The sequence below is a fragment of the Phragmites australis genome, chromosome 20 (assembly GCF_958298935.1).
Source record: "Phragmites australis chromosome 20, lpPhrAust1.1, whole genome shotgun sequence".
Classification (NCBI taxonomy): domain Eukaryota; kingdom Viridiplantae; phylum Streptophyta; class Magnoliopsida; order Poales; family Poaceae; genus Phragmites; species Phragmites australis.
In genome coordinates, this window is record NC_084940.1 from 23,143,127 (window position 1) to 23,215,215 (window position 72,089).

Consider the following 72,089-nt stretch of genomic DNA (forward strand, 5'->3'; position numbering starts at 1 on the left):
CGGCGGCCGTGCGGGAGCAGAAACTCCTGGAAGATACCCGCGCGGAGGTCACGCGGGAACGGGAGATTTTGAAGGTCGCCCACGCCGAAGCCGTGCGGGAGCGAGAAGACGCCGCCCTCCTGGTTGAGGCGTCGCAGCAGCAGGCTGCCAAGGCCTTTGCCAGGGCAGGGCAGGCGCAGGAGAGGGAGGCAGCGGTCGCAGTCCGCGAGTAGGCAGCGGAGGAGCTCCGAGCTGAGCTGACCCGCCAGGAGGGCGAGGCCGAACAGACGCGCGCTGACCTCCAACGTTGGGAAGACGACCTCCGGAAGATCAGAGAAGATATCCGCCGATGGGAGGAGGACATCTCCCTTCGGGAGGTGGACAATGAGATCACGACGGCGGATCTGGGTGCCCGGGAGGACTCGCTGGCCCACCAAGAGGACGTGCTGGCCCGTCGGGAGGGGGAGCTAACCCGCCGAGAGGGGGAGGCTGCCGCGGTGGTAGCGGCTGCCACCACCAGGGAGGAGGAGAACGCGAAACACGAGGCGGAGCTAACCGCCCGTGAGCGCGCCTTGTCCGAACTGGTGGCGCAGACAAAGCAAGCCACCGGCTCCGCAACCGACGGCGGTTCTTCTGGCCTGGCCGGGGGCCAGGGACTCGAGGCGCAGCTGCGGGCTGCGAAGGAGAAGCTCGAGACTGCCTTCGTCTCGCGGGTCAACCTGCAGCAAATGTTGGAGGACATACTCCGGCGGATGCGGCGGGCCGTGGAGAAGGCCGGTCTCGGGCGACTAGTCGAGGACAAGAAGAATGACAGCCCCGCACGACAAGTCCTAGGGCTTCAGCAGGTCTGTGAGTGCCTCGAGGCGCTGCCCTGGGCTGTCCAGGAACTCGCCGCCCGGGAAGGATGCGGCTTGGCCCACGCGGTGGCCGAGCACCTCCTGGCCTACTACCGAAACAGAGACCCGAACTTCCCGCTGGAGCCGGCGCGGGAAGGAGTGGTTGAAGTCGAGGGAGAGGCCGCCCGGGAAGCGGTTCGGAGTACCGCTGCCGAAGTGGCGGCCAGCTTTAGGCGGGAAGTGCCGCCGCCGCCAGCCCCCGGGGATGACCCAGATGACTCGGACATCGCCGCTGCCGCCGACTAGGCTTTTTGTAGTAGTTTCTTTTTCTGTTGTTGTTGTCCTGGACGGATGTAAATATGGGAGTGATCCCTCAGAAATGCTTGTATTTTCCTTGTGAATATAATGGCAGCTTTTCTTTGGGCTCGCAACTCCAGTGTTCTTGAGTACTTAGTGTTCCTTCCGATGTTTTGCCTTGAAGCCCCGGGGAGTACTCAGTCGGACAGTTCCCGACCTTTCCATCCCCGAGAACGAAGTCGTCCCGATCGTCGTTCTTGGCGCGTTTAGCCCCCGAGCCCTCGCGAGTCCGCATCGTCTAAGTCAAAAGACAAAGACACGAACTTTCTTGCTCGGGAGATGGATCGATCCAGCACGGAACACGCCATGACCGGTGAATACTTTTTCACCTCGCGACCACTCAGTCAGTAGACCGGAGACGCGCAAGAGCGAAAATCTGACCAAGAGTCCCTGTGGTTCGGTGGTGCCCGGGCTTAAGATGGACCGAACCGAGCACTGACAGCCCGCCCCTGAGGCCTAGGCTCCGGACTACTCGAGTGGCTCGAGTGATAGGATTACCCAGGACACCCAGGGACCCGGTAGTGCTCGGGGTCCTTAAAAGCGGGCCGAACACCACAACCACCACGAAGGGCTTCGGACGGATATTACCGTACGCGCGGTACACCTTTCTACGAACCGCTCTGTCGTTCCAGGAAAAAGTAGACGCACGGTCGGGTTTTGTGCGCGAGGAGATCATTTCGCGGAGCAGATTAAAATGCGAGGGCCCCCGAGGACGATTCGGGAACATAACATTATTGAACGCAAATTTGTTTGAATTTAACCACTCACCGGACAGCTGTCGGCCTTTCGGCCAACCGATCCAGGAGGAGCATGTGCTTTCGAGCTCGGGGTGCCCGGGGACTTGGTTCCTTCAGCCGGAGTGCCCGAGCGTCAAGGGGCACATGAGGATCCCAGGGTCGGGTGATCTCGACCACTTATGCCTAAGCGGTAGGACCACCCGAGGACCCTTGGGGCCGGTCAGCGACCTGGGCATCGAGGCCCTCGTGGTCGAGCTGCTCTTGATTATCGGTCTATGACTTAAGAGAGAGTGGGGAATTTCTTTGCTTGGTGCGCTCTGTCAATGCGGTACTTGTTATAGACTGCTCTCGTTTTCGACCCGAGACCTCTCGAATACCCAAACCAGCGGACGAGAGCAGACAGAGGCATAACCCAGAGGTCCTATGGTTCGGTGGCGCCTGGGTATGACAGACCAGACCGAGCACCGACAGCCCGTCCCGGGGGCCTGGGCTCCAGACTACTCGAGCAGCTCGAGCGATAAGATTACCGAGAGCGCCCCGGAACTCGGTAGTACCCGGGAGCCTGCCACAACACCGAACACCACAGCCTACCATGCCAGACGTAAGTCCGCGGCAACTGCCCACATGCATACCGATTGGGATTCTTTTATCAACGGGGAAAATGAGGGAGCGAACTTTTTCCCGCACAATCGAGCATCTCACCAGACAGGTTAAACATACGGAATCCAGGAAAAAGAAATTGACATACGACTGAATATTGAGATATTGGATTTACAAATTTTATAGTTTGGGTGACTTACCCAATGGGTGGTCAACTTGGGCGGGGGGAAGCCCCCGGCCTGGTTGACCTGAGGCACGAGTACGGCCAGCTACGGATAGAACCTGCGCAGGTGCTCGATGTTCCACGGGTTCGGGAGCGGTTGCCCATCCTCTGCCGCCAACCTGAAAGAACCTTCTCGCGGGACCCCGATCACGGTGAAGGGACCTTCCGACATGGGGGACAGCTTATTCTTTCCTTTGCGCGACTGGACGCGTCGGAGAACTAGGTCCCCCACCTCGAGAGACCGGGCCCGGACATGGCGCAGATGGTATCGCCGCAGATTCTACTGGTACCGAGCCGCCTGGACGGCGGCACGCCACCGGTGCTCTTTCAGGTAGTCAACATCGTCGCGCCTTTGCTTCTCCTGCTCACCCTCAGAATATGCATGCACCCGAGGGGAGCCAAAAGTGAGCTCGGAGGGAAGGACCGCCTCAGCGCCGTTGACGAGGAAGAATGGAGTCTCCCCGGTGGCACGGCTTGGCGTGGTCCGATTAGCCCATAGCACGGCGGGCAGCTTGTCCACCCATCTCTTCTCGTGCTTGGTGAGCACGTTATAGGTCCGGGTTTTGAGGCCCTTCAGTATCTCCGCGTTGGCGCGCTCGACTTGCCTGTTACTCCGAGGATGAGTGACAGAGGTGAAGCAGAGCTTGATGCCGAGGTCTTCGCAGTAGTCCCAGAACAGGGCACTCGTGAACTGGGTGCCGTTGTCGGTAATGATCCGGTTCGGGACGCCAAAGCGACTGGTGATGCCGCGAAAAAACTGGAGCGCCGTGTTTTTGGTCACCTTGAGGACTGGGACCGCCTCCAGCCACTTGGTGAACTTGTCGATGTCGACGTATAGGTACGCATAGCCCCCGATTGCTCGGGGGAATGGACCCAGAATGTCCAACCCCTAGACCGCGAAAGGCCATGACAGGGGGATGCTGTGAAGAGCCTGAGCTGGCTGGTGAATCTGCTTTGCGTGGAACTGGCACGCCCTGCAGCGCCGAACCAGCTCGGAAGCATCCTGGAGAGCTGTAGGCCAGTAGAAACCTTGCCGGAAGGCCTTCCCGACCAGCGTGCGGAATGATGAATGGCCACCGCACTCGCCCTCGTGGATCTCAGCAAGAAGATCGCCGCCTTCTGCCTGGGAGATGCATTTGAGGAGGACACCTCCTGCGCTACGCCGGTAGAGATCCCCATCTACTATGGCATAGCGTCTGGACTGCCGAGCAACTCTTTCGGCAGACGCCTCATCCCCGGGAAGGAACTTTTCCTTCAAGTACCCTCGGATGTCAGACATCCACGAGGCATCTTGAGAACATTCAGTGAGTGCAGCGCATTCGCCGGACGGCGGCACCCTGACGGGGCTTCCCACTGAGGGCACCGCTGGGGTCCCCTGAATTGAGTTCGAGGTTTCCCCTTCGTCCTGTTCGGCAGGCAGAACGGAAGGCCGTGCGAGTCTTTCTTCAAAGACTCTGGCAGGGACGCGCGCACGGGAGGAGGCCAGGCGGGAGAGCTCGTTGGCCAGAGTGTTGTCGTGGCGAGGGATGTGCCGCAACTCCAGGCCATCAAAACGCCTCTCCAGCTTCCTGACCGCTGCCATGTACGCCGCCATTTGAGGATCTGTGCACTGGTACTCCTTGGATACCTAGTTGACCACCAGTTGGGAGTCCCCTTTGACCAGGAGGCGACGAATCCCGAGCCCCACCGCAGCCCGGAGGCCGGCGATGAGACCTTCATATTCCGCCATGTTGTTAGACGCGCGGAACTGCAACTGCACGACGTACCGGAGCTCTTCACCCGTTGGGGAGGTGAGAACCACTCCGGCCCCTGCGCCTTTTAGCGAGAGGGAGCCGTCGAAGTGCATGACCCAGTACCCGGGCGCGTCGTGCCCGGGATAGGCAGAGATCTCTTCTGGGACTATCTCGGGGACGGGTGTCCACTCTGCCACGAAGTCGGAGAGCACCTGGCTTTTGATCGCCTGGTGACTGACAAAGTGCAGGTCGAATTCCGCCAGCTCCACTGCCCACTTGACAACACGCCCGGTGCCTTCCCGGTTCCGGAGAATGGGTCGCAGTGGATACGTGGTCACCACCGAGACCTTGTGCGCTAGAAGTAGTGGCGCAGCTTTCAGGAAGCGATGACATGGCGTAGAGCAGCTTCTGAGCCTGGGGATACCTTGTTTTGGCCTCCCGGAGGACTTCACTGACAAAGTACACCGGTCGCTGCACCCGGCGGGCCCGGACGGCTGCCTTACCCGGGGGGCTGCTGCAGCCCCCCAGCTCGGCGGCATGGTCGGGGCTGGCCGGGTGCTCGGGCTTGACTCCCTGGTCGGGAGGAGCAGAGTGCTCGGGCTCGACCCCTTGCTCAGGGGGAGCCGCGAGGACGGGTGAGTGCTCGGGGGCCACTGGGAGCTGGGACCCAGCACCTGGCCCCACGCACTCATCACGCTCCACCACCAGCACCATGCTCATGACCTGAGGAGTGGCCGAAACGTAGAGCAGTAGGGGCTCACCTTCAGAGGGAGCCACCAGCACGGGTGGCGAGGTGAGGTATTTCTTCAGATCGCGGAAGGCCTGCTCGGCCTCCGGCGTCCAGTCGAAACGACCGGTCTTCTTCAGAAGTTTGAAGAGGGGGAGCCCTCGCTCCCCGAGCTTGGAGATGAAGCGCCCGAGGGCCGCCATGCAGCCGGCGAGACGCTGGACCTCTTTGAGTCGAGCCGGGGGTCGCATCTGCTCGATGGCCCGGATCTTCTCTGGATTGGCCTTGATTCCTCGGCCGGAAACCAAGAAACCGAGGAGCTTGCCTGCCGGTACCCCAAAGACGCACTTCTCGGGGTTGAGCTTGAGGCGGGTGGTGCGGAGACTGTCGAAAGTCTCGGCAAGGTCCTCGAGCAGGGTGGCGCGGTCTTGGGTTTTGACCACGAGATCGTCGATGTAAGCCTCGACGTTGCGGCCAACCTGTGAATCAAGGGTAATGCGAATGGCGCGCTGGAAAGAGGATCCAGCGTTGCGCAAACCAAAAGGCATTGACATATAACAGTAAGTCCCCACCAGAGTGGTAAAAGCAGTTTTTTTCTCATCCCCTACGGCCATGCGGATCTGGTGATACCCAGAGTTTGCATCTAAAAAGCATAAAAGATCGCATCCCGCAGTTGCATCTACAATTTGATCGCATCCCGGGGGTAAGTTCATGAGCCAAGAACGGGCAGAGCCCCTCAAGGCAACATGAAAATAATTTGCCATCACCTTTTCGCTGCCTCCGGCCGCTTGAACGGCCGTAGTGTAGATCTGGAGGAACTCGACGGGGTCGATGGACCCGTCGTACTTCTCCGGCAGCTCGGGGCGGAACTTGGAGGGCCATTTGACCCGACGGAGCTCGGTGGTAAAGGCACGGCAGCCGGTGCCTTACCCCGCGGCGCGGGCAGGAGTCCTTGGTGGTGAATGCCGGCGAACCGGGGACTCCCGGCGATCGTGGGCCGGGAAAGAGGAAGCCTGATCCTCTGCCTCGGCCTCCTGCCGGGTTTCCCGCTGGCGCTCGAGAGTGACGCGGGCATCCTCATGGCCCCTCCGCTCGTTGAGACGCAAGCGGAGGTCCTGAGCTTCGGACACGGCCAGGGGGGCGGCGCTCCGCCTGGAGGCCCCCCGGCCCGTGCGGACGTTGCCCGCTGATGAGCCAGTTCTGGCAGCGCCACGCTGGGTGGTGGTGCGAGAACTCCCGGCCAGCACCTGGCGGCAAGCAGCACCGACCAGGGCAACGACATCTTGGATCCACCGGCCTTCCGGAGTATTCGGCGTTGCCTGGACTGGCGGGTGCCTAAGGAGAGCATGCGCCGCAAGCAGCGCGCTTCCTGGGCTGGCCTCGCTAAAGGCGAGTCTACGCCGAAGTGGCACCCGGCGCTGTCCAGAGGCAGACCTGGCGGCCGGTGTTTCGACCACCTGCTGGGGGTCGGAGGGCACAACGGCGGCGGCGGCCCTACTGGGCCCAGCGCCTTGGTCCCCTTGGGAGGGAACAACCGCGCGCGCAAATAGTGGCTGCTGCTGGAACGCAGCAGCGACTGGGGCCTCCTGGACGTCGGGCAGCACTCCGTCACTGGAAGTGGAGCCGGAATGCTGGAGACGGTGCCCACCGGCCATCTTTTACTGTGGAAGAAAACAAACGAACAGATTGAGGGATGTTCCCCCCTACTTGGCGCGCCAGCTGTCAGAGGGTGAACTCCTATCGCAGGGATCCCGAAAGATCCCTTTTTAGAGATTTGGCCGGGGGGATGATCCTGAATGAGTTCGTCGGAGGAATAAATGGAACTGGAAATAAATGTAACGGCCGGTGGTGGGGGATGGTCGACCTAGTGCAAAGAGAAATAAATGCACCGGAGTTTAGACAGGTTCGGTCCGCACGGGGGCGTAATACCCTACTCCTGTGTGGATGCAATATCCTTCCCCGAAGGGGATCCCTCAGGGATATGTCTGGTTACAAGAATGTATTGTCTAACTGAGAGCTTGAGGCTCCCTTGTTCTAGCTCTGCTCAAGCTTGCTTGCGGTGTTCTTCGTCTAAGTGTGGCACGGTCGATTGCCTCGAGTCAATCCGGTCTCTTTCGATGTCTTCTGATCTCTCTTCTTCTTTCTGTATCTCCATCCTTTTATGCACTCGCCGGCCATGACATACCCCAAACGGGAAAGAAGGGGCACATGTTCCAAGATGCCACGACTGGGAAAGGCGTCATCATTTCCTCTGGGCGAAGTGACAGGGGCGGTGGAAAAACGCGGCGCGCGTCCGACCACCCGTCACTGTGGACACTCTGGCGCCATTGAGAGGGCCCACTGGGCAGCCACAGAGGCACCCGGCACGCCCACCCTGTCTTGTTCCTCTGCCAGGGCAGGGTGGCAGGTGGAACGCTTTGATCCTGGCAACGTTATCCCGAGATACCCCGGATGATACGGGACGGGACCCGTGCAATTAATGGACCCACGCCCCCCTGCCAAAGCATGGCAGGGACTGACACTGCGGCGGGAGCAGTTGGGGATGTCAGGATGTCAGGCCGCGCATGCCCATTAAATGCGGCCCTGGACCTCTAACTGGTTGACGCCTCGTCGGTGGGCCCCTCTGGGTCGTCGGGGCTTCGGGTGCCCTCGCGCGAACCTTCGGGGAACCGAGTAATCGGGGGCTGCTACGTGCAACCCCGAGTACCCTCTCCCGAGCGCCTTTGCACGCACCTTCGGGGAACCGAGTGCTCGGGGGCTGCCACGTGCAGCCCCGAGCACTCTCTCCCGAACACTTTTGTAGAACCTTCGGGGAACCGAGCGCTCAGGGGCCACCACGTGCAGCCCCGAGCACTCTCTCCCGAGCACTTAGCTCTTCTGCCCATCGGGGGACTAGGGTACTCGGGGGCGAGCGGGCACCTCCCTGAGCACTTTCTTCCTGGTACTTGGACTCTGCGGGTCATCGGGGAACTGGGGGTGCTCGGGGACCAGAGGCTGTGGCCCCGAGCACCTTCTCCCGGAACTTAGATTTTCCTCATCCTGCAGGGGGGACCTCGTGGGATGGTGACACGTGGTGGACGGCTGGCCTGGTCTCAGGACTCAGGGACCCCCGGTTCCTGATACACCGACAAATGCACTAACATTTTTCATGTATTTGATGAACACCGTGTTCATGGAGGAACTTGACAAGTTTGTCGTGGTTTTCATCGGCGACATTCTTATATACTCCAAGACTGAGGAAGAGCTTGCAAAACACCTCCATGTTGTTCTCGGCCGCCTTCGATATCACCAACTCTATGGCAAGTTCAACAAATATGAGTTTTTACTCAAGGAAGTCACTTTTCTAGGACATTTATTGTCTAAAAATGGTGTCACCGTTGACCCGAGCAAGGTACACAATGTGCTAAATTGGGTGCAACCAAAGAATGTCACTGATATCCGGAGTTTCTCGGACTTGCAGGCTATAACCGCCAATTCATCAAGAATTTATCAAAGATTGCCAAGCCAATGACTGAGCTATTGAATCAAGGAAGTGTCTTTGAGTGCTTGAGTGAATGCGAGTCAACTTTTTAGACTTTGAAGAAACTGCTCACGATTCTTGCTCAGCCTGAAGTGGACAAGGGTTTCGACGTCTATTGCGATGCTTCCCGTATCGGCCTCGGATGTGTCCTTATGTAAGAGGGCAGAGTTGTGGCTTACGCCTCATGTCAGTGGAAGCGCCATGAAGAGAACCATCCAACTCATGACTTAGAGCTTACGACAGTTGTGCACGCTCTGAAGATCTGATGCCACTATCTGCTAGGAAATTTGTGCCATATTTATACAGATCACAGAAGTCTTAAGTACATTTTCACTCAAGCCAATCTGAACATGAGATAGAGAAGATGGCTTGAGCTGATCAAAGGTTATGAACTGGAAGTGCATTATTATCCTGGCAAGGCAAATATGGTTGCTAATGCACTGAGTCGAAAGGCTCGATGCAATTGCATTATGGTCAAGCCCGGGAATGCCACACTTTGTGATGATTTCCGATGGCTTGGACTCGAGATGGTTCCGAAGGGATTTCTTGCAAACTTGAAGATCAAATACACCCTCCTGGATGAAATCAAAGCAGCTCAAAAGGATGAGAAGGGCATGGCCCGAATCTGAGGAAAAATGAAGGAAGGCAAGGCTATCTATTTTGCTAAGGATGATCAAGGTGTACTGTGGTTTGGGACATGGTTAGTGGTTCTGTAAGTTGAGGCATTGAGAAAGAAAATTCTGGATGAGGTTCATGATTCATTGTTATCTGTTCACTAGGGGAGTACCAAGATGTACCAAGACCTCAAGCCCAGATTTTGGTTGACTCACATGAAGCGAGAAATCGCTCGATATGATGCTGAGTGTGATATTTGTTGAAGAGTGAAGGCCAAGCACCTTAAACTGATCGGTACGCTCCAACCTTTGCCCATCCCATCCTGGAAATAGGAGGAGGTCGACATGGATTTGATTATCGGGTTGCCTAGGACATCTTAGGGGTATGACACGATCCGGGTCATCGTTGACCGACTCACAAAGTCAGCGCATTTCCTCCCTGTGAAGACTTGATACTGTGCTAAGGACTATGCAGAGTTGTACCTCACCAGAATTGTTTGCCTTTATGGGACCCTGAAGAAGATCATCTCCAATCGAGGCACTCAGTTCACTTCTCATTTCTGGAAGAGCCTTCGTGAGGCTATGGGGACTAAGCTCTTCCATAAAAGCATATCATCCTTAGACCGATGGTCAATCTGAGAGGGTGAATCAAATCTTGGAAGACATGCTCTGAGCTTGTGTTCTCACATATGGAAAGAAGTGGGAAATTTGCTTGCCATTCATCGAGTTCTCCTATAACAACAGTTATCAGTCGAGCATTGAAATGTCACTGTTTGAATCTCTCTATGTCCGAAGATGCAGAACACCGTTGAATTGGTCGAAATCCGTCGAAAGGGCTTTTCTGGCACGGATTTGGTCAAAGAGGCAGAAGAGCATGTTCTGACTATTCGAAAGTGTTTTCTCATGGCTCAATCGCGACAGAAGAGCTATGCGGATCGTCGTCAAAGAGAACTCGAGTTTTCTATTGGGGATTTCGTGTATCTCAAAGTTTCACCTCTTAAAGGGGTCCGATGCTTTCAAGTCAGGGGAAAGATAGCACCTCGATATGTGGGACCTTTCCAGATCATTGCTTGGCATGAAGAGGTGGCCTACCAATTGGACTTACCTCCATCCCTCTCCTCTGTAAATAATGTGTTCCACATCTCAAAATTGAAGAAGTGCCTTTGAGTCCCCACCGAGGTCACTGAAATGGCATATAAGGACTTGCAACCTGATCTGACATATTGCAAGGACCCATCCGAATTTTGGATGAAGCGGAACGTAAGACTCGACGTCGCTCAACTAAATTTCTCAAGGTTCAATGGAGTAATCACTCTGAAGATGAAGTGGCATGGGAACGAGAAGATCGGTTTCGTGCCGATTATCCTGAGTTTTTCACCGACCTATGAATATTGCATTAGATTCCATTTCTCACAAGAATGGTATCTTCTCACAGCATGGTTCCTAAACTCTTCGCACTATTCCTCGACTCGTACCAAATTTTGAGACGAGATTCTTTTAAAGAGGGGGGAGGGGGGTTTGTCACGGCCCGAAACCCGTAATAACGTATTTAAGCATAGCAATGCATCATAAACATCGTGTTTATCTTTGGGCAATTTTATTGTGGAGCACTAGAGTAACTCGTTTTGGATTAATAAAAAGAGAGAAAGGTTTTCAGGAGAGAAAAAATGGAATTCATAGTTTAAACGGACTAGTTTTCATAACATGTGGGACCCACCAGCCAGCCCCACACCTACCCTCCCTCTCTCACGCCCTCACCTGCTCCCTTTCTCACCTACCCGTGCAACCCCTCTCCCTCACCCCTCAGCTCACTCTCTCTCACTCTCCCTCATTTCTTCCCCAACCGAACAAGAGAAAGGAGGAGAGGAGGAGAAGCAAGGGAGGCTAGGGAGGAGATCCCTGCGAGCTCCCGCACCAGAGGTCATCTCCCCGTCGAGCCCAAGCCATCGGCCACGTCTTCTTCCCCCACGAGCTGGCCAACCGCCTCCCCGACGGCCATCTTGAGCTCCGGTTCTTTCCCAATGCCCACGACTAGACCACAGGTTTGCTAGGACGTGGTGAGCACCCTAGACCCCCTCCCATTCCTTTCCCATGGCTAGATCGACCGGATTTGATCTCACCCAGCTCAACAATGGCTTCCACCACCATTAGAAGCAATAATCGAGTTTCGGTCATTTTTGGTGTGTGCTTGTTATCTACGTGGTAGAGGAGGTCAATATGATGCTCTAGGTCCAAAATCCCCAGCCCAAAAGTCGACGGAACCGTCGCCAAAGAGATCCCAGGCAAAAATCCATATTTTCTAACCTCACCCGGAGTATCCGGGTCACAACCTAGAGATTCCGGGTGAACCTAGCCAAAAAAAAAAAACCAGAGAACCCTCACTCGGAGGGTCCGAAACCGGAGTGTCCGGTCCAACCCGGATAATCCGGATTTTACTGTTCATCAGGGGTTTTTCCTTTTTATCTACCTTTGCTAATAATTTGTAAAATTCATAATAAATTCTCTTTAGCTCAAAAAATTATGAAACCAATTTTGTTGGTTTCATAATAACCTCATATACCTATTAAAAATATCCCCAGACATGAAATAATTAATTAACTTTCCAAGATAAATTAATTAGGTTAAGGTTTCATTAATTCACTATTAATTCTTTACAAGTACAAAATGGGTGAAACCAATTTTTCTAGTCTCCTTATGACTTTGTTATAGCTAGGAAAAATGTTTTCATGCATTATATAGCATATTTTATGCTATTTCATCATGTATATATTGTAGCATGCATTGTTGCACTTTATTCATGCTCATCGTTGCATGCATTCTTCTTTAGTGAGCGAAGAATCGGAATGTGATTCGACCATGGTTGAAGGTGACGCCAACCTCCTGGAGTTCTGTGAGTGTTGTGCAGGGAGTATCGGGCAACCGCCAGAAAAGCAAGGCAAGCATCTCAATGTCAGGAAATCGGGTAGCCCATATTATGATGCATTTTCTCCTACCTTGGTTATTTAACGATCCATATCCTTGTAGCATGGGTATAAATATAATGATGTCTAATTTAATTGTGATACGAGATGCTTAGCATTGCATAGGTCCACGGTAGAAGTCGAGTGATGAAATTTTTCATTGTTCACGAGCATAGGCTTCCATTACATGTACAATGATATAAATGATGGAGTGATGATGATGGTTGGGTTAGTTTTGAGGATGAGACGAGATGTGGGCGGTGTTAGGGGTGTCTTCTGCCCAGAAGGGGTTCCTTGGCGTAGTTCAAGAGAGGAGCCCGGACACCATAGACCGCTTTGCATCGGTTAAGCACCGTTCGTCGGTGCTGTTGACTTTAGCACTTACTATACTCACCATATGTTGATCTAATGGTAAGGTAAGCCAAATACCTCTATAGCAGTGATCATTTGGGCATGAACGTCAGCGGTGTGAGTGGGCGGGATTGTAGAGGTATCTAGTTTGCTCCGGGAGCAGCTCTAGATACCTCCGCGCCGAGCGATGCTTCTATCAAATGGTTGGGACTTATTGGGAAGGTTATCACGAGTACCCCTTATGTGAACTTTAGTGGGTTGCACAAGCCAAATGCTCCTCATGTCGTGTGGGTAAAGAAGTACCCCCTGCAGGATGTAAAAATAATTTGAATTACCACGCTCTCGGTCATGAGCATGCTTCTGTCCATCCACATCGGTCATAGAGTTATGAGTATGGGATGAGGGTATGGATGGTCTGTTGGGATATGTTGATGTTGGCTATTGGTGTATTACTATGTTTCCATTTACATTTATGTGCTAGTTGTTGGTTACAGTGTATGTTGGTTAAGCATAGGTGCTCACACATATGTGTTTAGGTTGCTTAAGCATATTAACGTACTTAACCTTGCGGCCTTTTTCTTGCTAATGGCTCAGTGCATGATCCTTGGAGTCGGATTATTTATATGTACCCTATATGGATTAAGTCTTGCGAGTACCTTTATACTCAGCTGCTCTACCGATTTTGTAGGTGAGGAAGAGGCAGTGTTTGGCTACTTCACATTTGCCGAGGGTGGTGGCGGGCATGAGTAGGCAAGTACTCGGTGGTCGCGCTTTTGGGGTGAAGCCTAAGGGCATATGGCTTCACCCACCTTTTGTGTTCTATATCTTTTGTTTACGCTGCATAGTTTCTCTTTTGACTAGGAGTTCATCAGTTTTAGTATCCTTCTAGATCTCTTTTGCTGTAAATTGTTAAACATGTAATTGCTTAAGAACTTGTAATATATTTTAATTACTCGCTCTTTATTAAGCTTGGTTGTGATTGCTTATGTTGGAAAGGCATGTGTTCCGATCTTGGGCACAAAACACGTGTTGGGACTACCGGGTTAGTATTTTGGTTAATCGTTGAAGTCGTGATTAATAAATGATCAACTTAATAATTAATTAGAATACTCTTTGTATGGTTCCGTACAACTACCCACAAAAAAAGGTACTTTAACATGATGGGTATTTTTTTGCTTACCGACATTGTTTAACCATTGCATATAGTAATGTGCTGAATGCTTCCATGTTGATAGTCCCAAAGATTGCACCAAATCCTTGCTCATGACATTGTTGAAACCTCCTCCATCAATTATCAGCTTGCAGATTTTGCCCTTAATCTTGGAGCCTATTTTGAACACATTATGACGCTACCCTTTCTCCATAATAGTAGTGTTGTCATGCTTAACTTTGCAGATCAGCAGATTAACCACTCCTAATCCAGGATTACAAAACACCAACTTTGTTTTATGGTCCTCTTCTGAATCGTTATTATCTTTAGATTCACTACTTGAACTGGCTGTGACATATCCTCCTTTCTCCATAAGCAACACCATCATTTTATTTGGACAGTCAGGCGTTACATGTCCTATTCCATTATACGTAAATCACTCAATGTTGCTGGTATGAGCAATAGAGAAGGCCTTAGACCTGCTGCACTTGCTACATGCAAAACTTCTTTAGGAGCTTAAACATTCAGCTTAGTAGATGCAACAGATTTGGAGCTTGATCCCACATTCTCCTCATGTGTAGAGGAACGCCACCACCCACTAGATGAGATATGACCACTCTTATCTTGCTTCACTTTCACCCGTTCTTTAGCGCATTCTACCTGAAAATTGATTTTTGTAAATTACCGTACTGCATCATGTTAACTCTATCTTGCACATCTTCATTCAGACCCTCAAAAAAGATGTCATGGTTGCTTCCTCATACTCCTGCACATCCGTACGGATCATGAGTAATTGCATCTCCTTGTAGTACTCATCCACTGACAAAGATCCCTTACGAAGTTGCTACAATTTAGTGTGCAAAGTCCTTATATAGTAGGCTAGAAAAAATCTCCTCCTCATGACTTGCTTCACCACCCTCCAAGTGCAAGGATGTTTGATGAAAGAATTTGGCCCGATCTTCTGACAGGTAATGATAAGTTGATTTGTGGAGACTCAACGTTGGCGATCCAAGGCTTCTGATCGTAACTAAATGCAACCCTCGCAATCACTACACCATGGCTCCGTTGGTTATCAACCAAGCAGAAACATGGCTGACCTTGCCAATAAGGTTGATCCCTGTATGCGAATCGAAAAAACAAGCAAGAACGTAGAAGATGCAATATGAAATTGCGAATAATATTAAGCACACAATAAAGTGGGGTTCCACAAACCAAAGTAGCGGCCTAGTTGGTCTGGTACAGAAGCAAATATCTCACAAGCAATGTGTGTAGATGCAATCTAAGCAAAACCCGAGACTAAAAGTGGTGGCAGCAAACTATATAAGAGAATGGGTGCGGCGACCATGGAGGAGGAGGCGGCCAAGGGGGTGGACGTCCTAGGGCACCCCTTGGGCGTGCTCCTGGTGGTGGGAGGTGCAAACCAACTTGGATCTAGGTCCCAAACGAAATTACAAGACCCAAGGCCCGATGAAAGGTGATGCAACACCTAGCAGAAACAACAACAATTTGTCATGAAATTTTGAAGACCTTCTTGGACGAATTTGGATGTGTGACTAGATCCATTGGAAAGGTGAGGAAATAATATTTCCATCAAGTACTCATACGCCTCCATCTGACTCCGTATGAAACAATTTTGGCCTTCGGAAGGTGGTGCTATTAGTCTGTCCTGAACTGGTTGCAGTCGTATCGATATAGGGGAAGTAGAGATAGGCCCGGCCATGTAGTGGAATTAGTTATACATATTGGACTAGTCATAGTCATAGCCATAGCCATGTAGCACCATATCATGATCGCCATGAAGTAGGGGGAGTATTGGTGTGCTATTGTTCATCCTTGAAACAAGCTTGTCATCATGGAAACCTGAAAAATAATGCACACAAAAATATACCTGCTGCATGGGTTGTTTGGATTGCACAGCTGTGGTTGTATCCATGATGAACATGGTCTCATCATCCTCCCCTTCTTTATAGCAAACCATCCACAGTTTGAACCGTTGTTTATAAGATGACAATTTGATCTTCTTTTTCAAGACACATGGAGCAGTTTTAGTGTACGGCGATAACCCTGAATGCTTTCTGCGACTGATCATGTTGCTTTAAAACAAAACTAGGGGACTTGGCACGAGATAATTAGTTCTATTGCATCCTCTAGTTGATCCCATTGTTGCACAATAAAAGGAGGTTTCAAATTGAAACAAATATATACTCGATGCACCATATACTCTCCTTTATCATTATATTTGCCTATAACATGTAATGTATTTCTAGTTAACCATGGCAAGTTAGAATGGGCAAAAATTGTCACCTCGAAACTAGTGAGATCACACTAAACATCAAATTCAATATAACCCAAAGTATTTAAAGAAGACAATAAATTTAGCTCTCCTTTTTCACTAGCAATTCGAAGAACATGTCTATTTTCAGCACAAGTATATGGTTCAAAAATAAAAGTAACATGTTCATGTTCATTCACTAGTTGTGGTATAGATATAAGTGAAGCATTATCACACAACTCTTCTTTATCACAAGGAACAACGAGGAAATCATTTTGTGACAAAGGTAAATCAACAATATGTTCCACTAATAGTTGCTCTACAGTAGAATTAGCAGTGGCCAATTTCAGCACATCAAAATAATTCTCACCTTGTGTGAGTGTAGCACATTTTTCATTACCATTGTTCTTTTGCTCATTTGATATTTGTGCATTATCATCTGTACATTCTTGGAGCATGCATGGGGCATCACTTTCTCCTATTTCTCCTTGCTCTTCCTTCTCTTCTTTGTTCGCATTTTCCTGCAAAACGTTAGGCATAGATGGAGGTACAACTATGGGTTTCTCCTCCAAAGGATGCACTTCATCTTTACACATAGATGTATGAGAGTGAGGAACAAATCTTTCTCTCATAAGTATTTTCATGTATTTCCATGTTTGAGGAACCTCATCAGATGCACATAAATTCTTCCACCAAACTGATGCACAATTACTTAAGACACTAGCGACATTCCTAATTTTCCGGTTTTCACACATACGACACTGTGCAAAAATGTTATCTATCGCAATTTCCCAATCAATGTACTCATCAGCACCAAATCCAGCATAAGGAGGGGATGAAAGGATATTACAACATGTGGGAGGAGATGCAACAGTGGTGGTGTGGCTCTCATGCAACTTCTTAGTCTCATGACCATGAGTGGTGTAACCTACCATTGTTAGTAGCAAACAAGAAAACCCACAACTGTATATTTTCCTATCATCTACTAGGATGTGGTTGAGGAATAAAGTCACGCACTCTCAAGCGTCTTACCACGCTCTTACAAGTGTTCTTACCAATCAGCAGGTGTACAACTAGTGGCTAGTTTGTGATTTCGTGATGATCGCGAGCAAGGCGATCGCAAGGTGGAACCTGAACTGATCAGAAGTATGTGAAGCTCGAACAGGCACGGACAGGCAATATTCAATCACAAGGTTGCAGTCGTATCGATGTAGGGGAAGTACATGTAGGCTCGATCATGTAGTGTGTCACGCCCGTTTTCTCCCTTCCCTTTGATCTCTCTCTATGTTCTCTCTTTGCTTTGTGGGCCCCACCTGTCATCCCTCTTCTCACCCCCCCCTCGAATCCTCTCTTTCCATATCTGTGAGCAACCGCCCGTTGGGTTCCTGTCATCCCCACACCCGAGTAATGGAAGGAGGCCATGATTTCTTTGGTAACTAACGCCTCAGTGAAGAAGGAAATCAAGCCGGGCGCAATCGTGAAGGAAATTGCGTGGGGAAGATGGAAACCACACCCTATTTTCTCACCGCCAAGTTAGGACCCTGCAAGCCTCGTCGATTCACCCTCCTCCCTCTATAAAACCTAGATTCACCCCTCGAACGAGCTTCTTTGCACTCCACCGCACCCAAAGCCCCAAGTCTTGTCGAGTTTCCTCCACCCATGAACTCCAGCGTCATTGACGAACCTCCGCCCAGCTACCTCACTGTCACCGTGATGTTCCAAGCCTCCTGAAGGTGTCCGAGTGCGGGCCCATTCCCTTCATCCACATCTCATCATCCATGACCCTTCGCCGTCGACTTCCAACCTCCGCACCGAGCTTCCATCGTCGCCGAATGTCCGCTATTGAAGCCCACCGTCGCCGAGGCGCTCAAGTCTTCCCCGACGTGCCATGACCCATCAAACGAGCTTGCAATCACCTTCCGGTCGTGCTCCGCCATTCTCCGTCAACTCCCAAGCGTCGCAGTAGATTAGAAGTAACTTACCCCTCTGCCGTTAGATCTCGTGTGATCGGTGTAGATTAGAAGTAACTTACCCCTTCGCGGTAGTTGGATCTCAGTCGTTCGTTCTCAGATCGACACGCATTTAAATAGCCTTTGGCTTAGTCAGTGTGCCACATGTGTGACCACATAGGCGTCTTTGTCCTACGTGGCGGTCCAATCAGCAGATCAGAGCCGCGTCAGCGTTGCGCAGTATATCCGAGTTTCCTTTAGGAAAGTAATTCGCATTAATCTGAATATTCCGAAAATAGGTTTTCATGTTTAGAAAAATTCCAGAAAATAGAAAATAGTTTATATAAATGTTTTTGCTCTATTTTTACTTATGTAAATGTTATTTAATGTTCTTCTAGTGTAAAAATCATTGCATAAATGTGAGAATAAATGTTTTTAATTTGGAATGGCTTAGAAAACCTAAATTAATTCTGATAATTTTTAAAAATGTCTTCTTTGATAAAATAAATGCTTTTAATATATTTTGTTGCATATCAAATTATTTTTGTTTCTAGAAAAATGTAAATAAATTCTATAAAATTGTTGTAATCAATTTTATGCTATAAAATAACTCTAGAAAATTTTGAACAAGTGTTTTAGGACTTTTGAAAATTATGTTTAGTTGGAGAAAAATAGTTTTCGTCATTTTTTGCCATTAGAAAATTTGTTTAGTCGTACGTTTTGCATCGTTGCTTTGATTTGGTGGTTCTTGCACCCAAATCTTGCTAAAATCGTGCTCTAGCTTGTTCTAGTGTTTGTTTTGTGTGTTTTCCTTGTTTAGTGTTTGTTGTTAGCGGTGCTTGTTTACTCGCTTGTAGAGGAGTTTGTCCTGGATGCGTTCAAGAACATCTAGAACCAAGACTTCGGGGATTTCAAGCAACTCAACGAAGAAGACAAGTGTCATGAAACATCTTGCGCCCAATTTTACAAAGTTTTGTTTGACAAATTGCATGCTCGTCAAATATGATATCCCATGCTTAGGGTTTACTAGTTTTCCCCCATTTTCCTTGTAGTCGTAGTGGTCGTCATGTTCTATGTAGAAAATGCTTAGCTGTTCTTACTCATGGGTAGCATAGGAAAAATGGGTTTTGGTTAATAATGTTGAACTTGGGTAAAATGCTTAGACTTGGAAAGTAGGGTCTGGGCATGCTGGCATGTTGGTTGGCCTCTAGATGTGTTCCAGGTAAGAATGTTGGCATTATTGGATATCGGTTATCTCCCTATGTTGGATGGTGCCGGTCTTGCCCAGACCATATTAAAGACCGGTTCATGGAGTGACCACCCGTGAAAATAGTACAACCACAAGCCAGGTATGGGATGGGCCTAGCTGAGTAATTCACTATCCTCTCAGCATTGTGAAGGTCATTTGGTGGTAAGGGAATGGAAGGGTGTACTTCCTATAACCGTAAGGCGCAAGAGGGGGCTTCTGGGGTGGAGGGTGTACTCCACTTATGTACGGAGGTGAAACCTCAGTGGGTTGACACGTGTTGAGAGAGGTGTTGGAAAGGCTTTGTAGTGGAATCCTGGCCGCACACCTCGGATGTGTGTAAGTGTTTGATCGACATGGGCAAGAAGGAGGACATGTCTTGTGGGTAAAGTGTATGACCTCTGCAGAGTGAAAACTGATATATCAGCCGTGCTCACGGTCATGGGCAGCATGGACTCCTCACATGATTAGTCGGGTGTTTCGTGGGTTAGTTTTGAGTTAGATCTGGTGGATCACGATGGTGGGAACTGTGATTCAAGTTAGCTTTATTTAGAGGTGGTTGGAACCTCGGTTGTGGACCAAGGTGGTCGGAACCTTGGCTCATGTCTTAAAGAATGATTGACATAGAATAGATTGCTTTTAGAACTGTTTTTTTACTAAAATGATATTTGTGCAAACAAAACCTTGAGTTAAGCCTATCTTGACTTTTGGGCCACATGTCATACTTTTTTCTCACACTTCTTGAGTATTCCATATACTCACTCTTACTCTCTCCCACATAATCTTATTGCTTCTCAGAAGGCAAAGACTACAAGGACTTCCCAGAAGATAGAGCTGAATTCTAAGCGAGCGACTTTTTGGTCGATTGCCTATGGAGTTGGGCGTTGTGCTGAGTTTATTTCTACTGCATTGTAATCTTCTTTTAGACCCTTGGGTCATTGATGTAACAAAGTAACATTGTAATAAAAGATATTGTGTCTGCTACTCACTTATGACGTCACTACATGTATGTAACTTGATCCTGGCATACATGTAGTTTGCATTCGGTTTGGTCTTAAAACTAGGTGTGATAGAAGCGTTATCAGAGCCATATCGACCATAGGACGCAAGCCTAGATAGAATGGTCGCGTATTAAGGATTCAATTTTTTATATATAAAAACTATATTAGTAAAAGTTTTGTTTATCCTTGTGCTTTATTTCTGTTGTTTTATTTTAATAGAAAAAATATTTTATGGATACTCTCCTGTTTTCAACTTGTAGATGGTCCGCACCAGGCAGACTGCCCGTAAGGTCACCAGTGGCTCTGTTCCTCGTCGTGCCCCTGCCATCTTCGCGCCTACCACTTTTGGTGGACCCAGTCATGTGGCCACTGTTCCCCAGCATGATGAGAAGAAGCTGTACCACTCTGAGGGATTGGATGCAGGAAAGGCACCGACGATGCTGGTTGAGATGCTACGGCGTCTGGGGTACACCAAGGTGCCGCTCTACCATAGCCTTTGTTGGCCTCATCTAGGAAGTGAGGAGTGGATTGTTCAGGTGTGCATCTACGGTTCCCTAGAAGGCAACGACAGCTATGACATTGAAGGAATACACAAGGCAATTGCAGTCCAGGCAAGCTTCAGAGCAGGGATCCGAGACGCAGTGAGGCAAGCAATGGTTCGTGTCTATGAGCACCATAGGAGCACCTTGAGGGGGACTTCCTACAACTTCTTTTTCTCATCGGGAGTGTGGAAGCACAAACATCAAGGTGACGTCAACCACGCATGAGGAGAGTGGTGTGGTTCGTGAGCAGGTACTGCTGGCTACGACACTGCATGAGGACTTGGGTGAGGCTCTGGATGAACTTCAGGACATATGTGAGCGCTTTATGGATGTAGAAGCACTGATCAGGGAGTAGCAGAAGAGCCTTAATGGGACATCCAGCTCTTCAGACTTTGAGGACCAGTCTGTTCACTCGCCCTCACACAAGAGGCTGTGCCATAGTGACCCTTCTAGCTCGGAGTCTTCAGGGGATGCCAACCAGTCAGTTGATGGACCAACCACTAGATCTCGTGCTTAGGGTACCACCATGAGATAGTTTTAATAAATTATATAGAATTGTTTTGCTTGCTGTGATAAGCGATGAATTGTTTGAGTGTTAAGTTTGCTTAGTTGTGTGTGCTCAATGCGAGATGTGGGTCACCCTTGGCACCTTGTCCATAGCCATATCCCCTTTATCATACTTTGAGTTTAATTCAGTTGAATCTTTCTCTTTCAATTATATCTTGTATCCCTATTCAGCTTTGTCACTCTTGTTTACATCCTCTCTTTCTAATCTCCATCAGATGGTGAACACCTACGCCAGGTGGAACGCTGGTAACGCCAATGCCAACAACAGCAATAACAACAATAACAACACCAACCAGTAGTTGCCGAACCCACCTCCACAGGTCAACGTGGAGCAGATGTTGATTATGCAAACATAGATTCTGTAGGGCATGGCTCAAACTATGGCAAATATGCAACAGGCCCTCTATAGATGTAAGCTCCTCCTCCACCACAGAATAGGTTGGGGGAATTCATGAGGACCAAGCCACCTATGTTCTCTCAGGCCGTGGAACCAATGGATGCAGATGATTGGTTAAAGGCTATAGAAAAGAAACTTTGGATAGCTCAATGCAATGACAGAGAAAATATCTTATTTGCCTCACATCAACTCTCTAGACCAGCAGTAGATTGGTGGGATGCTTATACTAATGCACATGAACATCCTCAAGCCATTACACGGGCAAAGTTTAGAAACAGCTTTTGTACTCATCATATACTTGCTGGAGCTATGAAGATCAAGATGAAGGAATTCCATGAGCTAAAGCAAGGATCAATGTCTGTGAGTGAATATGTGGCCAAATTTACGCAAATGTCAAGGTATGCCCCAAAAGATGTGGATACAGATGAAAAGAAGCAGGAGCACTTCCTGGAGGGACTCAATGATGGGATTCAGTATGCATTGCTTCCTCAGAACTTTGCCAATTTCCAAGCTATGGTAAACAAAGCATTGGTGGTGGAACACAAAACGCCGCTAGATGGAGCACAAGAGGAAGATGTCTTCTCAAGACTAGGGTTCGAGCAGTCACTCTCGTCCCAGTTACAACCCGCCTCAGCAAGGACCCATCTTCTGCCAACAGAACTAGAGTGGGCCTCAGATGCAAGCCCCGCGTTCGAGCTACCAGGCCCCTCATGAGGCACCACCACCAGCACCTTAGTAGAAGAATGGAAACCAAGCTCCCATCACCAGAAACGTATGTTTCAATTGTGGTGAAGAAGGGTACTTTGCCAACAAGTGTCTGAAGAAGTGCCCAGTTACCACCCAAGGGCAGAACAACAATAATGGTTTCAAGCAAGGTTGAGCTCAGAACTAGGGACGTAATGGAAATCAAACTCCAGTCCAAGGCAATCGGGCACAACAGAATTGTGTGCATGGAAAATTCAACCACGTCACCTCTGAAGAAGCCCATGATGCTCAGGATGTTGTTCTTGGTATGTTTCTTGTCAACTCAAGCCCAACCTCAGTATTATTTGATTCTGGAGCATCGCATTCTTTCATTACTACACAATATTTGTGAAGTATAATATACCCATTACATCCATGAAGCAACCGATGCTTATTAGCTCTCCAGGAGGAGAAATGAGGGCAAAGTATATATGCCCCAAGGTATGTCTGAAAATAAGGGGGGTAGACTTTCCAGCAAACCTTATAGTTTTGGAATACAACGACATAGACGTTATTCTCGGAATGGATTGGCTAGCGAAGTTTAATGGGATGATAGACTATGCTCGAAGAGCAATTTAGTTGACCAATGGAGAAGGTACCAGTATCGAGTTTGTAGCAAATATCCCATCAACTAGAGAATGTGCACTCAGTAATTTGAAGGGTGTTCCTATGGAAGCAATCGATGTCGTGTGTGAGTATTCGGACATCTTCCCTGATGACTTGCTAGGTATGCCACCAGATCAAGATGTAGAGTTTATCATTGAGTTTGTACCAGGAACAACCCATATCCGGATGTCTTCCCTGATGACTTGCTAGGTATGCCACTAGATCGAGATGTTGAGTTTATCATTGAGCTTGTACCAGGAACAACCCCGATATCTAAACGGCCATATAGGATGCCAGCAAATGAATTAGCGGAACTTAAGAAACAAATCCAAGAGTTAGAGGATAAGGGTTTTGTGTACCCTAGTTCGTCACCATGGGGAGTGTCATACCCGGTTTTAGAAAGGGACAAAACCAGGTGTAAACCACATGTGTGTCAGGATCAAGTTTCATACATGCAGCAACTTCATCAGTGTATCACACGCAATGTCATTATTACAACGTTTAACTTGAATAGAAATAGAAAGACCTCAAAGTCTTAAACAAAAGCACACAAACTAAACACTGCGAAGCTCCAACTTCCACAAGCAATTGACCGGGGAAAACGCCAGCCTAGCAATCTTCATCTTCATTAATGAAGAAGTCTGGTTCTCCTTCAATGTCTAAGCAGCACTTGGAGGACATTTGGAAGGAAACATCAAGTATGAGTACAACTCGTACTCCGCAAGCGTGGAAAAATAAAATGCAATGCAAGCTTAAACAAAGGAACAAGCTGTAACAGTTTAATTTGCATAAAAACTAACTATGCTAACGAAGAATTATAAAAGCATCCTACTTGACTAGGTGAATCATCTGTAGACTTACAACTCCTAGAAACATTTCCACATGTTTCCAAACCACCTGAATCCCACATCAAGCTCCCAAACCAACCAAACCAAACCAAACACATCCAACTAATCATGTGAGGATCCAAGTCTCTCATATCCGTGAGCACGGCCGATATATCAGTTTTTATACTCTGCAGAGGTTGTCCAGCTTTCCCCAAAAGTCGTGAATTTCCTTGTTGCCGTATCCGTGAAACACTTACATAAGCCAGCGATGTGTTGCCCGGAAAGTCACTACAAAGCTATTACAAAGTTTCATCCAGTATGTGCATGCCCGCTAGGTTTCACCACCGTCAAAGTGGCATTCACACCACCTAGAAGCCCCCTTTTGTGCCTTGTAGTCTCCAGGAAGTGTTCATCCTTCCCTTCCACTACCTATCACATACCACTAACCAAATAGTTCTGACCTTTGCCGTCCTCACACAACCACTCTTCCATTTGACACGCACAAAACTGGAATCTACTAATTAATAGGCCAGGCCTATCCCATACCAGATCTCGTGGTTGGTACGTATTATCTTGGGTTGTCGCTCCACGAACTGATCCTTACTTAGGTTACTTGAGCAAACACTAAACCCACAACATAGCCATCAACATCAACAACACTACTTTGCTCAAGGCCTAAGGTTCCATGTTGCTATACCATCATTAGTATTCCCAACTCGTAGTTGCATAGTTCATTAGTCATGTATAACCATTAACCCTTCCATCCCCTTGTGCAAAGCTAAGCATAACTACCCATCATATCCATTGCTAACAACTAGGCGACAAGGAATTATATGGAACAGGATATTATAAGTGCATAGGATTCAGAATTAACAGCATGCATGTTTGAAGTAAAGAACGCATTTAAAAAACTGGTATCAAAATGTTCAAGGACACTTGCCTTTTCCAACTTGCTACTCAAACTCTTCAAATACTTGGTCCTGGAGATTCTCGAACTGCTCCTCGTCTGCTCTCGAAACACATCGGAAAAACACACAACAAAACTAACTAAGAAAAGTACACCAAATAATAGCTAACATCTATGAAAAAGGTACTAAAAGATAGTACATGTCACTACGAACACGTGAGCTATTCCGGCATGAATGCAACAAACTTTAATATAACCTTGGTTAATTTCTTAGTTTAGAAAATAATTTCTTCCTCATAGGGTTTTGAGACAAAGACTATTTGAGACAAATACTAACACCCTATTCTAAGAAAAAGAATATTTTATTACTATTTCCAAAAAATTGAAAATTAGGGTGTTACAGGGAACCCCAGTTCTCCTCATCAAGAAGAAAGATGGTAGTCAAAGAATTTGTGTGGATTATAGAGCTCTCAATGAAGTGACCATCAAGAACAAGTACCCGCTACCTAGGATTAAAGATCTGTTCGATCAGTTAAAAGGATCATGTGTCTTCTCCAAGATCGATATTCGCTCAAGTTATCACCAAATGAAGATCTGAGAGTCGGATATACCCAAGATAGCTTTCAGTACCCGATATGGTCTTTATGAGTTCACAGTTATGTTCTTTGGGTTAACAATTGCTCCAGCTTACTTCATATATCTCATGAACAAAGTATTTATGGAGTACTTGGATAAGTTCGTGGTAGTTTTCATCGATGATATCCTCATATTCTCAAAGGATGAACAGGAATATGAAGAACACCTAAGGCTCGTGCTGCAGAACCTTAGAGATAACCAGTTATATGCCAAGTTCAGTAAATGTGAGTTCTAAAGCAAGTCTCTTTCCTTGGCCATATCATCTCAGAAGGTGGAGTAGCTGTAGATCCTAAGTTAGAGATGTTTTGAATTGGAAGCCACGTCAGTCTATGTCAAAGATTTGGAGTTTTCTTGGATTGGCAGGGTACTATTGCCAATTCATAGAAGTTTTTTCAAGATAGCCAAGCCACTCACGGAGTTGTTACAGAAGGACAAGAAGTTTCAATGGTCCGAAGCTTGTCAAGCCAGTTTTGAAGAGTTGAAGAACAAATCAACTACAACCCTAGTGGTCATTCTACTGGATGTTCGTAAGAATTTTTATATCTATTGTGATGCTTCTCGACAAGATATTGGATGTGTTCTTATGCAAGAAGGAGAAGTCGTGGCTTATGCATCAGGGAAATTGAGGACTCGTGAGAATATTTATCCAACTCATGATTTAGAGCTAGCCGCAGTCGTTCATGCTTTGAGGATTTGGAGGCATTATCTTGTCGGCAATCGATGTGAAATCTATACGGATCACAAGAGCCTCAAATATATCTTCAACTAAGTAGACCTAAATCTAAGGCAGCGCAGATGGCTAGAATTGATTAAGGACTACGATGTAGGGATCCACTACCACCCTAGGAAAGCCAACTTAGTCGCAGATGCTTTAAGTCGGAAGGTGTATTGCAACGCTGTCATGGTACAAGAATCTCAACCAGCCATGTATGAAGAGTTCTAGCGACTCAACTTGGGATTTGTCACGGATAAAGGACCTGTAGCCATGGAACTTGAGCCTACCTTAAATGAAGATATCCGTAAGGGACAACTGGAAGATGAGAAGATCAAAGAGTTCAAGCAGAATATAAAGGAAGGCAAAGCCCCTTGATTTTCTAAAGATGATCAAGGTATCATATGGTTTGGAAAATGCATTTGCGTACCGGATCAAAAAGAGCTTAAGGATATAATTCTGAAGGAGGCCCACGAGTCAGCCTACTCCATCTATTCAGGAAATACCAAGATGTACCAAGATTTGAAAGCACGCTATTGGTGGAATGGCATGAAGCGTGATGTCGCAGGATATGTAGCTCTATGTGACACCTATCAGAGAGAAAAGGCAGAACATCAGAGACCTGCTAGATTACTTCAACCCTTGAAAGTTCCCGAATGGAAATGGGAAGAGATTGGTATGGATTTCATTGTTGGGTTACCCCTTGCCCAGTTTGGCTATGATTCAATATGGGTTGTAGTAGATCATTTGACAAAGGTTGCTCACTTCATCCAATCAAGACAACGTATACAAGTGCACAACTTGTAGAACTGTATATGTCACAGATTGTTTGTCTTCATGGCGTACCCAAGAAGATTGTGTCAGATCGAGGCACTCAGTTCACTTTCGTGATTCTTCAGAAAATTCATGAGTCCATGGATATGAAGTTAAACATTAGCTCAACATATCACCTCCAAACCGATGGACAGACGGAAAGGACAAATCAGATTCTAGAGGATATGTTGAGGGCATGTGCTCTGAAATATAGACACAGTTGGGATAAGAGTCTTTCATATGCAGAATTTTCTTATAATAATAGCTATCAAGCCAGTCTCAAGATGTCTCCATTTGAAGTCCAGTATGGCAGAAAGTGCATAACTTCGTTATATTGGAATGAAACGGGAGAATGTCAAGTGTTTGGGCCCGAAGTATTGCAGAACACAAAAAAGCAAGTCCAAATGATTCGGGAGAATCTAATAACTGCTCAATCAAGGCAGAAGAGCTACGCTAACAACAAATGCAGAGAACTGACTTTTGAAATTGGAGATCTCGTGTTTCTCAAAGCCTCACCTATCAGAGGACTTCGAAGGTTCAAAGTCAAGGGAAAATTAGCACCTAGATATATTGGACCATTCGAGATGTCAGATAGAAGAGGAGAAGTGGCATATCAACAGGAGTTACCACCTCAACTCTCTGATGTACATGATGTCTTTCATATCTCTCTGTTGAAGAAATGCCTATGAGTTCCCGAAGAACAATTGCCTATGGAGGAATTGGATGTTCGAGAAGATCTCACATACTCAGAGCACTTAGTCAAGATTCTCAAAACAGCTGAGAGGATTACTATAAGAGAAGTGATTCACATGTGCAAGGTACAGTGAAGTCACCATTCTGAAGACGAAGCTACATGGGAAAGAGTTGTTTGGAGATCATTCCGAATCTTGAGGACGACATTCATCCTAAGGGGGGTACGTTTGTCACATCTGTTTTCTCCCTTCCCTCTGATCTCTCTCTATGTTCTCTCTTTGCTTTGTGGGCCCTGCTTGTCATCCCTCTCCTCTCCCTCGAATCCTCTCTTTCCATCTCTGTGAGCACCCGCTCGTTGGGTTCTTGTCATACCCGCACCTGAGTAATGGAAGGAGGCCACGATTTCTTTGGTAACTGATGCCGCAGTGAAGAAGGAAATCAGGCCGAGCGTAATCGTGAAGGAAATCACGCGGGGAAGATGGAAACCGCGCCCTATTTTCTCGCCGCCAAGTTAAGACCCCGCCAGCCTCGTCGATTCACCCTCCTCCCTCTATAAAACCTCGATTCACCTCACGACCGAGCTTCTTTGCACTCCACCGCACCCAAAGCCCTAGGTCTTATCAAGTTTCCCCCACCCGTGAACTCTAGCACCATCGCTGAACCTCCGCCCAGCCACCTCACCATCGTCATGACGTTCCAAGCCTCCCCGAAGGTGTCCTAGTGCGCGCCCATTCCCTTCGTCTGCATCTCATCGTCCACGACCCTTCGCCATCGACTCCCGGCCTCTGCACCGAGCTTCCATCATTGCCGAACCTCCATCGTTGAAGCCTGCCATCGCTGAGCCACTCCAATCTTCCCCGACGTACCGCGACCCATCAAACGAGCTCGCCATCACCTTCCGATCAAGCTCCACCATTCTCCGTCGACTCTCGAGCATCGTAGCGCTGTCGCTGCCCTTCTTCGGTCGTCCTCCACCGTCCCGAGCCACCGCCGACATCTTCCCGAGCTGTAGCTGAGGTAGCTCACCCCTCTGCCGTTAGATCTCGTGTGATCGGTGTAGATTAGAAGTAACTTACCCCTTCACGGTAGTTGGATCTCAGCAGTTCGTTCTCAGATCGACGCACGTGATTTGAATAGCCTTCGGCCCAGTCAGCGTGCCACATGTGTGGCCACGTAGGCGTCTTTGTCCTACGTGGCGGTCCAGTCAGCAGATCAGAGCCACTTCAACGTTGCGCAGTATATTTGAGTTTCCTTTACAAAAAAATTCGCGTTAATCCAAATATTCCGAAAATAAGTTTTTATGTTTAGAAAAATTCCCAAAAATAGAAAATGGTTTACGTAAATTTTTTAGCTCTGTTTTTACTTATGTAAATGTTATTTAATATTCTTCTAGTGTAAAAATCATTGCAAAAATGTTAGAATAAATGTTTTTAATTTGGAAAATGGTTTAGAAAATCTAGATTAATTTTGATAATGCTTAAAAATGTTTTTATTTGATAAAATAAATGCTTTTAATATATTTTGTTGCATATAAAATTAGTTTTATTTCTAGAAAATGTAAATAAATTCTATAAAATAGTTTTAATCAGTTTTATGGTATAAATAACTCTAGAAAATTTTGAATACATGTTTTAGGCATTTTCAACATAAGTTTTAGTTGCAGAAAAATAGTTTTCGTCATTTTTAGCCGTTTGAAAATTCGTTTAGCCATAGTTTTCGCATTGCTGCTCCAATTTGGGCGGTTCTTGCGCCCAAATCTTCCTGAAATCGTGCTCTAGCTTGTTCAAGTGTTTGTTTTATGTGTTTGCCTTGTTTAGTGTTTTTACCTAGTGGTGCTTGTTTGCTTGCTTGTAGAGGAGTTTGTCCCGGAGGCATTCGAGAACATTCTGGACCAAGACTTCGGGGATTTCGAGCAACTCAATGGAGAAGGCAAGTGTCCTTGAACATATTGCACCTATTTTTACAAAGTTTTGTTTTACAAATTGTATGCTCGTCAAATATGATATCCCATGGTTAGGGTTTACTAGTTTTCCCCCATTTTCCTTGTAGCCGTAGTCTAGTGGTCATGTTCTCTGTAGAAAATGCTTAGTTGTTCTTACTCATGGGTAGCATAGGAAAAATGGGTTTTGGTTAATAATGTTGAACTTGGATAAAATGCTTAGACTTGGAAAGTAGGGTTTGGGCAAGTTGGCATGTTTGTTGGCCCCTAGATGTGTTCCAGGCAAGAATGTTGGCATTATTGCGTATCGGTTATCTCCCTATGTTGGATGGTGGCGGTCTTGCCCAGACCATATTAAGGACCGGTTCGTGGAGCGACCACCCGTAAAAATAGTACAACCACAAGCCTGGTATGGGATAGGCCTAGCCGAGTAATTCGCTATCCTCTTAGCATTGTGAAGGTCATTTGGTGGTACGGGAATGGAAGGGTGTACTTCCTGGAACCGTAAGGCGCAAGAGGGGGCTTCTGGGGTGGAGGGTGTACTCCAGTTATGTATGGAGGTGAAACCTCAGTGAGTTGACACGTGCTGAGAGAGGCGTTGGAAAGGCTTTGTAGTGGAATCCTGGCCATACACCTTGGAACTGTGTAAGTGTTTGATCGACACAGGCAAGAAGGAGGACACATCTTATGGGTAAAGTGTACAACATCTACAGAGTAAAAACTGATATATCAGCCGTGCTCACAGTCATGAGCAGCATGGCTCCTCACATGATTAGTCGGGTGTTTCTCGGGTTAGTTTTGAGATGGATCTGGTGGATCATAGTGGTGGGAACTGTGATTCAAGTTAGCTTTGTTTAGAGGTGGTTGGAACCTCGGTTGTGGAACAAGGTGGTTGGAACCGTGGCTCATGTCTTAGAGAATCATTCACATAGAAATAGGTTGCCTTTATAACTATTTTATTACTAAAATGACATTTATGCAAACAAACCCTTGATTTAAGCCTATCTTGACTTTTGGGCCACATGTCATATTTTTTTCTCACACTTGTTGAGTATTCCATATACTCACGCTTGCTCTATCCCACATAATCTTGTTGCTTCTCAAAAGGAAAAGACTACAAGGACTTCCCAGAAGATAGAGCTGAATTCTAGGCGAGCGACTTTTTGGTCGATTGCCTATGGAGTTGGGCGTTGTGCTGAGTTTATTTCCGCTGCATTGTAATCTTTTCTTTTAGACCCTTGGGTCGTTGATGTAATAAAGTAACATGGTAATAAAAGATATTGTGTTTGCTACTCACTTATGACGTCACTACGTGTATGTAACTTGATCCTGTCATACATGTAGTTTACATTCGGTTTGGTCTTAAAACTAGGTATGACATAGTGGAAGTAGTTGTACATGTTGGAGTAGTCATAATCGTGGCCATGTAGCACAATATCATGATCATCATGAAGTAGGGGAAGTAGTGGAGTGCTATTGTTCATCCTTGCAACAAGCTTATCATCATGGAAACCTGAAAAATCATGCACACAAAAATATATTAGCTACATTGGTTGTTTGGATTGCCCAACTGTGGTTGCATCCATGATGAACATGGTCCCATCAACGTCTCCAACATGATTCAATTGATCCAACCAAATCTGAGTATATTCAGTAAACTCCATAGAAGCAGCACAAACCTACTTCTCTTCAGCACAATTATGGTTGTCAAAAATCTAATTAATACACATCTCCCACTCCAAATATGCATCAAGATCCATCCTACCAGTGAATGTCGGTATCGTTATTTTAAGTTTACCAATACCATTATTCTGATGATCAACATCTCTTCCCTGGTGTGTCCTTAGCGACAAATCATTACCAACATGCCTCAACCCATAACGATGAATTGCATGATCGTCAGACATATCATCCTCCAAATCAGCATTATAATCATCTTCATCGTGTCGAGCATGAATACATTATTGCTGCACCCGTGCCACTGGTCCTCTCGGCAATGGTGGTAACCACTCTTCCAAACAACATATGGCCACAGTTAGTTTGTGCAAACCTTCGGCTGACTGTTGTTCACTCGCTATGATACGCTCATTCAGAGTGTTTTGCACATCCGGTATTTGATCCTTGAGGCCAATGATGTTGTCCTCCACCTTTGTGAGACGACACTGAAAATAATGAGTGGTAGCCTCAAAGTGATAGCGCACATCCTTCAAAAATGCAGCACCATACACAGGCACCTCTTCTAGCTCTGAATCAGAACCAACACCGTGGTGAGAACCATGTTTGCTACCTTCACTGCCCACTATTGCAATTTGTATCCAGAAGCAATCCAAACAAGCAAATTAGACTGCAAAGTGCCATGAGCAACGTAAATATCTAATACCAGATGATGTGGAATCCACTCAGCAAACTCCAAGTTGATGCAATGTTGTCCCAATCTTTCACGGCATAAACCAGCAAGAGCAATAGATAGTTGATAGGATTCACGTTTACAATCTAAATAGCAAGAATTCTATAGAATAGATGCAAACTATGAATATATAGTTTCTCCAAAGTGTGTACCAGCAGAGGATCATGAATTGAAGAGTTGAATCGGTTCGATCCACCAATAATTGAAGCACAACACGGAGAACAATTCGCCTGGCAAAACTAGAAAACTCGATATCAGTTTTCAGCTTCTTTCAAAAACTCAGCAACTTCTACAAAACCCGAACCATCATAGCGATCCATAAATCACAAAAATAATAATAGTCTAACCCTTACATGGGTGTGGCCCCTTTGTTTTATAGTGCGTGCATGCACTTTACAACTTTGACTCCAATACGACTCAAACTAGGACTTCTAAACTTAACTGGTTCGGACTTTGTTTTGTGACACGCATTGTAACTTGCACATGATGGACCTAAATGTGGGACTAGACTCATTGGAAAGTACACATAGTAAGCTTTCCAACCAGTACTCATACACTCTAAACGGACTCTGTATGCAAGTAGGATGGAACTTTTATTTAGGATATGTCTAGCTGAATCCGACTTGATTTCAAACCTTCCTATTCGGACTCAAACAAAAAGGAAACCTAAATTCTAAATTGCGGCAACTTCTATGATGTATCTCCTTATTAAATACTTATATAGCCTACCTGAACCCATATTGGAATTGGAATAGAGCTAATCCAAATAGTCTGCCCTTTTGATTTTTCACCTTGTTCTTCCTTTCAGCTTGGATATTTTGACTTGGCACGGTTCCTCCTTTGCAGCCAGCACAACACTCTTAAATGTTTGGCAAGCCTTATATGAAATGCAATTAGAAACAGCTAAGGAATTTAGGGCCGTATCACAATATCGTTCATAGCACAATCGAAGTGTAGCCTCACTTCAAAAGGTGGGCTCGAGGCAGATGTTACCACTGCCTTGCACATGACCACCAAGTCAGCTTCTTCAGGGATGACTTCCATTGCATCCGTTGTTAGTGCTTTAGGCATCGGGAGTGCCAATGCTGCTTTCAATCCATTACTCCTCCTGGCCCGCACACCTCCTCCCTATCCTCCCAACCTCATTGTTTGTAGCCAGTTCGGAGCTGGGCATAGATCATAGCTACAACACCGCAATGTGCGCGTTGCCCTGTGTCACTAGTTCCACCTCGACCCTTTGCTAGGTGTGGAAAGGATGCCAACTCTGTCTACTGTGAACAGGGGGTGATATGTGGGGTGCAGTCGCTACACTCTAAGCTAATTGGAGGAAAGGATGCACCCTCTCAAGGCTGAGGCGTCTACCATCAAGTTGTGGGTAGCACGTATGGCCAACCAACTAGAGCACGTGGAGCAGCCTAATGAGGACCCCCTCCGATGCGACATGATTGACCTCTATGGTCCTTGCTCTCTAGTTCAGCGCTCTTTGACCCATCATTCTTTTCTTCACTTGCGGTTGTTTGCATGCCTCCCAAAGACTCCTTTCCTGTGGCCATTGCAACACTAGATGACTGAGAGCTTCCCATTGTCAATAAGGTGGATAAGGTGTCAATCACCTCCGCTGCACAGGATCACCAAGAGCCGCTCATGAATCAGTCGCAAAAGCACTAAGATCCACCCACGGAGCGAACGTTGCTCCAAGTTGTCACCCATGTCAACCTTGTGGTCACCATTCCAGATGGTTTTGCCCAATCAACTACTGAGGAGCAGTTGGGGCCCATGGGTGACCCTAGGTTGCTGCCCCAAACTAATGCCACCAAGGCGGAAGATGGATTAACCACAACACATGTGGCCACAACCTGTTCAGATTGTGAACATCACATAATGACTTTTTTCCTCCGTGCACTTGAGCCAGATACCCCGGAGTACTATTGTGACTACTAAGGGATTGACTTTCAATAGTTGGAGGCGGTGTCCCTGATTTATGAGCAGCCGTCTAAATCTTACCTTCTCTCACTGGCAACCGCCCTTACCGTGTTCGAGCCAGAGACTCTGGAATACTATTTGGACTTTCCTGTTGCGCCTATTTTAGACTCAACTAAAGTGGCTGAACATTCACCATTTTTCGGGGTCGAGGATCCCCTTGTACTCCATCACGACCTACACCACCGATGGTGACACCGATAAGATATAGGCAAAGGACTTATGATAGGTCAATGATCTGCCAAAGTGCTCGCCTTGGCTTGAAGTACCTAGTCAAGTTTGATGGACCACCTCTAAGGATGCAAGTTTTGTATTTTTTAGGTTATTGGGTCGACCCAAAACTAAAAAAATAAACTAGAGTTTCACTCTCACCGAATTAAGTTAAAAAATGAACTAAGTAGTGACTCAGAACTATTCACCGGGTACCCACTTGCATCCCTAATCACCACTCCCACCACTGGAGGTGCTCTCTCGGATCATTTCGGTGATTGGCCTTCAAGCTTACCTGGAACAATGAATCGTTGATCTTGCAAGCCGCTCGGGAGTGGTGCTGTTGTGGTTCTTCTGTTGGATTTTGTAGTTGCTTTGGCTATAGTTTGTAGTGTTATCAGCGTTGTCGATGTAGCTAGTCTTTTCTTTTTTTTCTCCTATACATAACCTCATAGGACTATTTACTTGTGTTTACTCTGCTTTATTTAATAAAATTGACGCTGTCTTGTGCCGTTTGGAAAAAAAAAAGGTAACCGAAGAAGTTCGGTTAAAAAAAAGGAAGAAATGCACAGTGGTCACAGGCGTCATCTCATGAAGTCATGACAAGACAGTGCATTGCATGACTGCAGGAGTGCAGGAACGGAGCAAGAATGCATCACATTGGGACAGAAATGACCAGGTGTGCGTTGCAGCGGCCGCAAGCAGTGGCTTTGCTTGCTCGTCGTAGCTAGCCGTCCGTCGTGCGGTGCAGGTCAGGAGGCGTTGCATGCACGGCATGGACATACATTCGTTCAGGTCGAAGCAGGGTTTCAAAATTCGTTGAAAACTACTCCGTATTCGTAATATTTGGTGAATTCGGTTCGTACCGCATTTTGAATTCGACCGATTTTAAATTTGAATTTTAAAAATTTTAAAAATAAATTCAGAAAAATAAAAAACACAAAATTCTAAAAATACTAGAGACAATTCTAAGGCCTTCTATGAAAAAAAAATTAAAAAATAATGTCGTTTGCATCATATTTCATGGAGAGAAAGTTTAAAAAAAACGCTGAAATGGACCGTGTGAACAGGATGATTTAGCCTATCACGTTAAGAAAAAGCTTAACATGCAAACACAAATTTTTTTATGTAGAGCATATCTTAAATGGATCTTTAAAATTAGTTTCATTTCATTTAGAGTTTTATTAATTTCTCACTAATTTTTACAAAGTTCGCAAGCATAAAATGAACATGCTAAGAAACAACACTGTAATTAACTTTTTCATGCCTACCATCATTTTTTTCTATATAAAGAATAATATAAATAAACTAATAAAAGTGGTTCACTAATTTTAGAGGTGTGATGGGTGAGTTATGAATTAATTTAGTTGCAACACATTTACACAATAACACATTTTACAATAATTATTTCATGAGTTCATGTATTTTTAAAGGACATAGGATCATATAAGAAGACAAAATTTGTTTCATGATTTTTGGATTAGCAAAGAATTAACTATGCATTTAACTAGGTTTAGCAAATACATTTTCACACAGAAAATATTCAAGTTTTGTATGAGTATAAATACTTCTATCATGTAGATCATATTACAAAGAAACCAACAAAATTTGTTGCACTTGATTTGAAGCTTGGATAAATTAGTTATTGATTTTACAAGGTTAAACTATTTTTTTTTATTTTGTTGAAGTTCACTGCAATTCGTGAAATGCACTAGGTAAATCGGGAAAGCTGCTTTCAAAGAATTCGTTCGAAATACGTTCAATACGGAAAATTTGGAAGATACGTCGGTTTTCGGTGTAATTCGATCAGTTTTTCGGTTGAATTTGAGCGTGTCGGGGGTAAATCCTTGATAGTGATTCTGGAGTATGTTAGACAGTGGGTGCGTGAACTGCATTTCAGGGAGTTATACAGGTTCGGTTCTCTCGGAGGATAACAACCATACGTCCTGTGTTTTGTGTTATAGTAGATCTCACTTGGTTACAACAGTGTTCTAGAAGTTTGCCAGAATGATCTATCTTGGATACAATGGGGTCCTCATCCCTTTATATAGTAGGGAGATGGAGAACTAACATGCGTGAACTTCCTTTAACCTGGTCGGCGGCCGCATCTGGTCGATGGCTCCGATCTTTTCGGAGTTTGCCTCAATCCCCCGATGAGATACGAGAAACCCCAGCAGCTTTTCGGACGGAACCCCGAACGTACACTTCTCCGGGTTCAGCTTCATACGGTACTTTCGAAGATTATCAAATGTTTCTTAGAGATCGGCGACCAGGACCGCCTTGATCTGACTCTTCACGACCACATCGTCCATGTATGCCTCGATGTTTCTCCCGATCTGTGGGCGGAGAATGAGTTGAATGCACCGTTGGTAAGTGGCGCCGACATTTTTCAGGCCAAAAGGCATTTTTACATAACAAAAGACCCCGAGGGGTGTAACAAAAGCCATTTTTTCTTCATCCCCTCTACACATGCTAATCTGATGGTACCCCGACCGGGCATCTAAAAAGCATAACAGGTCGCTACCGGTAGTTGAGTCAACCAGCTGGTCGATTCGGGGAAGGGGAAAAAGATCTTTCGGGCATGCCTTGTTCAGGCGGTGAAGTCGATGCACATCCTCCACTTACCATTGTGCTTTCGGATCATGACTGGGTTAGCCAGCCATTCTGGGTATTGTACCTACTAGATGAAGCCTGCCTCTAGGAGCTTGTCGATCTCCTGTCGAAGTGCTTCCTTCCTATCGGTCGCGAACCGACGCACCTTCTGCCGGACGGGTCTTGCGTCTAGCTGTACAGACAGCTTGTGCTCGATCACATCCCTGGGGACTCTGGGCATATCAGCCAGATCCCATGAAAAGACGTCCATGTCCGCCTGTAGGAAGGTGATGAGCGCGAGTTCCTATTTGGGGTCCAGTGAGGCCCTAATCTGGACTGTCTTGGTCGGGTTGGTGTCGTCTAGGCTTACTTCTTTGAGTTGATCGTCTGGGCTGGTGATGACCTGGACTTTTACTGGTCGCCCGCTGGGTTCGGTGGTCTTGGGCTGTGACGTGAGAGTTAGCTCGACCATGTCGAGGCTCCTCTTATCGCAGTGCAGGGCCGTCTTGTCGTTGCCGGCAATGGGTGATGGCCCTTGTTGGCCCAGGGATCTTGATTGCCTGGTACGCTTATTGAGCGATGGCCATGAACTGGGCCATTGCCGGTCGCCCAAGGATCATGTTATACGTAGTCCCAAAGTTGGCCACATCAAAGAGGATCCTTTCTGTCCTGAAGTTGTCTGGCGAGCCAATGGTGACCGGTAGCTCAATTCATCCTAGCGGTTTGGCCGAGGAGCCTGGGGTGATTTCGAAGAAAGGTGGGGATGGCTTTAATGAGCTTCTCGGAATTTGCAGGGCATCTAGTGCATCAGTGAAGAGAAGGTTGATTGAGCTCCCACCGTCAATGAGCACACGACCGAGCCGGATGTTCTATACTGTGGGTTTAACCACGATGTGGTAGAGACCAGGGCGCTTGGCGCATGTCAGATGGCCGGGCTGGCTGAAGGTGAGCGGGACCTCCAACCACTTGAGGCATCGGCTGGGGTCTGATGCGATTGCCCACACTTCCCGAACCACTGACTTGTATTCCCTATTAGAGGAATATGTCGCGGCCCCTCTGAAGATGTAATGGACAGTGTGGTCGGCCTATTGGTACCCCAGTGCCGACTGGTCGGGGCCAGCCTAGTCTTCATCGTTGTCGCCGCGTTTGTACTTGCACTCTCCGAGCTCCTATTCGATGATGCCTCGTATGACCTTGCATTCGACTAGGTCGTGGGCATCTGTGCAATGGATCGGGTAGTAGCCCCGACCTTTTTCCCGTCCTTCTTTTCGAAGCGTCAGTGTGTAAGGTTGGCTTGTTCGACTGCCAAGACCTCGGGGGATCCGGCCTTTCGCTTGCGCTTCTTGTCTTTCCAGTCCGCTCCTTTGGAAGAGGCAGGTCGGTTGGTCGCCGGGCGCGACCTAGAGTCGATCTGCTGCTCTCGAGCCTCAGCGGCCTGTGCACATTTGTTTGAGAGCTTGAAGAGCTTGGTGGTGTTTTGAATCACCCGAGTGGCCAGCTTCTCGACCATTTTCTGGTCCTTGACCCCCCTCTTGAATGTTATGACTATGGATTCTCCCGTGATCCTTGGAATGGTGTTCCGGCGCTCAGTGACTCACCTTGTTGCTGTTGAACCTAATACAGGTCATTCTTGACCCCTGGTCGGGAGTAGGTTCCCTGGAAATTGGCGACGAACTGGTCGCACAGGTCTTCCTAGGAGTGAACCGACCCGTGGGGGAGATTCATAAACCAAGACCGAGCGGAACCGGTCAGGGCAGTAGGGAAGTAGTTGGCCACAACCTTCCCATGTCCTCCGGCAGCCTGCACCATGGTGGTGTAGATCTGTAGGAACTCTTTCGGGTTGATCGAGCCATCATACTTTTCGGCTAGGACCAGCCAGAATTTGTTCACCTAGCGCACCTCTCGTAGCCTGGCAGACAGGGCGTTACACCCAATCCCGTAATTGATCGCTGCTCGTTGCTGGGCGGTAGCGCATGTTCTGGGGAGAGACGGCGGTCTCTGGGCCCTGGCGACAGGGTGGAGCCGTCCAATCCTTCCCTGCAGGGGGAATGCATACGGTAGGGTTGTTTGCCCTTTTCTAACACCCGTCGGGCCCTATTCTCCTCCTCTCTAGTGGCCACCTGGCTCTGGATTACGCCACGAAGGTCACACTGGCGGAGGGAGTCGCGTAGGTCGGAGGGTTGGCCACCCCAACTTAGTGGTGACCCACAGGTACTTCCCGTTGTTGGGGGAGAACGGACCTATTCCGTCGCAGGCCCAACTGTGACCCATGGCGACTGCAACCATCACTGAACCTCATGACATGCGTGGTGCATGCCAACGTGGTGTGGCGCCCAGAGGTTTCTGCCAGGAGGGCGAGATCACGCAACCAAGGTGCCGCCGGCAAGCCTTCCGATACAGGTACTGGCGGGTGGCTGAGGAGAACCCGTAGGGTTTGGATATTCTGTGCTGGAGTCATGGTCTCGTAGTCGAGACGCTGGGCATGGAGTGGTGATAGGTCGCGAGGTGGGGAGCCCCTAGGGTTGGGGTGGCATGATGGCCTAGGTGAAGATGCCACCGTAGAAAATGCCTTGTGCAGGGACTCCTCGGGACGATGCTGGGAATGCTGGGGCTTTCTTGAAGCTCCTGCATGTCCAGCTCCAGGCTGGCTTCCCTCTAGGCAAAAAGCCAGGGGTTCACTGCCAGCGTTTGAGGTGTGGGGTCCTCCAACGCCCTCTGCAGAATGGGCCACCATACAGACCTGTCATTGGGTCTCGGAGCTCCCTGATTCCGGCTCGGTGTCCCATGCCTAGAGTACACCTAGTTCGTCCAGATGGTACCCCATGACGAATACGTCATGGTGGCCGGGGTCCTCAGAACAGGACTCAGTGGTTGCCGTGGATTCGGCCATGGGTAGCCTAATCAAGGTTTTTCAAACTTGCTAAAACAACGAAAGCGCGCCCCCCTACCTGACGCGCCAAATCTCAGGGGTAAATCCCTGACAGTGATTCCAAGGTATGTCGGACGGTGGGTGTGTGAATAGCGTTTTAGGGAGTGAGTGTGTCTATGTGTGTAGATGAAGGATTCGGGGACACCAGGGGTTATACAGGTTCGGGTCTTCCGGTGGATAACAACCCTACGTCCTGTGTTTTGTGTTATAGTAGATCTCACTTGGTTACAACGGTGTTCTAGCAGTTTGCCGGAATTGATCTATCTTGGTTACAACAGGGTCCTCATCCCTTTATATAGTGTAGGGAGATGGAGAACTAGCATGCGGGCTCTACACAGATGGCCTTTGCTTATTCTAATATCTAACTCAAATCATCATTACGGAGTACCAGGCATGCAACTTGCTCTGACAGCATTGCATATTGTCACGTCCCGAAATCCGTAACTGCTTGTTTAATCCTAAACATGTGTCATTTGTGTTATATTTGAATTTGGATCGTTTTCGATCGCCTGATTGGGTTTTGAGCTGCAGTTATGTGATTAGATGCCCCTAGGGATTTTAATTGCGACATAAAAATTTCCTAAGTTTTTGGAACTCTAGCGCACCTCACTTTGGATTAATGAGGTGGGAGAAAAGAAAATTGGAGAGAGAATTGAATTAGAAGCAAAATCGGACTTTTTCTCTAACTTGTGGGGCCCTCACTCTCTTTCTCAAATGGGCAGCAGCCCCTCTCTCTCTCCCCACACATGCTCACTCTCCCTCTCACTCTCTCTCTCAAGCTCTCCCTTTCCCCCTTGGTTCCCGCCACTACACGCGAAGCCGAGGTACGTGTGTGGTACCCATGTGACCACACGCTCGAGAGCTACTCATCCATCCATTTGGTTTTTGCCGTTTCGAAAGATTCAATCCGGTATTCACTGTTTTCTTCCCCCTAGGCACGCCCACCTTCCGGAAGCCAGATCCAAAGTTTGGAGCTTTCCGACGGAGAAGCAATCCGCTAGAAAGTTCGCCAGCGACAAGGTGAACATCCCGATACACTCTTTCCATATTTTCGTCAGTCAAATCGGTCGGCATCTAGTTTTTCGCCGCGAAACCCCACTTTTCCAGTTATAGATCTACTTTATGGGTTCTACACGTTTGGGCCATAGATGTCATCCAAACGTCTGCGTGAAATGTTCACATACGTCCTAGAGTTATTTTAGTCCAAACCGTTTTTGAAGTTTTCGCCGGAATCATCGCCAGCGAGCTTGCCAAATTTCCCCATCTGTATACAGCGGTCTGACCGCCAGCTCAGGCCGTTCAGACCGTCAGGGGCGAAAACCCTCTATAGGCGGGCGGTCTAACCGCATTTTTGGCAGTCTGACTGCGACTCTTGGCGGTCTGACCGCTATCAGCTGTTTCAGCACAGTTTTCTGTTGGCTGAAACTTGTAAAATTCATAATAAATTCTCTGTAACTCCAAAAATTATGAAACCAATTTTTTTGGTTTCATAATAAACTACTCTGTCTATTAAAAATATCCGCAGCCATTAAATGTTGAATTAAATTTCTGAGGTTAATTAATTAGGTTAAAGCTTCATTAATTCACCGATAATTCTTCACAAGTCTAAAGTGGGTGAATCCAATTTTTCTAGTTTAACTATGACTTTTTATAGCTAGGAAAAATATTTTCATCCATTGTAAAGCATATTTTTATGGTATTTCATCTTGTGCATATTGAGGCATGCATTGTTGCACTTTGTTCATACTCATGGCATTGCACATGTGCTTGCCTTATAGTGACTGCCGATCCATCGATTCCGGAGGCCGAAGGCGATCCTGTCACGCCGTATCTTTCTAATCCATGGCAGCAAGGTAAGCATCTATCATATTGCACCGTGCTAACTTGAAAGTCTAAAGTGTTATCTATGCTTATGTATGTATGCATGTGTCTGGTACCTTTGGGTAGAACCTATGCCGTTGCATTCTTCTACCTTGGTCACTAGTTCATGTATGTTCCTTGAAGCCTAGAGGTGATGTCGATGTCTAAAGGTCTTCGCTATGCTTAGCAATGCTTAGGTATTTCGGTAGAAGTCGAGCGACGGTGTTCTCCGTTGTTCACGAGGATAGAATCTACTACTGTTTACAATTACATGTTGTTGGTGATGGTATGGTTAGTGAGTGGTGAGTATGAGATGAGATGTGGGCGGTGTTAGGGGTGTCGTCTGCCTCGGTGGAAACTCCAGGGGGCAGGTCGGGAGAGGAAACCCGAGCACCATAGACCGCTTGCATCGTTTAAGGCCGATCGTTGGGGTAGTCGACTTTAGCACTTACCTTACTCACCACATACCGTTCTAATGGTAAGGCGAGCCGAATACCTTCGCAGCTGTGGCTTTGTGGGCATGAACATCGACGATATGAGCATGTCTATCGCTTATCTGCACCCAGTCGTAGAGTTCTCGTTATGGTTTGTGGATGATGGCATGAGGTTGATGGTTGGGCATGTGATTATGGTCTGGGTATGGTGGTTGGTGGTTGGTGGTTCGAGTTGCCACTTGTTCACATTGATATACTTGTTGTTACATTTACATATGCTTAGTTGTTGGTTATGGCAGGGTAGTTTCATATAAGTTGGTTAAGCTAATTGCTCACATCTATGTCTAGGATGCTTACCGTTTAATTCTTGCTACCAGCTTAATGCGTGATCCTTGGAGTTAGGAATATATATACCTATACTGTGTAAGACTTGTGAGTACCTTCGTACTTAGGTTGCTGCCCTTAAGTTGTTGCAGGTTCACAGGTCGGTTAGGAAGAGGCGGTGTTCGGCTACTTTGTACCTGCCGATCAGGGTGGCGGGTAGGAGTAGCACACTCTACTCCGAACTCGGTACTTTTGGGATGGTGCCTAAGGGCATATGGCGTCGTCGGCTTTTGTTATATAGGTTTATCTTCCGCTACGTAGTTGTTGTTTCCTTTTGATGTAAATTGTGGAAACAACTGCATGTTTAAAGACTTGTAATATAAATGTTTAATTACCTGCTCTTTATTAAACTATGTTGTGATGAATATGTTGGAAGGTATATGTTCCGATCCTTGGGCACAAAACACGTACTGGAACTGCCTGAGCGGTATTTTGATTAATTGTCGTGGTTGTGATTATGTTAATGATCCGCCTGATGATTAGTTCGAATACCGTTTGGTTGGGTCCTCACATATATCATGCTGCTATGCGTCGTCTTTGCTTAGTCCGTAGAGCCTTATCCTGCTGCATTTAATGTGACGGGACGAAACGGTGCCCTTATACACTATCCCCGTAAGCTTGCCTCTCCGCGCCGTCCCTGTTCATTTGCCTCTACGCGCTGTCCCCGTCCACTTGCCTCTGCGCCGTTCCCGTCCACTTGCCTCTCTGCGCCATCTTTGTCTACTTGCCCTGCCGGATGGCTGACAACATCCCATCTGTCGTGCGGCGCTGTGCCGGCCTATAGAGTCTCACTCCGTAGCCTTTAATGCTACAACAATAGCATAATTTTTTATAAGCAGTTGGATGAGGATAAACTTTTTATGAAAATTATAACCATCGATAAGATCTACAACTTTGTAGTTTAAAACTTTTTTATTTAAAGTCATTTAGGTGTCCAAATAATCGTTTAAAGTTTTAGACAGAAGAGATCAAAAGGATTGCATGTGCTATTGTTATCGCTAGTACTTATATGGTGAGATGATAAAGATATATCGCGCGAGCTAAGAGGTCCCAGGTTCGAGTAGCACGGACTGCTCGCGCGCGTATTTTGTACAAAAAATCACCCGTGGGGGTGACTGGTTGGGCCAAAAAATCGCTTTTTTCGAGCCAAAAAATATGTATCGAAGACCAACTATCACTGCCGGTTAAAGGCTTTAGCCGGTAGTGATAACCCTCTTTACTGCCTGTCCCTGAGCTGGTAGTGATAGTTTGAGACTATTGTTGCCCGTTGTCCACTGTTAACTCCAAAACCGACAGTGAATGTGGTTTTAGAGCTAATAATAATGATATTTTCTGTAATAGTGTCATAACTTCTGATCAGCTTCTGATCGGCATTGTAACCATCGAATAACATATGTTATTGAGAGGTAAACGCAGTAGTTGCTAGTTGAGGTCTGATCTAATCATCCATTACGCACATAGGAGATTTACGCCGTCCTGGGGGCTAACGGTTCCATGAAAACATAACTACTGCATGATGCAGAGCGGACGACAAAGATGAATATCTACTAGTCACGTATATTGAAAGGCAGAACAACGAAATTTCGGTAAGTCTGCTGACGAAAGAAAATTCAAATATTAGAGTAATATAAAATAAAAAACTCAAATGTATCCGATCTTTTTGACCGAATTTGGTTTTCCCGTTGACCTCCGGAATAACCGGATTTCACGGAATTTTGGTAATTCCACTAAGGAACGATTTTATTGTTTGGAAGACGGAATTGAAACCCTTGGCAATAAATCACAGAATTTTACTGCTACAAATCAATTCGCTCATCAATTAAATCTACAGGAACGAAACATTGAAGCCAACATAGCAGTCTCACGCCTGTTATTAGTAACATTTCACCCTGGATTGATTGTGACCTCGATCGACAACAAGAGAAATTGGCCGGTCACTCACAAAATGTGAACCCATAGAGAAAAAATAAATGCGACAAAAAGAGAAACGACAGCCTGCTGCATGCCGTCCTGTTCATTCAATACAGCAACACCAGGATGCCTGGGTGTTCATGAAATTTTTGTTCTTCATGAGAATGCGATGATGTGACGTGGCTTAAATGCTAGTATTACTTCTACTACAAAGATTTGAATTGAATTGAGTGGTTTAACTCAGGTCCCCTCACTACCAGGAAGCAGAATTTTCGTGAGGGTCAAACACCGCCAACAAAATAACGAAAACCGCCAAGGAAATGTTTTTTGTTGGCCAATCGTCAAGCAAATACTCTCACGAATAGAGGGCAAACAAAACATATTTTCTTGGCGATCAACCCTTAGGAACCATATTCCCAACAGTGACCAACAGCCAAGGAAAATTTATTTCCCGACGGGTGGCACCACCAGGTTACTGTGTTTTCTTGTCGGTTTAGGACTGTCGGTTATATACCACCAGGTTTAATAAGTATTTCCCGCCGCCAAGTTTAATGTGTATTTTTTCGACAGTCAGACACCGCCAGGTTTAATTAGTATTTTCTCGACAGCCAGACGTCGCTTAATTAACTTTTCTTCGACGGCTGTGACCGCCATTGATATATGCAGGACTGTCACGCATTTCATGGTAATATGTCAAATGTACCCAAATTGGCAGCCACAATTAAATTGAACCCACTTGCACATGAAAATCACATTAATAAACATCCAGCACCCACATAGATTAGAGTCTAAACATCCACAAATCCATTACAAGTCCATTTGTGCAAAGAAGCTAGATATGATAATAGTCCACATGCCTACATTAAGTCAGCACCACATGCATAAAACAACAGTGCATCCAAATACTTAGGTCACTACCAATTAGCAAAATGTTACTCTCGCATCGACTTAGTTCCAACAAAAATAGACCAAAAAGGAGTCCACTTCGCAGCATGCCGACCAACTGCAGGTGTTAGACATCAGTTGCTTTTATGCCACTTCCGTTTCCAGCCATTCCCATCTCTTCGCTGCCTGCATGGTCAGCGTCGCGGCTACTCGTTGTCACCGTTGCAGTCACTAAAGCCGTTGTCATCACCATCGCGGTCACTGGAGCTGTTGTCATCGCTGTGTATGTCATCATCCAAGTCGTTCTTGTTGCGCATGTAATCTTCCGAGTGCGAGCCTGCATGTGAGGATCCAGCCACCTGCAAAACACATATACATGTCCTTAACATTGTTGGATAAAAACGCACTTTCAGGTTTAAAATAATTCGTAGATAAATCATGAAGAAGAACTGATATACTATTATTATTATGCAGCAAGAGTATAATAGGTGATAATGGAACTATCATGATAACTAAGGTATGAGCCGAGTTAGGTATTTTTGACCAAACACTAATCATTCGCAAGCTCATATTCAACGAGCAGCTGAAGGTGTACATACCCACTGCAATAGAACAAGTCATCCGAGTGGGATCATCACTGCCGGTTCGTAGCTTCCCGTGCTCAATCAATGATCGAGCCGGGTTGAACTGGCACTGATACTGAGTATCAGTGCTGACTCGAATTATAAACTAGCACTGATACTGAGTATCAGTGCTAATCAGTGCTGACTCGAATTATAAATTAGCACTGATAGTATCAGTGCCAGTTTATAATTCGAGCTGGCACTGATAAGGAGTGCGGACCCGCAATTTTGATGTACTGTGATTTTAGCTGGTGCCCTCATATCTAACTCGATTCTCTCTCCCTTATCTCTTTCCGCATGTCCGCAGCTCTGGACTCCATCACCAGCCTCTCTCTCCCCTCACCGGCCTCTCTATCTCACTGATCTCCTCTAACCAACCTCTCTCTCTCTCTCTCTCTCTCTCTCTCTCTCTCTCTCTCTCTCTCTCTCTCTCTCTCTCACTGGCCTCCTCCCACAGGTGCGCGTGTGCGACCAAGTTCGTGCGCAGACCCGTCAGTGGATTTATGGTGGCGCCCGATGTGTGCGATGAAACGGAGACTGCACCAGTGAGGAGCTGACACGCACGTAGGAGGTGGCGGTAACATCGTGAAGGCATAGGAGATGAAAGGATCCACGCATGACCCAAGTCCTAGGAGATGAACACACTAAAGAAGATGGGTCCAGGTGCTCCAGCGGCCACAACAGCGATCGAAAATCATAAGTATGCCTCCTCCTTTAGGTATAGGGTTTGGGATTTTGGGGGATTTGCACTTTAGGGTTTTGGATTTGGGGGCAAAAATGATATTAGGGTTTCAGATCGGGGACGCATCCTAGGGCTTGACTTTAGGTTCTAGAAATTCCCCAAAATTAGGTTCTAGGGTTTCAAATTTGGGGATAAATATTAGGATTTGACTTTAGGGTTCTTGAAAATTCCTCAATCCCCTCCTTGTACTTGCTGTCCGAGCCCCATTCATCCCGATCCGAGCCCATATTATCCCCAATCTGAGCTGATAAGCGCGCGCGCGCGCACACACACACACATATATATATATATAAGTAAAAGGACTAGTCCGTGTTCAATCCGAGGCCAATTAGGACCAAACGTAATCACAGATAGCATCATGAACATGTGTGATAATTAGAATCAAATTTGGCAAGGCCTTACAACTATTACCAACAATTTCATAGTTGTCCTGTATGTTGTGCAGAGCATAAGTTGTCGGAAGAGAAACTTCGTACCACTAGAATTTGAGAAGGCATTGAAGCCAGTGAAGATTGAAGATATTGTAGCCGCAACCAATTTTTGGTTTCTCCGCTGGGTTCTGAGAAATCAGCAAGAGCAGCCACCATCTATGATTTGAAGAAACAACAAAAGATCTTAGAGACAATAGTTCTCATCCAACAAGCTTGCTTTCAACCATTTGCTTTTATTTTCCCTGAGAAAATGTTGACAATAGATGATCATTTGCTTTTATTTCCCCTGAGAAAATGATGAGGATTGATGATCAAAAGATCTCTGTCTGTATGAGCAAATGTTGTTGGTCTATCAAATTGAACTCCCATTTGCTTTTATTTTCCCTGAGAAAATGTTGAGAATAAAGTGCTCTACACTTTGTAAGCTTGCTTTGTGTGCTGATAAATGCCGAGGATAATTGATGTTGGTTAATGAAATCGAACTACCATTTGCGTTTTTACAGGGTTTCTTTGTGTGTTGTTTTGTATAGGGGGAAGGCCATCAGTGCCGACTCATCTTGAAAAGCCGAAACTGATATTCTTCGTATCAATGCCGGCTTGTTCCACAAACCGGCACTAATAGTCTGAGTATTAATATCGGTTTATTTTTGTGAACCAACACTGATACTCATTATCAGTGCCAATTTATGAATCGGTACTGATAGTCCATGGCTATTAGTGCTGAGTAATAAGTGCTGGTTCAAAAAGCACCACTGATAGCGTTTTTGAGCTGGCATTGATGACCTGTTATGTTGTAGTGTTACCCTTCCTACGTGAAACCCTGGGGAGATGAACCACGCGGGTATAATATATGATAATCGGGGAACAATAATATATTTAAATATGCTTAGCCTAGCAATGACAAAACTATATTTTGGCTAGTACTACCAGGTTTGAGAATTATTGAATATCTGGCTAAGACTCATAATTTCGGCTATAGGTTTATGGGATACCGACTCTCAACCATTACTCTTCATTCATTGTTTCTTATATGCAATTACGCTTAACATAAAGATTTAACCCTCTATGATTTGGGTTGAAAACTTGTGTAACCGAACAAAGTGGTGGGCCTTCGGAACCCGGATGTGATCAAAGGCTTAGTGGATAACACTCAAGCTGGGGGAACTGTGCACTGTAATTAATGCCACCCTTATTTTCGATTACAGTGCCTCCCTATTTATAGGCCATACCCAACCGTTCTCTGTTGTAATGTACAATGATACCCCTCTAACTGCCACATTGCTAGCATATTCGTGGGTATTTTGGTACTATCCTAACCACATATATCCTATTTACAACCATGATCTTCCCGGTCTTCAGTTACCAGCAATGGTCCTCCCTTCGCCTGGGTTCCCGAAGATCTATAGCCGATGGCATCTTCGGTACACCTTTGGTCAACTTCCTCATGGCACCTTGCGATAATCCTTGACCAGCTTCCGAAGGACCACTGAATGCTTCACCTGCGACGACACCTTCGACATCCTTTTGGTCGTTTCCACCGCAAAGCCCAATGAAGGCCTTCGATCACCTTCCGAAGGCTCAACACAGGTTTCGCCGATCCTAGCACTCGTACATGCTCTGGCAGCACCGAGCGTTCGCAAGGTACCTTCATCATGTCTGAAGGGTTCTTGCAAAATTACAAATCCATGATAGTCATACACTTATTCAATAAACAGTGTCGTAGAGGCCTTCAACCCTATGAGACCATCCCCCAATAGCAGCCCCCCACGGGCAAGGCTCTTCTTCGATGGGCCGAACCCATGAACTCGATGGTACCACAAAACGTCGTCCCCTTCGAACCACCAAAGGACTCATGCCCTACGGTTTACCCTCGACCAAGGAGACTCCCTTCGCCTGGAGGGTCTAACTTTTTTCGTAACGGTTCAAATGTTGAGGAATCGGTTACAGCTCTTGCCTTAACTTCCATAACGGAGACAATTTGGATCCCAAACCGACGTCTCTTTAACTAACTTCAAGGTTTTTTTTAGGTGGTTTTGATTCTTGTCTTAACTGCCATAAAGGAGGCGGTTTGGATCCCAAACCGACGTCTCTTCAACTAACTTTAAGGTTTTTTACCTTGCGGGTCATTTTCACCGTAAACTCTCCTGCTTCAAGCTTGCATGCACAACTTTTCACGCTCTTCAGATACAGCTCTGCACAAAGGCATCCATAACCCTTCGCAGTCTTGACCCTTCGAGACAAAACCCAGACAGCTATCCCGATGGCTCGAAAGAGCAAGTCTGGCAAACTGAAGACATACTGGATTGGGATGTCGAAGGTTGACAAAGAAGTTCTGGCCGGTTTAAAGAGAGAAGGCCTGATAAGTGATGTGTTGAAGGTCAAGCTTCCTAAAGATCAGAAGACTCTGGAGTCAGCTCATGATGAGGCGATTGTCTTCATAGATAATTTCAGAGCTGGACTTCGCCTACCGTGCGATGAAATGGTGGTGAAGGTCCTCAAAAAATTTGAGGTTTCTCTTCATCAACTGATGTCGAATGCTATCGTTCAGCTCAGCCTGTTTGCCTGGGCAGTGAAGTCAGAAGGAGTGAAGGCATCGGCAAGGGCCTTCGTTGCCACTCTCCAGGTTCACCATTAACTGAAGCCTGTCTTTGTTGACAATGTGCAGTCCGAAGCTCACTACAGCTACACGAACTTTACCTACTGAGGTGGTGTAGCCACTCCTGCTGTAGCTTATAAGAATAATGTCCGAAGGAAAATGGTGGTTGTACCACAAGGTAGACAACAAGGACTACCATGTGTCAAAGTGCCAGTATCTCAAGGTAAATCGCGCTCGGACGTGGTGGTTAAGGGCACCCAACGGGAGGCCTTCGAAGCCTTCACAAGGTGTTTGAAGCATCTAAGCGCCCGCGATCTTGTGGAGGAGTTCCTTGCTACAGGCATCTGGCGGCTCAGCGAAGGGGGCATCATCCCATCGTTTAAGCCAAAAGGACCTAAAGGACTTTGCCGTCCCAATTTGATTTCATGGGAAAGCCTGGTATGTACCCTGGCCCATTTTTGCTTGGCCTTCGCTTTGTTACAATTCCTTATTTGCTTGTGCTTTGCAACAGCCATAACCATTGCCGAGGTGGAAGCCGAAGCCCGCCTCCTCTCGGTAAAAGTTATTGTTGCCGCAGGCCAAGCCTGCACCGAACTAGGCCTCGAACGCCGGCTTAACAGGGTCTTCGAGTTTCCAGGCCTCAACTATGGAGATAGACTAAAGGCCTTTGGTCAATCAACCAAAGCTAACGAAGGGGTGGACGATGCCCGAGGCAAGGGAAAGAGGAGAGCTGGGAGCCCTCCGGCCCGCGTGAACCCTCTGACCCAGACCAAAAAGCTAAAAATCGGTGTACCAAAGTAGTTAGCTCGCTGCGGCGCAATAGAAGACCTTCGTGGCGGTGCAACGGAGGCTGAGAGTCCCGGAGGCCCTGACGCTATAGTTGTGACACCTCTTCAGCAAGCGCCTTTGACGTGTGCGATGGAGCTGGCTATTTCCTCCCCCTCACGGGCCACAACTACTATGCCAGTCGTGCTTGCCCCTCTCTTCGACACTAACAATGATGAAAATTCTCCAGAGGCCGAGGTTTGGGACAAGAAGATGGGCGAAGGGGCTTGCTCAGAAGACCAAGGACACGAGTCTTCTAGCACCTCGAGCTCGGACTCCAACTCATCTAAAAGTTTGCTCAAAGAGGAGGAAAATGTCTCGCCACACCTGCATTACGACGGAGGCAAAAAACTTATGTCCCTTGGCACCTCTAGCAATTCTAGGGTTATCAATATCGAAGCAATGTGGGTGACTTCGTTTGAGCTGAGCTACAGAGAGGTGAAGGATGCAAAGAGCATATCTGACTACTTCATCCTTCCCAAGCTCGAAATACAACTGTCTCAGAAAACGGTGTCTGACCTTTTGGATGCCTTTGACTTGATGACCGCAAAGGTACTTTGAGTTATTATATTTCCCTTCGACTTCATCTTTCGGGCCCTCTGTTTATAACATTTTACATTTCTCAGGGTATGCTTATCTCACGCGCCCTGTGCAAACATGCCGAGCAATCCAAAGCTCGTGGCAAAGGGGCGGAGGAGCTGCGGGTCCTGCTAGAGCAAAGAGCTGAAAAGGCCAAAGCCAATAAGAGAGAATTTCTCCGGCGAGCAAGAGATGCCAAACAGAGGTCACAAGATCTGAAAAAAGAGGTGGTAACCCTTCACTCGAGCATGCAAGATCGAGAAAAGGAGGTGGTAACCTTTTGCTCAAGCACGCAAGATCTAGAAAAGGAGGTAACCGCCCTTCGCCAATGTGCTGAGGTGTCTGAAGCTAATGTGCTAGAACTTTAGACTAAAGATGAACGCCTTAACAATTTTTTGCTCGAGATGAAGCAATTCGCTTGTGGTGCTATTCGGGAGAAAGTACAAGTTCTGCAGCTGAAGGAAACCATGGCTAGCGAAGCTATTTGCAAGACTCTTGAAGACATGGGCGCTTCGACTATTCCTCCTACCCTCGACCAAGTTGAATTGGACAGTCTTCTCGGGTGGATTGCAGTGTCTTCTAGAAGTATTCAGCAAGCAGCTCACTTGTATGGAGACTTCTGTGCCATGATCTCAAGTCGAAGCCTTTTCCAGTCTTTAGAACTGACTGGGTGTGACCACCACAAGGTACTACAAAGCTCTTCATTCTGCTACCCATCGGATTTGAGTACCGCGATAGTGTCGAAAGTGTCTAAGGCCTCCACCAAAGCCTTCACCAGCAACTACTAGTGCAAGTACGGGCATGGCCTCGCCCTTTAGGAGGCGGAGAACAACAGCCGGAAAGTGAGTTACTCTTCGCTATGTGTTAGCATCTTTTCATCAACATTTTTTATTTAACCATAACTTCTTTTTGCTGTAGGCTAAGAGAAGGCCATGAACGCTTCGGCCATTGCAGGAAGCTCTTGCAGCCCACTCCAGCATCTGCCCCTCCGCAAGCGGCAAATTAAGCTCAAGATGTAGGTCTAGAGCAGGCTTGAGTGAGGGTTTACTTAGTTATAACTGAAACATTTCAAAACTTTTGTAATATATCTACGTTTAATTTCTCCTTTAAACATTGTGACTATCTTCGCTTCCTGAGTAGGTACTCCTTTCGGACTCTATGCAGGTAGCCGAAGATGTTATTCCCTTAACTATGATGCGGGATAACTTTTATATGTCATGGGCTTTCTAGGAATCATTCCATCATCGTCATCCTGACATTCTATTTGAGCAGTATTGGCGAGCGAAGGTCATGGTCTACGATGCAAGAAATGCTAATTCGTAAGCGTTTTGGGAGTCATTTTGTCCTTCAGACCTAGAGATCTGAAGGGCCAAAAGGGAAATTTGTAGGATAGAGCGCACAGAATCTGCCCCTCCATTAGGTCTTCTCAAGCCGAAGTCTGAGCCTTTTGAAGAAACGTATGACACTACTTCGCTCTAGCTGTTTTGTTACTGGTGACGACTTCAGCCATCACAAGTGGTTACATCTGCCGAAGGTGAGAGTGATCAGCCTGCATCTTCGGCCGACACTTCTTTGGATAACTATGTCGGGTCTCCGCTGGACCCGACGAAGCATTTTCTTGCAAGTCAGGGTATTGCTTTCCAATTTGCTTGTAGTCAAACGTACAATGACATTGTAGATCCTGACATCGATGAATTTGTAGAATAACTTTTGTCATTCTTTGTTGTTCTCTTTGTGCCCCCGATCGGAATATTTAGCCGTAGGGGCCTTCGGCAACAACATGCGTGAAGCATCGATTGAAAAATGTTGTCCCCCCAACTTTTTATGCCATAGGGACCTTCGGTAGCAATGTGCATGAAGCGTTAATAGAAAAATGATGTCCCCCAACTTTTTAAGTAGTATGGAGCTTCGGCAGCAACGTGCGTGAAGCGTTGATAGAAAAATGATGTCCCCCAACTTTTTAAGCAGTATGGAGCTTCAGCAGCAATGTGCATGAAGCGTCGATAGAAAAATGATGTCCCCCAACTTTTAAGCCGTAGGGACCTTCGGCAGCAATATGCATGATGCATCGATAGAAAAATGACGTTCCCCCAACTTTTTAAGCCGTAGGGACCTTCGGTAGCAATGTGCGCGAAGCATCGATAGAAAAATACCGTCCCCCCAACTTTTTAAGCCATAGGGACCTTCAACAGCAACGTGCGTGAAACGTTGATGGAAAAGCGACACCCCCCCAACTTTGTAAGTCGTTGGGACCTTCAGCAGCAACGTGCGTGAAACGTTTATTGAAAAACGTCATCCCCCCAACTTTTTAAGCCGTAGGGACCTTCGGCATTAATCACGTAGCTAAAAGTTGCTTCAACAGATTTGTGGTGTATTTTGGTCATGTCTGGTGGACCGTTGCCTCGGCATGAAACCATCTAGCCGACGGGTGCGTTTAACATCACAATTGCAATCAAAGTTGAATTTTTCCTTTCATTGTGTATGACTCATAATAACTCGAGTAAAGTTCTAACTTTGTTTAGATTGAAGCTCATAGCCCCCACTTGGGCTTGGTTCCATAGCTACTTAGCCTTCGTCTCGAGGCCGAGGAACACTTCAGCTTTTTCCTTTTTAACTCTAGAGATGCGCAGCATCTCAGACAACCAACTTAAAAGGTGCTTTGCCTTTCAGAAAATGAAAACACATAACAATCAATGCCTCGATGCGTTGATGTAATGCGCGTGTGTGGAAAGTAAAACTTTGACACATGCATATAGGAAATATTCTTTTCCATTCATTTTTTAATTCTCAGAAAGTCTTTTTTGATTTTGATGCGAGACTAGCATTCTTAGCCCCCCCCCCTGCTTATGATCTGAATGTTTAATTGAGTCTTTGGAGTGAGGGCAGGCACTCTTAGCCCTTGTCTTTTGTCTTGATTCGATAGGTGGGTTTCCTTTGTTTAAGGTCTAGTAACACTTCGGGTTATTCCTGCAAATGTGCTTAGCCTATACTTGGTTTAGCAACACTTCATCTTTTTTCTTTCTAAATGTCTATTTTGACTTCAATGCGGGGCTGGCACTCTTAGCTCCCGTCTTGCTTATAATCCAAAGTTTTAATTGATACTTCGGAGCGAGGGTAGGCAATCTTAGCCTTCGTCTTTTATTTTTAGGCGAGAGGTACGCTGCCTCTGTTTAATGTCAAGCAACACTTTGACTTTTTCCTACGAGTGTGTAAGGTGTTGGGCACACCGACATTCCATACCTTGACTTTTCTCTGGCTGGCCATGGCCCTCCTTGCTTCGTCTATTGGTGTGCATCATTCAATCGAAGGCCTGCACCACTTCGACGATGAATTATGTAGTAATTCTATTGAGACATATGCTTTCTAGTGGGCAACTTTTTATAATCATAAGGGTTTACAAAGGTAACTGCCTTGTTAAGAACCTCACACCCTAGCAAAGGGTTCCCCCTGTGAGGAAAAGAGTATAGCACCTATACATGAATTGAAATGCTAAATGTAAAATGCGTGAAAGTAAAGGGCTTCCCCTTTTACTACGAAGATCCCTCCTTTTGTCTTTGGTTACACATAATACTTATGAAGGCTGTCAGCATTCCAAGGAATTTCTTCTCCTTCGAGAGTAGCCAAATGGTAAGAAGGAGGCCTCATCGAACTCTTGACCAAAAAAGGTCCATCCCACTTGCTTCGAACCTTTTCCACAATCAAAGCATTGGGAATTATTCAGAGCACAAGGTCCCCTGGAGTGAACTCCTTCGGAGATATATTCTTGTCCCTCCATGTTTTTGTTTCCTCCTGGTACTTCCTCAAGCTTTGCACGGCTTGCATTCTCATTTCTTCCGGTGCATCTTTTGTTATCAGCTCTTCGTTCTGAGCCATCTCAGCTGTGACTTGAAATGATTTGTTTTTTATATTCCTCTAGAGTCATAGCTTCTTCACCGAAGAGCAATTGAAATGGCATGAAACCCGTTGGTCTTGTTGTTGTCGTCCTGATTAACCACAATATCTTCGGCAACTCTTCAACCCACTTACCCTTCAGGAGAACTTGCAGGCGCCTTGAGACACCAGCCAAGACAATACCATTCGCCCTCTCCACAGCTCCGTTTGACTGGGGATGATACACTAAAGTGAATCGAACCTTGATTCCCATAGTTTCGCAAAATTGTTTGAAGCTTTCACTGTCAAACTACGTCCCTTTATCAACAATTACTTCACGAGGAACGCCGAAGTGATAGATGATGTTTTACCACAATAATTTTTGACTATTTTTTGATGTTATCCTCGCCAGCGGGACTGCAATCCCCTACCGAGTCAAGGTCCAAATCGGTGAGATGAGTTGTACCATTGACGAAGGTCTGTTTGAGCCCTTAGTCATGTATTGGCATTTCGCACAGCTTCAGACTGTGGCCTCTGCATTAGAGTTGGCTTTCAGCCAATAAAATCCCTACCTGAATGCTTTTCCAACAAGCGCTCGAGTGCCAATGTGTGAGCCACACAACCCTACGTGTATCTCCATGAGGAAACTTTGTCCTTCTGATTGGGATATGTATCGAAGCATCGGTGCACAAACTCCCATCTTGTACAAGTCAACCCCACAATTTTGTAGTTTTTTGGCTCTTTGCACCATGCACTTCGCCTCCACCTGATCTTCAGGCTCGTAATAACCCCGAAGGTAGGCCATTATAGAGGAGAACCAATCTTCTCTCTCAATGATAGTGACATTACATGCCATCTGCTGAGGTGCTTCGACAGTTGTTATCCTCAAAATTTGTTGAAAAATGTCTGGAGGGAATGACAGATTTTGTGCCGCGGCCTTGGCGAGGTCATCGGCCTCGGAGTTGTCATTTTTTGATATACTCTTGACAGTGAACCCCAAGAAATGCTTTTCCATGCTTCGCACAACTACCGTATACTTAGCCAGCTCTGGCTCCTTCACCTGAAATGTTTTGTCAATTTGGCTTGCTACCACATGAGAGTCTGTCTTGACCAGCACCCTTTGGGCTCCAAGAGCTCATGCCTTACGAAGAATGAGAAGTGTTTTGTATTCTATGATATTGTTTGTCGACCAAAAATCAAGTCTGGCTACATATCGCAGCTTCATGCCCGAAGGCGAGATATAACTGCAGCTGCGCTAACACCCGAAGCCCCCAAGCTCTGTCACAATATATGATCCACATTGGGTATAATGGTATTTCTTTCGGGCCTTCGGTCTGCGGTGTCAAATTTGCCAAAAATTCCGCTAATGCTTGTGATTTTATCATCGTCCGCGCGACGAAGGTCAGCATGAATGGTGCAAGCTGTGTGGCTATTGGGGGGAAAATAAAATTGCCTGAGGATAACAGTTGAAGGTCACCATCTAGGTCCCTCTGGAGCCTCGATCTCCGAACCCCCTGTTAAAAGCTCGATCTCCGATATCATTAGATCCTTTCATGGTACCCCTTCGCACCTACGAATCCTTCCCTTGGCTCTGCTGGCTCGACCTCCTGAAGCCTTCCAAAACACGATCTCCCGAATCCTTGGTCCTCTGAAGCTTTGGCCTCCCGAAGCCCCGGCCCTCCGGGGTCCCGCTTCTGAAAGCCTTCACCTCCCTATCCTATGCCTCCCGAGGTCCCCGCCTCGAGTTGATCGGGCCACCTTCCTAAAGGTAGCGGGGTGAGTCAGCAAGCCCTGGGAAGATCTGCCAAAAGGGTAGCACCGGTCGTGCTTTGCCTGCAAGGAAGTGACCAGCATTAAAGGCCTAGGCTAATGGACGCTACTCTGACACCCCGGCGTGATGAGGGCTATCCTGACACCCCTGACAGTGCGGTGCTGGGCCGTAATTGGCAATCGGCTCACTCCCTTCAAGGGGTAGGCACCACGATAATTACCATGATGGATATTTATCTCCCCGATAGGATAGAAAGTAGTTATCCAGGATAATACCCAATAATTTGGTCAGATCCCAGATATTTGTACATTATGATAACTTGTATGCCAAGCTCTACATGGCCCTATAAATAGGAGGCCATGGTCCTCTAGGAAAAGGAGAACACAGGGGAAAAGAACACGCAAGACAGCAAACGCGGTGATACTCCTCGCAGAGTGAAACATTTTCCTATCATCAATATATTTGGGGTGTTCCTTCCTCTCAAACTTCGTCTCCAAGCTTGAGTCTCCTCCTTAGAAGAAACTCTCGCCGTACTTACTGGGGCAAGATGAACTCTTGCTCCAATAGCGTGCCATCCGTGGGGACCTGAACACAGAAGTGCTAAGAGAGGTAGGAATCCACCAGGAAAACCACCAAAGGATTAGCTACAACCGCCATACCCACCATTGCAAGCATGCAACAGTATGCATGGCTGCCTCAGCCATACGCACCGTATGCATCCTCCAGCCCCGCTGCCGTATGGGACGGCGTTCCTCCGACTTTGGCCAACTCAGAACCCTATGTCAGTACAGGAACTCCATACGGCGCGGAGGCCTTCCAGCCGTTGCATGACAAAGACCTCATCGCCTGAGGAGAGGACGCGGCCGAAGCCACAGCAAAGCAGACTTCCTTCCAATGGTTCCGGGCAGTCCAACCCAGGAGTGCTCCTACCTAGGCTTGGTCCCCAGGTGTCCACTTCGACCACACCTGGAATACCCCGAGCGAGCCAACATCTTCGAGAAGTCAATCCACCCAGTGCCCTCCTTGGGCCCCTCAGGCAAAAGAGGGTTCCAAGGAGACGGAGGGCTCCAGGGTGTGCGGACCCCGCCAGTGCCTCCGATGTCGCCCTCGCAACGCCAACCGTGTGTAGGGAACCTGAAGCCCACCTCGTCCAGTGAGGCATAGTCAGAACCACTTCGGCTTCAAAAGCCAGTTCACCGGGCAGCCTCGATGGTCTTCCAAAGGGGAAGGAGCCCCTAGGGAAACCACAAGCTCCAGGACACACCGCCTTCGGCAGCGACCCCGATGACAACTCCAAGATCTGATGCCCCCGGAGGCACACGGGTGCATCTTGCACGGACTAGGGCGTGGCCACAACACCAATGACTGTTGCACCCTCATGACCTTCCAGAAGGAATATCTCAGAAGGCAAGCAGATTACCTGGCCGTAGAAGGAGCGGGAGAAGGACGACGCCGGGTTCGGAAGCCTAGGGCAAATCCCCGGTCCCTCAACCCTACACCATCACTACCGACCCTGCTATCAACAGTACCACATCCAGCAACGAGAACTGAGTCGATGACACACCGTCGCCAGGCTCCGAACGGAATATCTCCAGAGCTGGGCAGCGGCCAAGGACCGAGGCGGTCGAGGACCACCTCTCTTGACTAGCCTTCGACTACACCTCCAACCTGCCATTGCCAACCTCGAAACGAATTACCTTCAGGGCCGGGCAACGGCTAAAGGCTGAGGGGGTCAAGCACCGCCTCTCCCAGCCTAGCCACAGGCTTCGAGGTCACCAAGCCTCAGAATAGAGGCCTTATTCCTACAAAGGTATGCCCACTGTTAACTACCAAGTAGTTTACCTAGTGATCCGTCTTTCATACAGCAAGGTTAGAGTCTGTTGGAGGCCTCCAACCTTACGGCTAGGAGTCTTTTTTTCAATAAATAGCCACTGGGTAGAAACAGTAGAACTTAAGTTACATTTTCACTTAGCATGAATAGTTAATGCAAGATGAACAATGTGGGGAGATTGTAGCAAGTGCAAAATACATGAAGGTTAACAAAGGGGGAGAAGCTCTTGCTTAGGTCAAATCAAGGTAGATAGTGGCACTGCAGAAAGAGAGAGCCACAACAAAGGGGAACTAAGTGGTAACAACATGCATCCAAGCAATGTGGTTAGACTTTGTGCTCATTTATGATCTTTACATTTGAAATCATTTGTTATTTGCCACTTGCTTTGGTTGTGTTGTCATCAATCACCAAAAAGGGCAAGATTGTAGCAAAAATGGTCCTATTAGGCCATGATTGTGATTTTAGTGATTAATGATAACATAGTCATTGGAACTAACATGTTTGTCAAGAATATATATTAGTAGGTCTCATAGATGCAATACAAGAAGAAGCCACTGAAGCCAGGACAAAGTTTGGTTAAATTGGAAAAAGTCCAAGGAGAAATGACTACACCGGATGGTCCGGTGCTCCGGGTATTTGCACTCACCGGAGCATCTCTGTCAAAGAGGGACAGAGGCATGAAAGCCTCACCGGATAGTCCGGTGATCGAGTGTAGGCAACACCAGACAATACACCAGACAATGAACAGTGCAAAGATGAAAAAGAAGCAGAAGATCTCACTAGATAGTCTGGTGATTGATTTGAACACACCGGAGGCAAGCATCGGAGCATTGTTGAAAAATGGGAGAATGCAGTAACCTCACCAGATAGTCCGGTGATAATGTGATAAGCACCTAAGAAGGCACCAGAGCAATTTACACAGAGAAGATGTTGGCTCGGATGGCTAAGGTATACTCACTAGAAAGTCCGGTGATGAAGATGGAGTATACACCGGAATGTCCGGTGTTCACAAAGGCTTGAATGGGGTTCCAACGGCTAGTTTGTGAAAGTGTACTCACCGGATGATCTGGTATTAGTACTATTGTTCTCACCGAATAATCCTATGTTAACAACTTTTCAAAGCCGTTGGATTAACGACTAGTACTCGGGTTTGAGGCTATAAATAACCCTCCACTCAATCATTTGAGCATGCTGGAGTCCTGAGAAGTTCATGTAACCTGAGAAGACATCCAAGCCACCAAAGTGCTTAAAGTGATCATCCAAGGCGATTAAGCATAAGATTAGTGAGTGATTAGTGCTTATAGGCCTAGAGAGTGAGTTCCTAGGTGAATTCTACCTAAGAGAGTGGATCAACAAGTGATCCAACAGTGTACCTCTTGGTATGCCGACACCTTGGAGTCTTGGTGACTCGCTGGAAAGCTTGTTAACCCTCTGACTTGGTGTGGAGCGACGGTAAGGTGATTGTGCGGAGACCATTGCCTTTGTGGCTCAAGCTCCAAAGTGATCATGGTGGTGAGGAACCAGAAGAGAGGCTAGTGGTGAGACCTTGCCTTGGTGGCTTGGTGGCTCATCCAGGTAGAGGCCTTGTCTTTGTGACTTGGTAGCTCAAAGGCTGTGACTGGGTGACGACAAGGAGCATATCTTTGCGGAGCTCCAATGTGGACTAGGGGTGGCATTCATTCCATCGATACCATAGGAAAAAAAATCCTTGTGCCGAGTTTGCTCTCTCTACCTTATTTACGTTTTCGCATTTACATTCTTGCAATTTACCTTCCTAGATAGGTTGCAAGCTTTTTTGATCGGTAGAGTAGACACACTAGAGCACATTTAGATAGAAATTGATATAGGTTTATCTTGTGTAGTTTTTTGAGCCGAAATAGTTCTAAGTGTCCTAATTCAACCCCCCCCCCCCTCTCTTAGGATTCACGGATCCCCTACACACAGTTAAACCGGACCCTTTCTTTAGCATGCGGGCCCCACATGTGGGCCCACCACCTTCCATCCACTCAAATTGGGTAGCACCACCTGCTCTCTCTCTCTCTCTCTCTCTCTCTCTCTCTCTCTCTCTCTCTCTCTCCCTCACCCCCTCCCATGTTCCCCACCGGCCAAGCACAAGGGAGCTCTCCCTCTCCCTCTCTCTCAAGCTCCCTCTCTCTTCCTCCCTCGAATCCACACTCTAGAAGCCGAATCGAGGTAAGCATGTGGTACCATCAAGATCACGAGCTCGTAAGCTACCGATCTATCCAATTCATTTTTGTTTTCCTGGAAGATTCGAGCTGGTTTTGACTCATTTTGGTCTTTTTGGTTGAAGAGCGTGGAACACCGGCGTTCTTCCTCTTCTCGAATGTTTCCTCCATCCCCTGAATGGTCACCAACCTCAACAAGCACTGTGGGTAAGTCCCTTAGGCTTCGCACGGAAAGAATGCATCATTTGGTTGGTTGATTTTGAGTTTTGAACTTAGGCTGTGAAGTTTTAGTGTTCCTAAGCTCTGGGGTGAATTAGAGGATTTGGATGAATTTAAGTTATGGAATTGTAGGTTGATGAGTAAATTCTAGACTCTATGAACTATCTCAACCGTGTTCCCCTTTAGCTTGGAGAGCCTTGCAAATTGAATCGATCAAGAAATTGACGCAAAAAAAATGCAGTTCTGGATGATATCGGAAGTTTTGATTTTCACATTGGAAGTTCCGATTTAACCTCGAGTTAACTCAAGTTTAAGTCATGATACATGCCTAGATCAGAAGTTCCGACTGTTGGAATCAGAACTTCCGATTAAACGTTTTGCTAACCGAGTACCCGATTTCGAGAAGTATCGAATATTCCGACATGATCGGAAGTTCTGATCTCCATACTAGAACTTCCTATTAAACATTTTGCTAACCGAGCGCCAATATTTTCAAAAGGCTCAGAAGTTCCGATGTAAGTCGGAACTTCTGATGTTTATACCGGAAGTTTCGATGTTCCTCAGATCATATTTGTTGTTTCTTCGTGTGTTTTGTACCTTGAACTTGTAGACGTGCTACTTCTTATATTGTTATGCATCTGGTAGCATACATCTCTGCACCTCATTCATGCTCATCATTGCATGTATTCTTCTTTAGTGAGCGAAGAACCGGAGCGTGACGCGACCGTGGTTGAATATGACGCTAGTCTGTCGGAGTTTTGCGAGTGTTGAGCGGGTAGCATAAGGCAAACACCTGAGCAACAAGGCAAGCATCTAAGCATATTTCTCCCAATACTTTGGATCTCGTATGATATGATGTGATAAATATGCTTTATGTATGTTATGCATGAGTTCGAGTCGATGTCGGGTTTATGATGGGTAGAATCTATGTTGATGCACTAATTCTCATGTCTTGAATAATTGTTGATCCGTACCCTTGTAGCCTAGGTTTAATATGGTGTTATCTAACTTAAAATATCATTCATGATGCTTAGCAAGTGCTTAGGTCCTTGGTAGAAGTCAAGCGGTGAAATGTTTCATCGTTCGCAAGCATAGGCTTTAACTACTTGCACAATGATCACAATGATGGGTTCATTGTGTTGGTTGGATGAGTGAGGAGGATGAGTCGAGATGTGGGCGGTGTTAGGGGTATTTCTCCTACCAGGATGAGGAGTTCCCCTGGGTAGGTTGGGAGAGGAACCCGGATACCGTAGACCGCTTGCATCGTTTAAGCACTGATCGTTGTTGCAGTTGGTTTTACCACTTTTCTTACTTACTACATGTCAAATATGGGAACGATAAGCCGATTATCTTTGTAGCTATGGCTTTTTGGCGTGCGAGTCGATGGTGTCGGGCATGAGGCCGGTTAGGGTATCCAGTTTGCTCCGGGAGTAGTTCTGGATGACCCCCGCACTTATCGGTGCATGTTCAAACGGTTGGGGCTTATTGGAAAAGGTTGACATGATTACCCCCTTGTATGGATCTATGTGGTCATGCAAGCCATATGGTCCTTAAGTCATGTAGGTAAAGGGTGTAAAAACATTTCGAATTGCCGTGCTCTCAGTCATGAGCATGCTTTTGTCCATTTGCAGCAGTCATAGAGTTACGAATGTGGATTTGTATGGTTGGGATGTTGAGATGGTTCATTATAGATGTTACTACTATGGTACCATTTATGTTATGTTCAGTTGATGTTTATGGGCTAGGTTGTTACTTTGGTCTAGTATAGATGCTCACATATGTTTATGTCAAATTTCGCTTTCGCATGTAAATTTACTTAACCATGTGGTCATTTCCTTACTAACATCCAAATGCATAATCCTTGGAGTCGGGCTATTTATAACTGTTCACTATGGATTAAGTCTTGCAAGTACCTTCGTACTCAGCTGCTCTACAGGTTTTGCAGGTGAGGAGGAGTTGGTCTTTGGCTACTTCGCACCTGTCGAGGGTGGTAGCGGGCATGAGTAGTGCATCCTACTCTGTTGGCATTCTTTTGTGATGGAGCTTAAGGGTATATGGCTCCATCCTCCTTTTGTTGTATAATTTTAGTCTTCCGCTGCTTAGTTTCTTTTGTTAGTTAGGAGTTGAGAAGGTTTTTGTCTCCTCCTAGCTCTCTTTTGGATCAATTTATTTCGTGGATTGGATTTCACTTGCATGTCTATGGTTCCTGTCGGTGTATTCAGAACCAGGGGTCCCTAAGTCCCGAGACCAGGCCGGCCATCCGCCACATATCACCACCCTGCAAGGTAAGAAGAAGCTAAGTCCTGGGAGAAGGTGCTCGGGGCCGCCGCCTCTGGTTCCCGAGCACCCTAGTTCCCCGATGATCCGCAGAGCCCAAATACCAAGAAGGAAGTGCTCGGGAGAGAGTGCTCGGGGCTGCACGTGGCAGCCCCCGAGGACTCGGTGCCCCGAAGGTCTCACCGAAGTACTCGGGAGAGAGTGCTCGGGGCTGCACGTGGCAGCCCCCGAGGACTCGGTGCCCCGAAGGTCCCACCGAAGTGCTCGGGAGAGAGTGCTCGGGGCTGCACGTGGCAGCCCCCAAGGACTCGGTGCCCCGAAGGTCCCACCGAAGTGCTCGGGAGAGAGTGCTCGGGGCTGCACGTGGCAGCCCCCGAGGACTCGGTTCCTCGAAGGTCTCACTCAAGTGCTCAGGGGAGAGTGCTCGGGGCTGCACGTGGCAGCCCCCGAGGACTCGGTTCCCCGAAGGTTCGCGCAAGATCATTCGACGACCCGAAGGGTCCCGTCGTCAGGGTGTCATCCAGTCAAAGGCCCAATGCCGCATTTAATAGGCACGCGCGGCTTGACATCCCGACATCCTGACATTCTCAGCTGCCCATGCCCCAGTGTCAGACCCTGCCATGCACTGGCAGGGGGGGCGTGGGTCCATTAAATGCACGGGTCCCGTCCCGTTTCATCCGGGTGCCTCGGGATAACGTTGCCAAGATCGAAGCGCTCCGTCTGCCACCCTGCCATGGCAGAAGAACAAGACAGGGTGGGCGCACCGGACACCTCTGAGGCTGCCCGGTGGGCCCCCTTTATGGCGCCCGAGGGCTTCCACAGTGGCGGGTGGTCGAATGCGCGCCGCCTTTCTCCACCGCCCCTGTCACTTCGCCAAGACGAAATGATTACGCCTTTCTCCGTGGCACCTTGGCATTCGCATCCCCTCTTTCCCATTCAGGATATGTTGAGGTCGGCGCGCCTATAAAAGGAAAGGATAGAGAACACGTAAAAGAGAGACCGGAAGTGTGTGAAGAAGAGGACGCAGACACTCGAACCAGCTCAAGCCAAGCTAGAACACGAGAGCCTCAAGCTCTTTGTAAACGGCTCTCCCCTTGGAACCAGATACATCCTTGAAGAATTCCCTTCAAGGATAAATATAGCGCTCACACAGGAGTAGGGTGTTACGCCTCCGTGCGGCCCGAACCTATCTAAACCCCGGTGCACCCATTTTTCTCGCATTAGGGCAATCATCTCCCACCAGCCATCGCATTTGTTTCCGTTTCCGCTTATTTCCCAAACAAGCTTTTCCAGGATCATCCCCCCGGCCGAATCTCTAAAAAGGGGTCTCTCGGGATCCCTGCGACAGGAGTTCACCCTCCGACAGCTGGCGCGCCAGGTAGGGGGGAATATCCCTGGATTGTTTGTTTCACTTTTTTTTCCCAGGAAAAGATGGCCGGCGGGCACCGTCTCCAGCGTTCCGGCTCCACTTCCAGTGACGGAGCGCTGCCCGACGCCCGACAAAGCCCCATCGCTGCTGCGTACCAGCGGCAGCCGCCATCCACGTGCGCGGTTTTTCCCGCTCAAGGGGATCAAGGCGCTGGGCCCATCAGGGCCGCCGCCACCGCTGCCGACGTACTTTCCGACCCCCAGCAGGTGGTCGGAACCCCAGCAGCTAGGTCCGCCTCTGGACCACGTCGAGTGCCGCCTCGGCGCAGGCTCGCTTTCAGCGAGGCCAGCCCAGGGAGCGCGCTGCTTGCAGCACATGCTCTCCTCAGGCACCCGCCCGTTCAGGCCACGCCAAACACTCCGGAAGGCCGGTGGATACAAGATGTCGTCGCTTTGGTCGGCACTGCTCGTCGCCAGGTGCAAGCCGGGAGTCCTCGTGCCACTTCTCAGCATGGTGCCGCCAGAGCCGGCTCCTCAACGGGCAACACCCGCACGGGCCGAGGGGTCTCCAGGCGGAGCGCCGTCCCCTTGGCCGTGTCTGAAGCCCGGGACCTCCGCTTGCGCCTTGACGATCGGAGGGGCCACGAGGATGCCCGAGTTACTCTCGAGCGTCAGCGGGAGACCCGGCAGGGGGTTAGGGCAGAGGACCAGGCTTCCTCTCTCCCGGCCCGCGGCCACCGGGGATCCCCGGCTCACCGCTTCTCGCCACCGAGGACCCCCGCTCGCGCTGCGGGGTACGGCACCGGTTGCCGTGCCTTCACCACCAAGCTCCGCCGGGTTAGGTGGCCTTCCAAGTTCCGCCCTGAGCTGCCGGAGAAGTACGACGGGTCCATCGACCCCGTCGAGTTCCTCCAGATCTACACGACGGCCGTCCAAGCGGCCGGAGGCAGCGAAAAGGTGATGGTAAACTACTTTCATGTTGCCCTGAGGGGCTCCGCCCGCTCTTGGCTTATGAACTTACCCCCTGGGTCTATCGGCTCCTGGGATGACCTGTGCCACCAGTTCGTGGCCAACTTTCAGGGCACGTTTACGCGCCCCGGTTTGGAGTGCGACCTTCATGCCGTCCAACAGCAGGAGGGGGAAACGCTACGGCGCTTTATACAGCGCTTCAGCCAGGTTCACAACACCATTCCTCGAGTGGCCCCCCATGCTGTTATTGTTGCTTTTCGGCAGGGCGTCCGTGATGAGCGGATGCTCGAGAAGCTAGGTACGCACGAGATCGAGACCACTGCGGAACTCTTCGCACTGGCCGATAAGTGCGCCAAGGCTGCGGAGGCCAGTGTGGCATGCTCCTCGCCCCGCTTCCGACCAGCCAAGTTCTTCCCGCTCTGATAAGCGGGAAAAGAAAAAGAGAAGGAAGCGCGAGGCCGCTCCCGTTGAGCCAGCCCAAGTCCCCGCTCACAGGGTGCCGCAAGAGCCCGATCACCGGCAAGAGCGTCGGCCGGGTGTCGATCGGCGCCCCGTCAGGGCCCCTGCTCGGGCTCCTCCTCGGGCCTCTGTGCCCGCGAGGGCCCCGGCACCGGCTAGGGCACCAGCTCCAGCAAGAGCCCCGGCCCCTGGCCGAGCTCCTGTTCCAGCGAGGGCCCCCGCTCCCGCGGGGCCCGAGCCAGGTAAATGGTGTCCCATACACCTGACCAGATGGCACGACCTCACGGAGTGTCGTACGGTCAAAGGACTCGTGGAGCAGCGCCAGAGGGAGCGCGACGAGTCCCGCGGAGGAGGCGATACCGAGGTCGTCCCCAGCAACGCCGAGCTCGGCTTCCAGGAGCCCGAGCATGCGGTCGCCTTCATCGACGGGGGCGCTTACACACCCTGCTCACGCCGTGGCATCAAGGTCATGCGATGCGAAGTATGCTCGGCAACCCCAAGCGAGGAGGTCACAAGGTCCCTAAGATGGTCGGATACTTCAATCACCTTTAGCATGGCTGATCACCCCGCCAGTACTGCAGCCGTGGGACGGCTACCTCTGGTAGTATCCCCCACTGTCTGCAATGTCAAGGTCGGCAGGGTGCTGATCGACGGTGGTGCTGGCCTCAACCTCCTTTCTAAGGAGGCTTTTGAGAAGCTACAAGTATCTTCCCGATGCCTAAAGCCGTCACTCCCCTTCTGTGGAGTAACCCCCGGGCACTCCCTGCCCCTCGGGCAGGTTGAGTTGCCTGTCACGTTCGGGAGCCGGGACAACTTCCGCACGGAGTGCGTCCTCTTCGATGTCGCGGAGCTCCCTCTCCCCTACAACGCCATCCTCGGGCGTCCGGCGCTTGCCAAGTTTATGATGGCCGTGCATTATGCATACCTTACGGTTAAGATGCCCGGCCCCGCAGGCTCTATCTCCGTGATCGCCGACTCCAGCGGCGCCGTCTCCTGCACTGAACAGTCATACATGGCTCTGGTCTCAGCGCAGGCCGAGGTTGATGGCTCTACAGGGGGCCCGGGACCCTCTTCATCCAGACCCCGACTCGCCGCCGACACCTCTGTTCCAACGAAGGAGGTCGAGGTGGGCGAAGACGCTACCGAGGTTGTCCGTATCGGCAGCGACCTGGGCAGTAAATAGGAAAGCGCGCTCGTCGCCTTCCTCCGGGCTAACGTAGACGTGTTTGCCTGGCAACCGTCCGACATGCCCGGGATCCCTAGGGAGGTGATCGAGCATCATTTGGCCGTGCGTCCGGACGCCCGCCCAGTGAAGCAGAAGGTCCGGCGGCAGGCGCCAGAGCGCCAGGAGTTTATCCGCGAGCAGGTCAGCAAGCTCCTCGACGCCGGATTCATCCGAGAAGTCCTCCACCCCGACTGGCTAGCAAACCCAGTCATCGTCCCGAAGGCCAACGGCAAGCTTCGCATGTGCGTGGACTACACCGACCTTAACAAGGCTTGTCCTAAAGATCCCTTCCCCTTACCTCGCATTGATCAAATTATAGATTCAACTGCGGGATGTGATCTTTTATGCTTCCTAGATGCAAACTCTGGGTATCACCAGATTCGCATGGCCGTGGGGGACGAGGAAAAAACTGCTTTTACTACCCCGGTGGGGACTTATTGCTACATGTCAATGCCTTTCGGCCTGCGCAACGCTGGATCCTCCTTCCAGCGCGCTATTCGTATCACTCTTAACTCGCAGGTTGGTCGCAACGTCGAGGCTTACATCGACGATCTCGTGGTCAAAACCCGAGACCGCGCCACCCTACTCGAGGACCTTGCCGAGACTTTCAACAGTCTCCGCTCTACCCGCCTCAAGCTCAACCAGGAGAAATGTGTCTTCGAGGTGCCGGCGGGCAAGCTCCTTGGTTTCTTGGTCTCTGGCCGAGGGATCGAGGTCAATCCAGAGAAGATCCGGGCCATCGAGCAGATGCGACCCCCGGTTCGACTCAAGGAAGTCCAGCGCCTCGCCGGCTGCATGGCAGCCCTCGGGCGCTTCATCTCCAAGCTCGGGGAGCGAGGGCTCCCCCTCTTCAAGCTTCTGAAGAAATCCGGTCATTTTGACTGGACGCCGGAGGCCGAGCAGGCCTTCCGCGACTTAAAGAAGTACCTTACTTCGCCACCCGTGTTGGTGGCTCCTTCTCAAGGTGAGCCCCTGCTGCTCTACGTTTTGGCCACTCCTCAGGTTGTGAGCGTAGTACTAGTGGTGGAGCGCGACGAGTGTTCGGGGCCGGGTGCTGGGTCCCAGCTCCCAGAGGCCCCCGACCACTCACTTGTCCTCGCGGCTCCCCCTGGGCAAGGGGTCGAGCCCAAACACACTGCTCTTCCCAGCCAAGGAATCGAGCCCGAATGCCCGGCCAGCCCCGACCATACCGCCGACCCTGGGGGCTGTGGCAGCCCCCCGGGTGGGGCCACCATCCGGGCCCGCCGGGTACAGCGACCGGTGTACTTCGTTAGCGAGGTCCTCCGGGAGGCCAAGACAAGGTATCCCCAGGCACAGAAGCTACTCTATGCCGTGCTCATCACCTCCCGGAAGCTGCGCCACTACTTCCAGGTGCACAAGATCTCGGTGGTTACCACTTATCCACTGGGACCCATTCTCCGGAACCGGGAAGGCACCGGGCGCGTTGTCAAATGGGCGGTTGAGCTGGCGGAGTTCGACCTACACTTCGTCTGTCGCCAGGCAATCAAAAGCCAGGCGCTCTCTGACTTTTTGGCAGAGTGGACGCCCGTCCCCTGCGTCGTCCCAGAAGAGGTCTCTGCCTATCCTGGGCACGACGCGCCCGGGTACTGGGTTATGCACTTCGATGGCTCCCTCTCGCTGAAAGGTGCAGGGGCCGGAGTGGTTCTCACCTCCCCAACGGGTGAAGAGCTCCGGTACGTCGTACAGTTGCAGTTCCGCGCATCCAACAACATGGTGGAGTATGAAGGTCTCATCGCCGGCCTCCGGGCTGCGGTGGGGCTCGGGATTCATCGCCTCCTGGTCAAAGGGGACTCCCAACTGGTCGTCAACCAGGTATCCAAGGAGTACCAGTGCACGGATCCTCAAATGGCGGCGTACGTGGCTGCAGTCAGAAAGCTCGAGAGACGCTTCGACGGCATCGAATTGCGGCATATCCCTCGCCGCGACAATGCTCCGGCCGACGAGCTCTCTCGCCTGGCCTCCTCACGTGCGCGCGTCCCTGTCGGAGTCTTTGAAGAAAGACTCGCACGGCCTTCCGTCCTGCCTGCCGAACAGGATGAAGGGGAAACCTCGAACTTAATTCAGGGGACCCCGGCGGTGCCCTCAGTGGGAAGCCCCGTCAGGGCGCCGCCGTCCGGCGAGTGCGCTGTGCTCGCCGAACGTTATCAAGATGCCTCGTGGATGTCTGACATCCGAGGGTACTTGAAAGAAAAGTTCCTACCCGAGGATGAGGCGTCTGCCGAAAGAGTTGCTCGCCAGTCCAGGCGCTATGCCATAGTAGATGGGGATCTCTACCGACGTAGCGCAGGAGGTGTCCTCCTGAAATGCATCTCTCGGGCAGAAGGCGGCGATCTTCTCGCTGAGGTCCACGAGGGCGAGTGCGGTGGCCATTCATCGTTCCGCACGCTGGTCGGGAAGGCCTTCCGGCAAGGTTTCTACTGGCCTACAGCTCTCCAGGATGCTTCCGAGCTGGTTCGGCGCTGCAGGGCGTGCCAGTTCCATGCAAAGTAGATTCACCAGCCAGCTCAGGCTCTCCATACCATTCCCCTGTCATGGCCTTTCGCGGTCTGGGGTTTGGACATTCTGGGTCCATTCCCCCGAGCAGTCGGGGGCTATGCATACCTATATGTCACTATCGACAAATTCACCAAGTGGCCGGAGGCGGTCCCAGTCGTCAAGGTGACCAAAAACACGGCGCTCCAGTTTATCTGCAGCATCACCAGCCGCTTCGGTGTCCCGAACCGGATCATCACCGACAACGGCACCCAGTTCACTAGTGCCTTGTTCGGGGACTATTGCGAAGATCTCGGCATCAAGCTTTGCTTCGCTTCCGTCGCTCATCCTCGGAGTAACGGGCAGGTCGAGCGCGCCAACGCAGAGATACTGAAGGGCCTCAAAACCCGGACCTATAACGTGCTCGCTAAGCACGGGAAGGGATGGGTAGACGAGCTGCCAGCCGTGCTGTGGGCCAATCGGACTACGCCAAGCCGCGCCACCGGGGAGACTCCTTTCTTCCTCGTCTATGGCGCCGAAGCAGTCCTCCCCTCCGAGCTCACTCTGGGCTCCCCTCGAGTGCATGCATACTCTGAGGGTGAGCAGGAGCGGCAAAGACGCGACGACGTGGACTACCTGGAAGAGCGCCGACGGCGTGCCGCTGTCCGGGCACCTCGGTATCAGCAGAGTCTGCGGCGTTATCATCTGCGCCATCTCCGGGCCCGGTCTCTCGAGGTGGGGGACCTAGTTCTCTGACGCGTCCAGTCGCGCGAAGGAATGAATAAGCTATCCCCTGTGTGGGAAGGTCCCTTCACCGTGATCGCGGTCCCCCGGGCAGGTTCTTTCAGGTTGGCGACGGAGGAAGGACAGCCACTCCCGAATCCGTGGAACATCGAGCATCTCCGACGCTTCTACCCGTAGATGGTCGTACTCACGGCTCAGGTCAGCAAGGCCGGGGGCTTCTCCCCGCCCGAGCAGTCTGAAGGCTTCGCCCCGTGGGGTAAGTCGCTGTCGCCCAACCTTGTAAATATTGCACATTAAGTATTTCAATAAGCAATCGCTATGTCAAAATACTTTTTCTGGATTCCGTATGTTTAATCTGTCTGGTGAGGAGCTCGGTTGTGCGAGAAAAAGTTCGCTCTCTCTCTTTCCCCGCTGACAAAAGAATCCCGATCGGTATGCATGCGAGCAGTCGCCGCTGACTTACGTCCGCCATGGTAGGCTGTGGTGTTCGGTGTCGTGACAGGCTCCCGGGCACTACCGAGTTTCGGGGTGCTCCGGGTAATCCCATCGCTCGAGCTGCTAGAGTAGTCCGGAGCTCGGGCCCCCGGAGCGGGCTGTCGGTGCTCGGTCTGGTCTGTCATACCCGGGCGCCACCAAACCATAGGACCTCTGGGTTATGCCTCTGCCCGCTCTTGTCCGCCGGTTTGGGTGTTCGAGAGGTCTCGGGTCGAAAACAAGAGTAGTCTATAACAAGTACCGCCCTGGCAGAGCGCGCCAGACAAAGAAATCCTATTTTCTCTTTTAAAGTCACAGGATGGCGATCACAAGCAGCTCGGCCGCGAGGGCTTCAATGCCCCGGTCTTTGGTCGGCCCCAAGGGTCCTCGGGTGGTCCTACCACTTAGGCGTGGGTGGTCGAGATCACCCGACCCTGGGAGCCTCGTGCACCTCCAGGCGCTCGGGCGCCCCGTTAAAAGAATTAAGTTCCCGACACCTGAACTCGGAAGCACATCCCTCCTGGATCGATGGGCCGGAAGGCCGACAGCTGTCCGGTGAGTGGTTATATTCAGACAAATCTACCTTCAGTAAATTTATGTTCCCGAGTCATTCTCGGGGGCTCTCGCGCCTTAATCTGTTCGGTGAGGTGGTTTCCTCGCACGCAAAAAACCCTGCCGCGTGTCTACTTTTTCCCAGAACGACAGAGCAGTTTGCAGAAAAGAGTAGCGTGCTTGCGATAATGTCTGACCGAAGCCCTTCGTGGTGGTCGTGGTGTTCGGTCCGCTTTTAAGGACCCCGAGCACTACCGAGTCCTCGGGTGCCCTGGGTAATCCTATCGCTCGAGCTACTCGGGTAGTCCGGAGCTCAGGCCTCGGGGGCGGGCTGTCAGTGCTCGGTCTGGCCCGTTTTAAGCCCGGGCACCACCGGACCGCGAGGACTCTTGGTCACATTCTCGCCCGCACGCGTCTCCCTTCTACTAACTGAGTGGTCGGAAAGTGAAAAAGTGTTCATTAGGCACGGCGTGTTCCGGGCGGGATCGATCTATCTCCCGGACAAGGGAGTCTGTGTCTTCATTTCTTAACCTAGGCAATGCGGACTCACGAGAGCTCGAGGGCTGGCTGCGCCAACGTCAGCGATCGGAACAACTTCATTTCTCGGGGATGGGAAGGTCGGGAA